Source organism: Eutrema salsugineum, unplaced genomic scaffold, assembly GCF_000478725.1.
Source record: "Eutrema salsugineum unplaced genomic scaffold, Eutsalg1_0 scaffold_9, whole genome shotgun sequence".
NCBI lineage: Eukaryota > Viridiplantae > Streptophyta > Magnoliopsida > Brassicales > Brassicaceae > Eutrema > Eutrema salsugineum.
The window spans coordinates 10,394,199-10,466,287 of NW_006256342.1; the positions used below are offsets into that span (position 1 = coordinate 10,394,199).

At 36.1% G+C, this 72,089-nt stretch overlaps 3 protein-coding genes and 2 non-coding genes across 6 annotated transcripts; 1 reads left to right on the top strand and 4 right to left on the bottom strand.

The window, feature by feature from the left end:
- Positions 1–16,747: 16,747 nt before the first annotated feature.
- LOC18007940 (receptor-like serine/threonine-protein kinase SD1-7) lies at positions 16,748–20,340 on the bottom strand. Of its 2 annotated transcripts, none has more exons than XM_024156664.1 (7): positions 19,041–20,340; positions 18,383–18,517; positions 18,093–18,283; positions 17,806–18,016; positions 17,488–17,725; positions 17,240–17,390; positions 16,748–17,146 (listed from the first exon to the last, which is right to left on the bottom strand). In XM_024156664.1, the coding sequence occupies exons 1-7, from the start codon at positions 20,338–20,340 to the stop codon at positions 16,817–16,819; spliced, it is 2,556 nt and encodes an 851-aa protein (XP_024012432.1). In that variant the 3' UTR covers positions 16,748–16,816. The 2 variants fall into 2 exon arrangements, with proteins under 2 accessions (XP_024012432.1, XP_006391517.1); XM_006391455.2 differs by having other exon boundaries at positions 18,093–18,286.
- A 5,159-nt stretch (positions 20,341–25,499) lies between these two features.
- Positions 25,500–29,414, top strand: LOC18008385. The gene is made up of 9 exons (XM_006391456.1): positions 25,500–25,595; positions 25,715–26,263; positions 26,339–27,544; positions 27,619–27,943; positions 28,044–28,305; positions 28,385–28,580; positions 28,652–29,010; positions 29,103–29,234; positions 29,321–29,414. The coding sequence occupies exons 1-9, from the start codon at positions 25,500–25,502 to the stop codon at positions 29,412–29,414; spliced, it is 3,219 nt and encodes a 1,072-aa protein (XP_006391518.1).
- A 796-nt stretch (positions 29,415–30,210) lies between these two features.
- Positions 30,211–35,028, bottom strand: LOC18008257 (probable metal-nicotianamine transporter YSL7). Its single transcript, XM_006391457.2, has 6 exons — positions 34,569–35,028; positions 32,168–32,331; positions 31,987–32,084; positions 31,760–31,894; positions 31,487–31,676; positions 30,211–31,396 (listed from the first exon to the last, which is right to left on the bottom strand). Exons 1-6 carry the CDS (start codon positions 34,954–34,956, stop codon positions 30,296–30,298), a joined length of 2,076 nt encoding a protein of 691 aa, XP_006391519.1. The 5' UTR covers positions 34,957–35,028; the 3' UTR covers positions 30,211–30,295.
- Positions 35,029–41,208: 6,180 nt separating this feature from the next.
- Positions 41,209–41,315, bottom strand: LOC112087228. Its single transcript, XR_002899984.1, has one exon. It is a non-coding gene; the product is annotated as a small nucleolar RNA R71 (small nucleolar RNA).
- A 19,256-nt stretch (positions 41,316–60,571) lies between these two features.
- LOC112087290 lies at positions 60,572–60,677 on the bottom strand. Its single transcript, XR_002900008.1, has one exon. It is a non-coding gene; the product is annotated as a small nucleolar RNA R71 (small nucleolar RNA).
- Positions 60,678–72,089: the final 11,412 nt, after the last annotated feature.

A 72,089-nucleotide genomic window follows, 5' to 3' on the forward strand; every position in this document is an offset into this window, starting at 1 on the left:
TTAATAAAATATAAAATGCAAATATATATAGAACATGGGTCAAATACTAAAACACATAGATCAAAATAAAATTATATCAAATAAAGAAACACTAGTACATATTTTAAAACACTAATAGTCTATAATAGCTGCTTAATTATCACAAACTGAACTTAAATCCATCTCCGAGTTAAACCTACAACAATAGATATAAGAAGACTTGTTACTAAAAAATAACTATAAAGTGGTTTTTACTATAATGTGAAAAAGATGAATTAGTTTTATTAATTTGGGTAAAACACTAATGTAGACATCAATAGACAGTTTATAAATATATGTATCATAACATATACATATGAATAACCTCTTACTTATTTCTGAAGTCGACAGCCTCTTGTATTGATGGATCAATCAAAAACCGAAAACAACCTATAAGAGATTGAACACACATTCTCCCATTGTTTTGATCTGCATAATATAACATACTTTTATAACATAATATAACATACTTTTATAAGTCATGTGTGAATGTTTATTTTTTCTATATAAACATAATCTAAATTGTTTTAAAGTTTTCACTTATACGACCACTTACCTTCCTTAATAACCCAAAATCGAAGAACACATATTGACCGATAAGATCTTTTATGCCTCCACTGATCATAAAACTCGTGAGCAATCTCACCAAAAGCAAAACATATAATAATACATGCTCTATATCATGAACATTATGAATAAGTTAGAAAAATATACCATATAATAAGAAATTAATTATATATCTATAATTAAAAAGAACTAAATTTTTACTCTTCGTCCACGAGGTCAAAACTTAATGTATCATTTCCATCGTGAGCTTAGAAATTTCTGACGGCAGATATAGTTCCAACTAATTCTATATTAAGACAAATAAACATGAAAATTTGGAAATGGAAGATCATAAGGGAATGTTCATAAATAATGTTTTGACCCGTCAAAATATTCGGGTCAGTCTTCATCCACAGAATATCAAAAATTCTGGTTGCATCCAAAAAGTAGCGATCTGTCTTTGGATGGATATCAAATATAATGGACCCATTTCTGAGTCTAATATAGTACTTATTGCGAGTTAGCCTCGGATTTCCTACATTTAGACACACTTTGAAGCCATAAACAATTTCCACTCTCTCGCGGCCAAATAAGAGCAGAAATTCTAAAAATACAGACGGTTATATATGATCAAATAAGCAAATTGAAATTTAAACTAAACCTAAAACAATTAAAAATAACACAACCGATTGTGATACGAATTAACATGTAAGAAGTATCTATATGATATAAATTAAATTATAAATATGATACATTCATATTCTGCAAGAGTACGTTATGATCCATGAGTGTCATATGAATACTCTTTCTGCCATCTGAAGGTCGCCTCTAAAGACTCAAAATTTTCGCATCAATAGCCCAACATTGACCAACTTCACATAAATCTTCCAACTCATCTCTAGGAATTCTTGGGTAATCCATAATTTTAGTCAAGTAGAAGTTAAAAACACTGGATGATTTTGTATTTCTGATCAATATTCTTAGAAAGAGAAAGAGACTATGTACTTTAACCTACAGTGTTGTTGGGAAGAGTGTAGAAGATAAATGCAAATCAAATTTATATTTTTGAAACTCATTTTTTTTATTAAAAAAAACTATTTTAACTGAATCAAATTGTTTTGTACAAGATAATATTTTTTAATATAACGTAAATTATTAATGATAAGATTTATCTACATCATAACTTAAGTTAAACATTCTGTTCAAGATGATTATGATTTATTAACAATCATAACTAAATATGTAAACTGATAAAATTAAATATCAAATAAAATAAGTCTACAAAAATACATAACCCACCATTGTTAAACGAAAAACAGAAATAAAATGTTCGTTATTTTAAATTCAATACAGAAATAGTAATAAAAGGACATATATCCTTTGATAACAATTGCTTAAATTTAATCGCCTTTACTCGAGCATCATCTTAGTTTCCTGGTTTGATATTGGATTTTTTGTCGGCTAGAACGAACCTGTTTTACAAGTTTTATAAATCATATCAGTAAACCCAAAAAAATATAATTTAATTAATCATATAGTAAAAGGAAAACACTTACATGGCAAACTCTTAAGCTTCAAGTAATCTCTAGGTCGAAAAAATTGAGACTGACCTCCTCCGTTTCTAACAATATGTTCACCTACGAAGTAAAATATAATTAAAATATTGGACACAGTAATATAATTTGGTAGAATTTCAGAATCAATTACACGATCAGACACCAAGTCTCCACTTAGTTAAGAGAACGAAAATACAGTCACACTTTCTCGATTTCCACGTATTATCGAAACAACTTGCAAAGTTGTCAAATGCAAAACACTTGGTAACGAAGTCCCTAAGTATAAAGGTAACAACAACAACTATGAATAATTTTGTTTTAAAAAAAAATTCATAACAAATAGAAAGATACTTACACGAGATCTCTTATGAAATTCTAAACATGTTTTTGGCTGGATTCTTGAAGTGGACTCAATTTCATTTTCCAAAGAGATTTCACCAACAAAATCGATTAAGTCTATTAAAAACAAAAAGTAATATACGATTATGAAATATAACGAATAATGGACTAAATATTAGAAAAACAGTCATAGTAAATATTTTAAACAGAAAAGTAGATATTACTAATAGGAAACACATGATCGACTTTCCTCTTCACAATATCTTCAAATTTGATTAAGTTCAAGAAAGCCGAAGTAGATATCGCTTCTGTAGTCTGTAGAGCTTGGTATCCGCCGTAAGAATAATATTGTAAGTATGTGTAGTTGGGCGTTCGTTCCAATTGTTCCAGTCAGTAGATTTGACAATAAAATTACTAAACTCCAACCAATCTCCTTCGTGACATTCTCTACGAAAATATTCATGGATCCAATTATGAGAGAAGCAAGAATTTTGCATCCCTAAAAAAACATATATTTTACTTAAATAAGAATTAGCCTAACTGTTATGGATAAAAATAAAAAATAAAATAAAATAAAACCATATAGCAGAAATCTAATCTTATTTACCTCTTTGTCGGAAAAGATGAATTCCACACAATCCCGACCACTGCTGTCTTTCTCAATCCATTTCTTGTAAATTACAACAAGTATGACCGAGTTATCTTCCCATGGTGTGAGTTGATTAATCAAGTCATAGTAAGACTTTTTTAGAGAACTTCGAAACGTTGAGATTTTGATTTTTTTTCTTCTGAGAATGCAGGATTGATTATCAGTTATGAAGACGGTTTATAAATAGGAGATAAACAAAATGGAATCGTCGTCAAAATTAAAAGGTGCACTTCTTCATAATAAGTTTCGAACCGGTTCAATTTTCTTACTAAATAAAAATTGTAATTATTAAAACTATCGGTGCAATTAAGGACATTTATATACAATGAATGCACTACTTTATTTTTTTGTCTTAATTCATGTCTTTATATATTCTACATATTAGTAAAGTAAAGTGTCAGAATACTTCAATATTCTTTTACATATATTATCTACCAAAAATATGAACAAACGAATATACTATATATTGTCATAAGCGATTAGTACTGAGATTACTTATCAATTAATGTGGATGCAACTAAAATATGTATTGATGTGATAATTCACTTACGTGAAATGAAATCTGCTTACTGTAGGATATAGGTCTGACACATAAAGATGTTAGGCTCGAGTGCATGCACTAAAGTAGATTAGACAGTCTGTTTCTTTTCGATGCAATCGATGTTGTTATATAGCTATATTTTTACGCATAGATTGAGTATTAATTGGTGAACTTTATAAAGTTATAACTTGTTACGCATAGATTGACTGTTTTATCTCTTACAATTGTTTTCCAATCAAGAATATCGATTTAAAAATAAATTAGATAAATATAGTTTTACAAAAGACAAGTAATAATTCTGATGTGAGTTGCTTGATCACATTAATTATATAAGAGAATTGAGTCAACAGACTCAACTCATGCTTGTTCTAATAACTGAGAAAATATTATACGACTACCAAATAATAAAATGTGGATTCAGTAGAAAATATTATATTTGTAAAGATCTATAACAATTAATAAAATAGTTTATACTAAATATAGTATATGATAACTAAACATATGTGTCAGACAACAGTACCATAAATGTACCTTAAAAGGATCCACTGTTTCCATTATTAATCTGCACTATTTACAATTCAATCTGTTCGAGACTGGTTTATGTTAGACACGTCATTGTATACTACCAGTTCGAGATCTTAAATATCGAGAAACAGTGTTTCGTATATATTCGATAGAAGTAAATACAACATATAAAATTGCAAATACAATCGGGCCATATATAAAAATATAAACTTCTATATAGTTTCTATAATAAATGGGTTATACGAAACATAACACTTCTACATAAAATCCCAAAACAATTAATCAAACAACACATTATTTCATACAACAAATAATACTTCAATTGGTCATCAGCTTTGTATTGCAAAAATATGTCTATTCATCATGCAATTAGAAAAACATGTCATACAAAAAAATATAACAATGTAAAATGATAACCACCACCGAGCTGAATCATATAATAACCATAAGAATACAAGGACTCATTCACACCTACATAAAAAAAAACAAAATTAAAAAGTTTAAAATAATGACCGCGTTATATTATTAACGGAACGGAAACAAAAATGAAAAACATACCTTTTTAATCATCACGATCATTTTCTAAATTTCGGAAGACTTCTTTGAAGACAACATTCATTGTTTGCCTTTGTGGATTACCATCTCTATCTACTATCAATATTTTCAAGCCTTTCTTTGATGTTACCCGAGAGATTGCAATATATAGCTGCCCATGAAAAAACACATGACGGGGTAAATACAAATCTACTTCTGATAGCGACTATCCCTGACTTTTGTTGATGGTTATAGTGAATGCAACTTCCAACGGTAACTGTCTACGTCTCAATTTAAAACACAATCTTGCATCCAATGGAGTGATCAACAATCGTGGAATAATAACTGTCTCCAGATTTATCTCCGGTAATAATTCTTGCTTCTATCATGAAATCTTCCATTTGTATAATCTGAAGTCTCGTTTCATTCATCATATCGGCTTTAGGATCAATATTCCTGAGCAGCATCACAGGACACTCTATTTTCAGTGTAATACAATGATTGAGAAGTTTAGCAACTTTTATACTGTTTAAAAAATCAGGAATAAAAGCGGGATTTTGCAATGCTCTGGAGTCAGCAGGATCTATAGCATCAGAACTCAGATATACTTTTGATCCCCTGTTTTTAATTAGTTAAAGAAATTACCACAAGTAAGAATTAAATTCCAAACACAAACTATAAAACACAATCATATAAGGTGAACACATTGTACTTACCAGTCATCTTTGACAACATATGTTCATTCATATTGTTCACATCTTCATTGGTTGGACATAGTATTGTTCTTTCTTTCCAAAATTTGGCATTGTTTTCCTCCTGAAATGATGTTTGGTCTCCGTAAATTTGTGTACATATTGCTTCGATTGGATCATTTACGTCCGTTATAAGGAACTCCTCAGGAATATCAATCATTACCATCATTTGGCTCTGCGATTTTACCTTTGCCAACATCTAAAATCCATTCAGAAAATTCCTTTAATCTTTTGCTTGCTCAATACGCAAGTCACTTGACAGTAACCTCATGTTTTTTGTTAGCTTCATAACTTTGCAATAATCTCAAATATAGGATGCATTCAATTCAGCATTAGCAATATCTCCCCTTGAAGCACCATGCATAACCGGTAGAATTTGCCTGAAATCTCCACCAAATACAACAAATTTCCCACCGAAAAACACCTCTTTCTTCATTCTGCATAATATCAGATAAAATTTTATTTAACGATTCAAAACAGTATTTACTCATCATAGGTGCTTCATCCCAAATAATAAGAGATGCTTCTTCTACCAAATTTGCAACTTCTTAGCCACGTTTCATCAAACATATAATATATTTATCTGGGTTAATATGTATTCCAAACCGCGAATGAGATGTCTGACCTCCTTGTAACACTTGATGCAATGTTTAGCACAATATCACTCTTACATCTTATTGCAGCAGACAAAAGAGATCAAAGGAAAGTTTTGCTAGTACCTCCAAATCCATATACAAAAAAGCCTATTTTTTTGTTCTCAACTGCTTCAATAATCACATCATAAATCTTCCTTTACTCAGTGGTAAGCTTCACAATGTCTCTATCATGCGTTTCTTTTAGTGCCTGTCTGTCATAATTTTTTTCATCAATTACTAAGATATTATCGTTGTTAATTCCATCTTTTGGAGGCTTAGACATCGATGTATAGAATTGCAGCGAACTATTGTGAAATTTCAAAATCTTCTCAATCTCCAAAAGGGCAAAAAATTTATTGTCAGCATCGTCCAATATAAGACCTGCAACAATGTTTAAACAATGTATAATGAGTTTACTAATCAGTAGACAAACCAAACAATGCATTAAGGTTTAAAACAATACTGTTAAATATGCAATAAAATAAATAAGACAATGGTGGGGAATTTATCAAACCTAGCCGATTACAAAACTTTCGCCGCATGTATTCAATATCTTCTGACAAAACTTCCCACGTTTTTTCCCAAACATATTCAGGCCGAGACAAACTACCAGATACAAGCATTATAACAAATAGTCTGTCTTAAAAATGATCTGGTAGCTGTAAAACTCATTATAATAATATCATCAATATACTCCTGGTCATCTTCTAACAACCCTCTAGCATGCTTCCTTGAAAGTAGGGTCACATCATTTTAGGATTTGATGTCATCAAATGATTCTAGACCTCTAACAACATTTAGAAGAATCCTCAAAAAATATGCTTTTTCTAGTTTACGTGGAACATAAGTAATCCTTCCAATAGCAAAACCTTTTTTTCCTTTTTTAAAAAATCCGAAGTGATTTATCTCACATATAGTAAGCAGGGATTGCTCCATATGTAAGTGTTTTACATTTACCGCCATTTTTGTTCAACTCAAACCAAGCTGTTAACTTTGTGTTTTTTACAACTTCCCTATGGATAACCGTTTCTACCATCTCATCACTGTTGATACTGAGTATCACACAAAGAATTTTTATTGATGTTATAGCTGAATTCATGATGAGCTGCCTACGTACCCTGAGAAGGGATCAAGCCATTCGTAGTTCTGTTATTAAAGTTGTGAATCCTCCCTGAAAGAATAGGAGTCTCTTCTATTTATAGGGTTTAGAATCGGTCTTTTTGGACGATTTCCTTTTTTCTATTTGGATTTGGGTTCGGGAATATTTTCTTTTCTTGGATAAGATTAAGGAAATATTCCGCAAAGTTCAGATGTTAATGCCGATATTGTAAATCGGGCTTTAGAAGACCATAGGCTATTAATGGGCCGAATATCCTTTGGATATGAACCATCGTAAATCGGGATCAATTGAGCCGATCTCGGATCATACTGGGCTAAACCGGGGGTGCGGAGTACACCACCAACAGTAAGCCCCCCCCCCTCAGTCCGGCGAAAGAGTATATGTAGGAGTTCGGCGGATTTCACGAGTATTTTTAGTCCGGTATGAACTGAGATTGGTGAATTCTTGCGAGGCTGTTAGCTCGGCTTATATTTGTGATGAGTTCGACTCAATCTGTTGCGAATTGCGATAATTCGGCTTACATTTGCGAGTGTTGAGAACTCGGCTTACGGTGCGAATCTGAGGTGTTCGGCTTAATTTATGCGAGTTAAATGAACTTGGCCTGGGGGACCCAAGTGAGTTTTATCATACTGGAAGAGTGAAGAATTGAACCCTTGTAAACGCATGATACAAACTCAAGGTCTCCTAAGTCGAACCTAAGTGTGCGAGATGGGCTCAGCTTATTGTTCTTGGTGACTTAGAAATTTTATTGCGGGACTGGCCCCGGTTTTATGATGTGGAGTTTATTACGGCACCATGTGGGTGTTAGCGAGACGGATCTCGGCTTTTTGAGTTACATTGTTGAGAAATGCTATCGAACAACTGGCCAGGAAGTCGATGTAATACTGATGAGTTCGGTCGGGACTGCGAACATGTCAATTCGGCTTGGAGGGACGGACCCTGAATTTTGAGGAGTTTGGTTGTCGAGGTTGAAAACATAGATGAGCATAAGGTAGCTCGGTAGAAGAGTGTGTTCTGCTGATGAACGGTTTGAAAATTCAGGCTGACGGGTTAAGGGTAACAGACTGATTCTGACGAGCTGAACAACTTAACCACACTGACGAACTGAAATTTTGAACAAAAACTGATCTGATCAGAACTGAACTGAATATAATGTGCTGAAATTCTGAGCCGAACTAAAACTCTGAACCAAAACTGAGATTCTGAAAATCTAAATAAAAACCGACGAACCAAAGCTGTCAAATCTGAACTGAACTGAAAGTGACGAATTGAAACTGCTGACGAGCTGAAACTCAACACACATACTGAAGCTGGGGAGCTGAAACTAAGGATTTGAAGCTGTCTGAACTGATACCGACGAACTCAAACTGACGATCATGTCAATAATAGTTTTGTTCGGAAATGTGTTGAATTGTGAGTTTAAGTGGGAGCTTGGAGCTCGTTTTAGAAACGACTTTAGAGAAGCATTTACTTGGGAGCTCGGAGCTCGTTTGGAGAGCTTCAGAGAAAATTTCTCTTTTCCTTTCTTTTTTTGCGAACAGGAGTTCGGCTTGAAGGGACCGACCCTGAGCTTATGTGAAACGAGTTTATGAAAAAAACAAAGTTTGCGGTAGATGATACCTGAATTTTTGGGAAGCTCGGTTTGACAAGCTGAGTATAGCTTTTGGTAGATCAGTAAATAACTTTGGATGCATTTTAGGGAACTAGATGGAATGAGTTCGGTGAACGTTCTCTACTATTATAATCCCGAGCTTTGGCTACTGTCTCAGTGTTGCATTGTTGCGGAGAAATACTTATCCGAGATGGATTGTTGAGGTGAAATTCTTGATGACATATCGTTATAGTGGTGTCTAGCCTTGCTGAAACGATCTGGCTGGAGCAACAATTTTGGCAAATCCTGCGACATTTTGAGGAAAGCTTGTGAAGAGATCTATTTTCTTTAAGATTTTAGATCATAGTATGTAAAGAAAAATGATACTTAGCTTTTTGATTGCTGGCGTGAAATTGTTGGGCTCGGTCCTTTAAAAAGAGACAGGCGTCAATTGTGAAGCTTGTGATTTTTCAAAGTTCGGAATTGCTCTGTCAAAGAGATTGGCGTTGAGATCGAGCCAAAAATTCAGTCGCCAAGTCGCCTCCGAACTGGTTTTGTTGAAGGAGAGATATTCTCGGTCACGTAGAAGTTTTCAGAGGAAGATACTTCTGATCCTCCACAGCAGAATTTAATACCTTTGCTGCTTTTGACTTTGGCAGAGAACTAGTGAAATTGCAAGACGAGCATGATGCCATGAAGGAAGGATGATTGAACTCGAAACTTGGAGCAGACTATCGGCTGGGGTTTTGACAGAGAATTGAAGCCGAGCAAACGAATTTGATCTCGTTAAGTGTTTCTCCAAATAGCGTCGGGAAATGAAGCTTGGGATAGTCGTGAATCTCTAACATTTTTCGAGCTCAGGGTGAAGATGAAACTCTTCAGGTCGGTGATGGAGATTTTGTGTGGAATGCTCTGCGAAATGGAGAATCGGAAGCAGCCTGTGTTCTTCGCCATGGTTGCAGAAGAGAGAGATGAGAAGATCTCGGGGGGGGGGGGTTTCGTGGACATCGAAATATACAGGTGATTCACCGGAAAATATAGGTCTGATCGGAAGTTAACCGGTTTTGTCTTGACAGAACTGCACTTGTTTCGGAAAAAGGATCGTGATGTCATCGCCTCCGGTGGAGATCGTGAGGAAGATGGGCTCAGGTCTTTGTACTGGGCCAAATTCTGGGCTTGATATCAAACAATTGTAAATGGGCCAAAAACCTATTAAAGCCCAACAACAGAAAAGAAAATCTGATTTCTTTCCAACAACGACTCAGTTTGTGGCAGAGCTGTGATAAACAGCGGCGGTGATGTCGAAGCTCCAGAAAGCTTGAGCGGTGGCGGATTGACGGGTGAACAGAAAGATTCGTAGTGAGCTGTCTCCTAGCCCCTACTCCCCCTTTTTTTTTTTTAACAAACGAACCGTGACTGATGTTTACTACAAATCGCCATTAAGTATAGAACGAGCTGCTTTTCCTTTTACTTACGTTGAGCTTGATGAGATGGAGTTTAAAAACTCGCCTGTGCCGTGGATTGTGGAGCTCGGTTTTAGACAAAATCAAAGAGTCGGAGAAGCATAAGAGCTCAGAGCTTGCGTTTGATGAGCTTCGGTGAAGTTCTAGAGAATAGGAGCTCGGAGCCGGGATTCTTCACTGGCGTTTAGCATTGACGGTGGGGTTTTGTCCTCGGGTTTTTGAATTCTTGAATTAGTTTTGTCTTTGGTTTTTTAGTCAGAAAGGCAGGTCGCAATTTGGTGAATCATGGAAGATCTTTTGGGTTATTTGGAGAAGATGTTGAAGATTGACGAACTGAGATGGATATGTGGGAGCTCGTATTTGCAAATGCCGAGCTGATGAGCTCAAGCAGAGTCGATGAACTCCAGAAGAGTTCACAAGGGGATTACTGACTTGGTGACCCTTCCTCTCGGAAGGTACGATTTTGTCGGTGAAGTGATGATAGCATAATCTGGGTGATAGCTTTGGTAGAGATTTGACATCTGGGGTCGAAGCCTTTGTGAACGTCTTTTTTCCTTTTGTTGGAGAGTTTGATCTGGTGAAGAAATTGTGTACGACCTCCTCTTTTTCTCTGTCTGCGGTCTTCCTTGACACAGGCCTGAGGGTGCACATGATATTTGCTTGATTTTGTTGGAGATTTTTGTTTTGATTGTTCCCCAAGTTACTTCTCCATTGTAACATACCCAAGATGATTTTGATTTTGGACTTTGTGCTATCAACTGCGAAGGAGATTCTGACTTCGTTGAATTTTGGTGTTCCTCTCTTTGGTGCTGACTTCGTTGAATTTCCTTGTATAATAAGAGAGATGAAGTTTTGCTTCGTGTACAAGTCATCGAAAGAAGATTCTGTCATCCAAGAAAGAAACGTGTGTAAAGAAGAAAACCATATATAGTTTAATAATTTAATATATTTGCCATCAAAGATGAATTATTCCCTTCCACGCTGAGGTTTGTCAATTGGTTATTACAAACCAATAATTTTCTAAAACCCACCGATGAAGTAAATAAAATCATTTAAACATGATGTAAAACTTAGCTTTGGTTTTTGACGAAGACTTTCTCTTTCTCTGAGATGCCGTCACACGTTGATTATCGGAGGTTTTAATCGGTAGAGGAAGAGAATAGATCGGAGATACTGCTATCGTGGTTTTTTTTTTTTCTTTAGAATCTTCCGCCCTCTACTTGGCGTGCCAATTGTTGATATTGAGTATCACACAAAGAATTTTTATTGATGTTATAGCTGAACTCATGATGAGCTGCCTACGTACCTTGAGAAGGGATCAAGCCATTTGTAGTTCTGTTATTAAAGTTGTGAATCCTCCCTGAAAGAATAGGAGTCTCTTCTATTTATAGTGTTTAGAATCGGTCTTTCTGGACGATTTCTTTATTCTGTTTGGATTTGGATTCAGGAATATTTCTTTTTCTTGGATAAGATTAAGGAAATATTCCGCAAAGTTCAGATGTTAATGCCGATATTGTAAACTACTTCTTCTGATGTGAATCTTCACAGATGCACAAAAACTATTTAGTAGGAAAACATATATTTTTCTTGGATGTAAACATATTTTTTGTACATCTGTGAGAAGATCACAACAGAAGAATAGTTGTAGTATGTGTTGTATTTGAGTGAAGAAATTTTAGCTTGATTACTTGATGAAACTTCTCTTCTGTTGTTTATTTATAGAATTAGTAGAGAGTGACTACTCATGTTTCCCCATGTGTTTCACATTTCCCAAAAGTCTTTTCTAATTAAAACATATTAACTAACATTTGAATCATTTATCACAAATTCTCATAGAAAATGCATTTCCAAATAAATGAATACATCTTCATCTATATTTGATAAAATATTCTCTGTTCAATATACATTTTGGAAAATAGCTTAAAAATAGAAAATTAAGGTATGTACTCCGAATTAAATGTATTCTTCATCTACACTTTCTTCATTATACATGTAATTATATATAAATTCCATGAATGAGTGATAAATTATATAGGCTATAGTAGCATATAGGTGTGTTATATCTTTATAATGCTTACATGCATATTAATAAACTGATAATAATCCGTCATGGTTAAATCATACCATAAGGGTTAATTGCATGCAATAACAATTTTAATGCAAATAAATAAATAAATGTATGCTACAATAATAGACTTATAAAATAATCAACTGCAAAACTCAATAAGCTTTTATTAATAATCTTAGCGACATAAGCAAATGTTTAACGTATAAAATAACATAAACCTAAGAATGATTAAAATAAAAGAACAAATGCATGATAAACATCGGAAAATATTCAACAAAACGTTGAATAATGATAACGAAATAAACATGAGAATATAAGAATTCAAATCATCCTATTTTTGGTTATATCACGCCCATCCACTTTTCCAGATCCATGTGCGCGAGCGAGTCCCTTGTCATCCACTTCGAACATTTTACTTGTATGACGTTTGTTGATTAAAACACCATCAACATACAAGCTTTTCGTATTCATATCAAACGCCTTTTCATTTGCATCTAGATTTTCTTCATTACTGGAAATATTGCAAGACTTCTTTGAAGAGAGAGATGAATCGAATGACTCTTTACATCATCTCGCTCACGCTTAGATAAAGGAGTATCGATATATCCGATATATCCATTAACCTCATCAGAAGGCTCTTGACTCAGCGTGTTTATCATCGACACCTACCAGGTTTAAAGATAAAGATTAACATAAAAGAACAAAAACCGTGTATAAATATATACAAAATATTATACACAACCCAAGTTTACTTTTTTGAAAATATACCTGATTACTAGACATGAGCAAACTCTGATCACCAATATCTTCGAATTCATTCACCTCATCAGCGGTCAAAACATCATTTCATTTCCAAACCTTTTCGACCTTGTATGTATTACTATCACCGTAGAGATTTTCTTTCTCAACACAAATTAGAAACTGAAAAATATTCCCAACCAAATTTTGCAGTGCATCAGAAACGACATCTGGATCTTGTATCTAGGTTTAAAACATAAAGAATATTTTAAACAAACGAAGTCTTAACGCAATACCTAAAGTTGTATTATAGATCAAAATTAACAATTAATATCTCATCGAACTTCCCTTTGAGGATTTCATCAGCAGTCAGATTTAAATTATCCTTTGCATTTGAATCAAAAAGAAAACATGTGATCTTGCTGGTGTTGTCCATTACGCAAAGATGAATTTTGTACCTAGCAATATATAACTATTGTATTAAAATACTTGAATGGAACGTTAGTTAAATAATTAATACAAATACTATAAAACATAGCAAAATATTTTACCTCGCACTGACAAATGACACTTTTGCATCACATGTTTCACAAGAATAAAGCGTCGTAGTCTTCTCATAGACTTTTTGATCCTCCTTCTTTGGGATTTTGTAAACCTTTTTACCACACCTAGTGCAAACCAAGTAAAACCACGACCAGTCTATGTCAACCGCGTAGACGGTGCACGTGATCTTACATTTACCAACCTGATGAAACAAAAATATAAATGTCAGAATCATATAATCTATGACGAATAACATAGCAAAGTTTAAAAATTACATATACCTCAAGATAGTCTTGCAATTCTGAAAAGTGACCATTGGAAGCTGATCAAAATTACTCTCATCATCATAAGAAACCCTTTGTTGAGGCTTGCTATTCAAGAATGTAATACGTCCACAATTCTCAAGGAAACTAAAAATTTAAATGAATTATTTGTATTCGTAATCATAATGATACGACATATATATATATATATATATAATATACATAGCCAAATTACCTATTCTTGAAGACAATGACATCAAGATCATTCAGATCTATCAGAACCTTAGTTGTTTGAAAACTACTTGTAATTCGACGATCACCTAAAATATATAACAAACAAAAACAAAAAAAAACAAAAAACGGCGTTGTATGAAACTTACAAATAGCAAGGTAAATGAAATTAATATATACATCTGGACACATTTATTTTCCCAAAACGGATTACAAGGATGACACTACTTTCACCAGCACTCTGACAAGCCGAATAGACTTGCTCACCAAGCTTTCCCTACAGTGTGCATGGTAAACGTTGATCACTGTTAACACATATTACATTAACCAGATGAAAGTTAATTGGATACAAATATAAATATATAGATATATATATACTCACTTAGTATTTCGTAGATCGAACTCGAGCTTGCTGGTGTCATATTCATAAAAGGGATTGTTTCCAACTCACAGACACTTACAACTTGTCCAATAACATCTATTTGACAAAAATAACATCAGATAATTATAGAAAATAGGAGAGATGAACCAATTACATCAATTATGTCAATGAACTTACCAACCAAAAAACATGTATTGGTAACATCGTCCAATATTGTAACAAACTGTGAGAAATAAAAAAAAAACCGACTGTCTGACCGATTAGAACTTTTGCTGATAACTGTAGAGGCTATGAAGGACATCCTAAAATGATGTTTGGTGCCCGTTATTGTCCTGATGCCTGATTCAATGAAAAGTTCTCTATGAACTTTCATTCACCGACAACCATCATCCGTTCAAAACGATGCAACAGGTTTTTCTTGACAGTTGCATGAATTTTGGTATCCTGCAAGATTAATAAGTTAATAATTTTAACACAATAATCAAAATATTAAAACAGTAGTGTCGATTAATAATATATTGTACCATTTCATCGGTCATGATGATTTCCAAAGACTCTCCACTCTTTGTTTGGTATTGCTTCCAAGTATGAAACACATTCACCTGAACCTTCCACTCAGTCTTAAAAGGCTTAATGTCAGCTAAAGAGGTTAGCTTCATTGTGGAAGCCATACGAAAAATGCAATACTAAAACAAAACAGAGATGAAAACGAAATTTGATGTGGAGTGTTTTGGAAGAAGGGGTAGAATTATTTATAAGAAAAATTATGGGGGGTATTGTTAAGCCGTTAAATTGTACATAAATTGGCGGCCAAGAATATTCGTAACGTTTAAATTTTTGAAATAGATATGCCAAATATCAAATAACGTCCTTTTTTGTAAAGTATGTGTAATTGTCTATATATATGGAGATGCGAGATAAACGGGATAATACTTAATCGGTTAATGGTATAATTTCAAAAATGAGCGCTTATCCATCATTTCAAAATTTACGGAATACCATGTCTACTGCAACCTATGAGAATATATTGTGTTCAATGAATATGGAATAATAATTCAATGAGATATTTGATTGTTACAATTTTATATCTTAATAGTGTGTGTTGTTGTATTTGGTAACAATATTTATTGATATAATTAGTAGTAAAGATCATGATAGGATTTGAAGTATATTTAATTCACATACGTAATTTTACAAATCTATTCAAATGAATTCGACATTTATTGCAAATTTTAGGTTATCCCTATAATATGATATTTTGTTTCATTTACATTTTACATATAAAAATTAAAAATTGCCGAAAATTCATAACGGGTTAAGATTTAGGATCCGCGTCATTCTAAATGAGTCATTTTAAAAAGACATGGATCCTCTTTGATTTTGCTTTTTTTTTTGTTCGTGGAATACATTTTTATACAATGGCATTCATTGTAATATACCACGTAACACTGAGGTTAAATTCTAAATGTACTTCTCCTTTAAATTATAAGATGTAAAGAAATTATTTGTTCTTAATTTGTTATATAGTTTTCTTACTTTAATATTATTATAGTTTTTATTATTAATATAAATTTTATACGTAATTTCTTTATCTTTAATAATTTTTAAATACAATAATAAAATTTGAAAATTTTCTTAATTTTTAATATTGTGGTGGACCAATGAAAATTTAATACATAATTTTTTTATTTTAATATTTATTTTTTTAGCAATAATATTAGAATTTATAAACTTTTTTAATTTCTAATGTTGATATGAACCAATAAAATTGTCTTTTAAAATCTTATGTGGATTTTTATTAGTAAATAGAATAGACTAGTTTATATCTCACAATCTTAGTAAGAAAAAACACATTTTTTCGCATCTGACATAATAAGAGTAACAGCTGAAATTATGAGGAAATTTGTCAAGTCGGATAGGAATGTCCCTTCATTGGAAGAGATGAGACAGGAATACTGATAGAGAGAAGGACTAGCGGGGTAGAGACAAAAATAGATAAAAAAACTTCTTCAATGTATATGAAAAGCGTCACTTTATTCCTAAACCGTATCTATTGAACCATCCTCTTTAGAAACCCTTTGTCCCAACAATATTCTGCTTAGCCATTATTGATGAGATCCAAGCAAAGGGAGAAGAAAACATAATTATAATCATAACCAAAAAGAGGGTTCATTAAAGACTTCTCAAGTCACAAAGTCATCGTCTAAAGTATATTATATAAACATAGATCAAGTTATCGAATCTTGTGTTAAAAAACCTTGCTATTGAAACTTACATAAAAAATAACATGTATATAATCAGACTGGGTCAGTAACGTTCAAATTACCGAGCGTCAATGACCGAGAGAGTGATTTGGTTCTCAGTAAATTCGTTGTTGCGCTGTGTACTTGATGATGAATCAGTCTCAAGAGTACTTCTCCCAACGCAAAAACCAGGTCGTTTAGGCTGAGGAATAGCTGTAGTTTCACTTCCAAGCATCACCATTACGGACGACATAAGTGGTCTGTCTTCAGCATGTTCTTGAACACACAAGAGACCAATTTGTATGCATCTTAATACTTCATCTGTTCGGAATGGTGCTGATGATAAATCATTAATGATGATCGGATCAACGATCTCTAGCCCTTTTCCTTCCTTCCAATACCTCCACACCTGTGAATGAATAGGAATCATTCTTTGTGTGTTAATTGTTATCATCAGAAATGCGCGCAGAACAAGATCGAATTTAAGAGGTTTTTAGCTTACACAACCGAGGAGACTAAGGTCACCAGTTGAGTTGTAGAATCCTGTACTCCTCTTGCCACTTATAATCTCAAGAAGCAAGACCCCAAAGCTGAAAACATCCGACTTCACCGAGAATATCCCATTCATTGCATATTCTGGAGACATGTAGCCGCTGCATAACAAAGATCAAACTCATACATTATGCGGTTTTCCTTTTACTTTTGATTAAAGATAAAAGTTCTCTGTTGTTTTGGAGAATAAGTGCTTACTAAGTTCCCACCACCCTCCTCGTATTAGCTTCTGTTTCATCCCGTCCAAATATCCTGGCCATCCCAAAATCCGAGATCTTCGGAGTCATATTTTTATCCAGCAGGATGTTACTTACTTTCAGGTCTCTATGGATAATCCTAAAACGGGAATCTTGGTGAAGATATAGAAGTCCTCTAGCAATACCATTGGTAATCTCAAATCTCATTTTCCAATTTAGGTTAGAGCGTCGGGTTTTGTCTACAAACCACAACCGGAAACGTGTTAACTTAGACCTAAAGATTTTCAATGTTAGAGCATAGCTGTTTTGAGTCACTAACCAAAGAGATGAGAATCAAGGCTTAGATTCTCCAAGTATTCATAGATCAACATCTTCTCGCCCTTATCGACGCAACAACCAAGTAGTCGGACAAGGTTTATGTGCTGAAGCCTTGCAATTAGTATAACCTCGTTCTTGAACTCATCAGTACCTTGCAAAGACATTTTCGATAGTCTCTTTACCGCGATTTCTTTTCCGTCAAGTAACCTTCCCTGTTACCACACATTTGATTGTACAACAAAACCTTTTGGAGGGATAGATTTTCAATAGGTTTTGAATCACTGTTACCTTATAAACGATACCGAAGCCACCTTGTCCAAGCTTTTTGGAGTTAGAAAAATTGTTTGTGGCCACGGCAACAGCTTCAAACTCAATCAATGGAAGCTCTACATCATCTGTTTTTTTTTCTCTGGATATGTGTCTCCTGCTTGGTATTACCTCTTCGTTAGTTAGCCAATCTAGGCTTCTCACTTGATTAACTGCTTTATTCAGACAAAAAAAAATTCTAGATTTATATGACTACCAAAATTTACAGACGAAAAATAAAGGAAATAAATTAAAAGTTATTATTAATTTACCAAAAGGTTTTTGAACTGCTATTGATCGCTTCTGTTTCCTTTTCCAACAACAAAAGATGATGAAACTTAAGAGAAGCAAAATGCTCACTCCAATACTCGAACCTATGATTTTTACATTTCTGGTTCTCTTGTCTGCTGCAATAGTGAAGGCGAGACCAATGTTAGAGCATCTCTATTGGTAGTCTCTCAATGGATACATCAACACTATACAAAAAAAAAATAAACAAATTGGGTTCACTGTGCTACTAGCTGGACTTGTTGTGTCGACTATGCGATTAGTTGGTCAACTTTGAAGCTAGATAGCTGATGGTTAGGCAGTTATGGTTATGGCACATCCACTATTCTACTATTCATCAAACATATCAATCAAATACAATGTAATTTTAACTCGTAATACTCAACACCAATACAGCCATTTCAAAAACAAAAACAAAATGCATTTTTCACTAGCCAAGTCAATAACTATTCTAAAAAACTATATAGAAGCGTTTGGAACATTTTTAAAAATTTCAATTTTAGTAAATTCCTTTTTCAAAATACCATTCAAAAAATGTTTTAAAATACATCATTTTTATAACGCCTTGGAAATGTTATAAATTTCTGCATCTTCATAACTACCTTTAAACCTTAAAAAAAATGCAATGGAGAAAGAACTAACCGAGATCAACAGCGGCCAGTCTAATGTAAAGATCCTGACCTCCCTTAGCATGATTTCGGACATCCAAAATCTCTCCGGTCCAAATGGCACAACCCGAACCGCCATTACGAATATCCGTATTAGCAAACGCCGTGCAATTACAATCTTTTAGACACCTCTCTTCACATTCTTTCAGCCCAATATCTCTGTCTACAATAGCCACCGTAGTATCCGGCAACTTCATCTTCTTCAACAACACAAACCCATCTCCCCTGTCACAGCTCAGCCTCGTCTTCCTCGTGCATCCTTCGGAATCATCTCTCATCTCCTGCACCTGCTCATTCCTCGGCTTAAACCCTTTGATACAATTACAAACCGGTGAAGTGTTCGAATCGCAATAACCGAAATTCCCACACTGTTTATAGTTATCGCATAGGTCCTTTGGTGAGTACCATAATTGGTCCCATGTTTGTGCTCTCTCAAGCCAAGTGAATCGTTGAAATAATCCCGTGGAGCTTAAGCTTACTCTTGAGTAAATGTTGGTTTTGGTGATTAGATATGAGTAAGTCACTTCTTCATTACTTGCTGTGAAGTTGTAAGCCAAGTAATCAACTGGTTTCATCTCCGGTACGTCGCTGCCAAACCGGAATCCATTCCACGGACCGCTCCGGTACGATATCGAATCTTTGTTGTATACGTAAAACTCAGGGAACCTTCTGGTTTCGAGTTTAGTTGAGAAATCGCCGCTTGATGGATCATCTGGACTTTTCCAAGATCTCAAGAATCTGTTGATTCCGGTTTTAAGATCCCAACCCAGTTTCATCTCCGGAAGTAAAGTATCTGTCGGAAAGTCAAAACTCTGCCACAAATATCTATCACGATCGTTATTTGTGGAGTCTCTGAGCACGAAATTACCGTTATCAAGAAGCTCTGCAACCATTGGAGACCTCACATCTACTCCGGTTAGATTCGTCGACCAAACCGGCGTGTCGGATTGATCGAAAATGACGAGGTTATTGTCGGAGATTTTGAGAGTTCCGTTGGAACTAGAGAGAGGATTGTCTCTGTTTGCAACCCATACGTAGGTTCTTGTAGGGATTTTCTTGTACCAAATCCCGAGATACCAACGAGAACTTGATGCAAGATTGAAGAAACCGAGCTCAAAGATTTCACTAGGAGATCTAATGGTTTTGTTGCTTGAGATAGTGAGAGATTCTGTAGCTGACAAAGTATTTGCAGAGATAGAGAAAGCAAGAAACAGAATTAAGACTAAGAAGGTGTAAGAATGGTGGTAGCACTGGTAGGTTGGAACACTTCTCATCTCTCTTTCTTGTGTAATTTTTTTTTTGTTCTTGAGAAAATTCTACGTATATTTGAGAATTTAAGATCTTTTCGGACATCCCTTGGTTAAATGAGTTGTTATTCTCTTTCAATTTTTGGCTTTATTTTGGTTTGTATATCTATTAATTAAGGACTATAGACTTAACTTAGAACATGAAAGGTGGCTGAGAAGTCCTTTTTTTACTAAAAAAACGGAAAATTGTTTTCTCTTTTATAAATTCACAATTATTTATCATTGTTTTTGGAACTTTCGTGCTTGACCTTACTTTGTACACCTACCCAAAAAAATAATCTCATCAACCCTTTTTTTATTTGTGTAACTGTGTGTGTCATATAAAATGTTTTCTATTTTGTAATTTAAAAAAAAAATACCAATTGGTATCAATAGAAAATAGGAAAATTAGGTAGATAGTAACATGTTTTAAAATTAGTTTGATTACAGAGAATTATTTTTTTGGCGGCGATGGTTTTTCTATTGCTCTCAGGAGTCAGGTGGTCCCACTCTCGACCATTCTCTACCAATCAGCTAATCGCAAATCCCTCTGTCTCCTCAACAACTCTCCCATCATCAACGAATCTGCCTCGACAATTGTTCAGAAGACCACAACTCGTTACTTCACCAATCAGCCAGTTCATTATCGTAGGAGTCAGTGCGAAACATCTTCTGGATAACTGATATTGCCTTCTCTTTATCTTCAGATTTTAAAGCAATCACATTGCACTTAAACACAAAACGCAGATACCAGGTTGTAGGCAAAAGAATTTGAAGTTTTTATTCACTGACACATTTATTTCCAATTTTCTTAAGAAGATTACTACACATAAAAAGAATTAAAGTAAACTGTTACCAGTTTATCATCTATGGACCCGTTGCAGACTTGCAGGTATAGTATAAGACATCTTTTGCATATAGTTGTCAACATCAAAATCCTAGAACACAACATTTTAAAAAAGAAAAATATGAGCTTCATTAAGATGGTGCCTCTATAATTAACCTTTTTTGTGAGAATTAAAATGAATGTGACACGTAAGAAGCGGATTTTTCAAATGATATTAAGATGATAAAGAATAAATTATTTATTACTCATCTCTTAATTAACCTAGGGTGTTCCATTTGGCACGAGCAAATTGGCACAAGTAAGAATAATTAAAAATATAATCCTAAGTATCATATAGAGAGTGAGTGACTCTCAAAAAAGGATGACATGACACATCAACACTCCCTGACACAGCAGCTCACTTATTTGTTATTTAACTACTATTGTAAAACTCTAATTAATTTAAGCTCATTATTTTTATCTTCATTTTTCTATGCACTGATTTATTTACTGTCATTGTTCTCATGGCTTTTTGACTTCCACTTTTGATGTTTCTTATTGTTAATGATGCTTCAAACGTTGTCTTAAATATTGGTCACTCATGTTTCATTTCAACGCATAAAAAAAGAATCAGCAGATATAGAGAAGAAGAAATGAAAAAGGTAAAAATTACCTAAGATTTTCTAATAAATCTCCAATCTACAGCTTTCACTTATGCAAGTTTCTATATACATTACGAAAGTGAATGTTATTCACAAATCCACGGTCTAAGATTTATTTCTCGACCATGGGCAGAGACATCTACATGTAATACCATCTTTTGTGTTCGTTAGAAAAGAAGATTTTGAAAGAAGGTTTTAATTTCGAGAATTCTATGAAGAGTAAATAGAAAGATCACGACTTCAAAGCTTGGTAAGATCAGTTAGTCTATTCTTTTTTCTTTACTGTTTGAGTGTTAATTTGTTGCATCTCTTAGTCCTACTAACTTGTGGTATCGATTAATTTCGGAAGTGACAACATTAGTTCAATTCTAACACAATAAAGGTTTTCCTGGTTGAAGAGTGAAAGTTCCTTATGTATTTCACATAATATGGTGACTATGAAGGATGATTATTCACTCTTTGAGAATTATTTACTGAAGAGGTTTTTTTACCTTGCTTATTTGGGTTCTCCAAAAAAAAAAAAGAGTTCACAACGAATTTACCTGTTATTAAAGATTTTTTGGCTTTACGATCGTTGAATTTGTTTTCTTATAACAATCAAGTTCTTACTATGATATTAGAAATTACTTTTTTCCCCTCTTTTTTTCATCCTTGATCTTTGGCTTTTCATATATTGGTTATTAGAGAATCTATAGGGGTTCGTTTAATGTAAGGAGGATCATCGATTTTATTGGCAAATGGTTAGCGTTAACCACTATAGTAAATATATACATGCATGCAAGCACAGAAAAAATTGGAACATGTGTTGTTAGGTATTTTAAAGATAACTAGCGTGCATTGATTTAGTATACTTCAGTAAGCTTTACAAAGAAAATGAGTTTTGCACTTTCGCTAATGGTTTGTTCTTAGGTTGAAAAAAATTCACAAAACATAAAGAGAAGCAGCCTCCACAATAAGATGGATATGATATAGTGATCATGTAAGCTATTCTTTGAAGAACTACTTGATGCCGGCTTTTAACAATTTCTTTGTGTTTGAATAATCATGAGAATCAGGCTATTATTTTCCAATCCATGCAACGAAGCTATAATAATTTCTAAAAGACTTTGTTTCAAGTTAAGCTGGTGTAAGGAATTTACTCTATTTTTATTTTTATTTTAGAGAAAAATTTAAGCAACAAAAACGATACTCTGAAAAACCTATTACATCCGTCAGTAAAATTTTTAATATCTATGGTTTTACAAGAAATGAAAAAAATCTCGTTTCAATGAGTCCTAATTAAAGAAATCTTTGTGAAGATAATATATAGAATTTATATCATTTTATGTGCATGAAATGGAGCTTGCTTTATCTCCATTAGATCTTGGAGTTGGGAGTATTGGTTCTCCCAGGTACTGCAATAGAAAGCCACGAGAGCGGCAAAAGCCAAATCCGATGGTAAAAATGGAGAAAGACGTATTGGTAAGCTTTTACGACAGCTGGTCATGATTATCCAAAGTTCCAAACTCTACCGTGATGCAACTTCTCTTTACTTAACAAACTAACCACTCAGGGACTCAAAGTGGGTGCGGATTCGAACCGCTTACAGAGGGATTTACAGTCCTTTGCTCTACCAGAGCTACTACCTGTCATCACTTGCTTTTCAAATTTCGAATGTTTTATAATTTGGAATCGTTTTTTCTTCAAGGCGGAGGAGGAACCCGTTCACTCAATTCCGGGGAAACAACTCCCTTAGCCTTTAGAAAGAAAGCAGGTCCAGGTTTCAAAGCGTAAAACGATGAAACCAAAGGCTCCTTCAACTCGAAGAAGATAATATGTAGTATGAAATACCAAAGGTTTTCATGCTATATTTATTTCTTTTTCTAATTTAAGTGAAGATTGTGACGGTCTGGAGAATATGAAAATTTTGTGGAATAAGCTTATCCATTTATTTGAGAATATATCCTTAGGAAATCATAATATTTAGTATTTTCTGGATTCTCATATCTTTGTTTTATGATGTTCAAGGTAATTTTCCACGTTTAATTGAAGACAAACGGTTCTTCATAGAGAAAGCATTTGATAAGATTTCTTGAAACCAAAAAAAAAGTCCATAAAAAAGCTAATCAAAATAAGATCACCTTAAGAAACCAAGTAAACAACTAATCTCTCTAAATGTATATGGCCATCCAAAAAAACCAAAAATCTAAACTTTTTTTTTTTAATATCACCAAAAATCTAAACAAGATTTCAGTTTTAAACATTAGACAAATATTATAAAGAAAACCCACGTATATGCATGGGTACTCATCTAGTTTTATATATAAAATCTTATATATAAAAGAAAGCTAACTCTCTCCATATGAGTGACACAGGATGACATGTGTCACACTTTTTTAAAGAAAAATAATTAATAAATTTTAATATTAAATTTTAAACCACTTAAAGATGAATTTTTTTTCAATTAATTAATTCTTAAATAATATTTATTTAAATATTAAACAATAATTTATGTTTTAATTAATTGAAAATATGATGAATATTTTTTTGTAGAAAATTTTGATTGGTTAGTAATATTACATTTTAAATTGATTGATTTATAATAATATAATAACACATAATAAATGATGATTATATTTTTATTAATTAATTCTTAAATAATATTTATGTAAATATTAAATAATAATTTATGTTTTAGTTCATTAAAAATATTGATAGATATTTTTTGTTTAAAATTTTGATTTTTAATAATATTATATTTTAAAATGATTAATTTATAATAATATACTAATACATAGCAAATAATGATTATAAATTTTTTTAAGAAAATACAAAAATGTATAAAGTTAAAATAGTTGAAGAATTAAAAATATTACACGTTATGTGCAGATATTTACCTAGTTCTTCATGCTGAAATTTGGATAATAAAACATGCTGGGAAAATTTGTGTGGCTTAAATTACTATCCCAACTTTCATTGATTTAGGTTATGATTAACTTTAGGAAGAAAATAATTCAAAGCAAATTTGAGAATGTGTTTAGAAAATTTTCATTAATTTTCAAACCATTGGTTAATTTTGATACCTAATTCCTAATCGGGCCTAATCCGATCTATTCTTCAGAAAATCGTGTCAAACGGGCTAAAGACTGCAAAGTAAGTAATTTACAAACTAGACCCTCAATTAAATCAAAATTTTAGAAAGCCCAAGAAGTTATAGCACATTGGAAGGAGCATAGACATTTACTTTCTTTCGCTTTCCCTCCATTTCCTTACTTCATCAAACGCAGAGACCCAGAAACCTCTGTTTGTGTCTCAGAAAAGCAAACCCTTCTTGTCGGGGAAATCAACTCCAAAGCCCTAAAAAAACAAAGTAAGCGGCTACATTTCCTCGAATCATTATCCAATTTTGATGGTTCTAGTCGATATAGGGTTTTAAGGTTTTCTGTCTATTTGAAATCGCAAAAAGCTAAGACGTTGTTGTAAAGACACTTTCGATGATCGATGGGTCTCGTTTAAAAGCCGTTCTTTTGCTTCGCTTTGTGTAAAGTTGGAGCCTTTAAAGTTTTCACTCGTTGAATGGGTTTTGATGTAACGAGTTGTGGCTAAGAGATTAGGGTTTTAAAAATCGATTCTTTTTAATCTTTCAGAGTGAGAAATTGAGTTGGGAAACTTTTAACAAAATGAAGAAAATGCGTATTGAAGGAAGAGATTTGGTCGATCTCGTCCTCTCGTGGTCTCTTGAAGAAGTACTCAATGTTGATCTTTACAAACGACAGGTTCTGTTTTATGCCTTTTTTGCCTCTCACTCGCTTCACTTTTGTTCTTGTCTAAGTAAAGAGAATCATCAGCCTCAGGCCTTTGTTGTTAAATTTGTGTATTTGGTTGCTTTCAACAGGTGGGGAAGATTCCTCTTGAGTTCGAATCAACCGTAGACTACTTCAAGTCGTTTCTTCCACCACTTATCGAAGAAACTCATGCCGCTTTACTCTCGAGTATTAGGACATTGGGGCGAGCACCAGTGGTTGAAATAAGCTACATCATGCCAATGGCCGAATTCGAGCTTCCTAATGACTTGTTCTATAAAGTGCGTTTGAGTGGATTGAGTACTGATGAGCCTAGTACGCAATTGATACCAAAAGATCTCATCGTGTTGACAGATAAAAGGCCGAATCGTGTTGATGGCTTCAACATTTCCAGTGAGCCTTATATAGTTGCTATGGTGTGCAAGGCTGATCCGGACAGGCCTAATGATGTCATTATTTTGGCTTCGAAACCGCTTTTTCTTGAGGATGTCCAAAGGAGCAAGAACGAGAAGAAAGCGAGCCTTTTTGGTATTTACATGACCAATATAACCACTAACGTTCGTATCTGGAACTCATTGCATCTTGGTTTAAAAGGTGGGAACTTGGATCTTATCTCAAGAGTCCTTCAAAGAAACAGTGAGGTAAACACTAAACAGTTATTCTTAAGTTCCGTTTAACAGCCCTCAATGTGGGAAATAATATCGATTCTTGTATAGGATGAAGGAGTTTGCATTCCCTGTCGACTTGAAGAAAGTGACGGTCTTGTTCCTCATCGTTTCTTGAAGCTGAATCCTTCACAGGAAAATGCAATACTGAGTTGTTTGGATGTTAGAAGATGCCACCACGAGAATACCATCAAAATGATTTGGGGTCCACCAGGGACAGGGAAGACGAAGACAACGAGTGTAATGTTGTTCACACTTCTTAATGCAAAATGTAGAACCTTAACTTGTACTCCAACGAATGTTTCTGTTCTTGAAGTGGCGTCAAGAGTTGTGCAGCTAGTCTCTAGATCTTTGACTATTGGTAAATATGGTTTTGGAGATGTACTTTTGTTTGGGAATGGTGAGAGGATGAAGATCAAAGATAGGAGAGATCTTGTTGACTTCTTTATTGATGAGCGCGTTGATAAGCTGTACCCATGTTTTATGCCTTTTTACGGGTGGAAAGCTACTATTGACTCCATGATACGTTTACTCGAGGACCCGCAAGGTCATTATCATCAATACTTGGAGAATCTGGAGCGGGTTAACAATGTGAAAAGCAAAGACACTGATTCAGTCTTCAAACGCAAAGGAAATGACCACAAGAAGAATCGAAACGAAAACATAGCGGAACAAGTTGTTTCTGACTCTCGTGATGAAGAAAAACGTCCTACATCATTTCAAGAATATCTACCAAATAGATTCAGCGACCTTAGGAGAGATCTAGAGCTTGTTTTCTCATGTTTATGCACACATTTGCCTACAACTTTGCTCTTATCTCAAGCCGCAACATGTATGTATGAAACTATTGACCTTGTCAAAGATGCTACAATTTTAGCTGTACCAGATGGTGTGAGTGGTGAAGTACTAAAATCGGTCCTAGTTACTACAGGAAGTGACAGATTCACCAGCGAACAAGTCACAGTAGAGGATGATTATCTAAAGCTGTTAAGATTGATCCCTGAGATTTTTACACTTCCAAGTATGTCTAATAGGCATCTTATTAAAGAACTCTGCTTTGGACACGCTTGCCTGCTTTTCTCTACAGCATCATGCTCTGCAAGGTTATACACCGAATTACCGATACAGCTTCTTGTGATAGATGAAGCTGCTCAGTTAAAAGAATGTGAAACAGCCATTCCTCTGCTGCTTCCAGGAATCCAACATTCAATTTTGATTGGTGATGAAAAGCAACTTCCTGCAATGGTTGAAAGCCAGGTATGTGTCTCTGTGTCCTTGTATGTGTAATAAAATCGCCTCTCCTTAGCTAACCTTTACCTAAAACTATACAGATTGCTTTAGAGTCAGGATTTGGGAGAAGTCTATTCGAAAGAGTGTCCATTCTTGGACATAAGAAATACTTGCTAAACATCCAATACCGGATGCATCGCTCGATAAGTATCTTCCCAAACAAAGAGTTCTATGGAACGCAGATTCAAGATGCTCCTACGGTTAAACAAAGAAGCTACACCAAGCAATATCTTCCTGGAAAAATGTATGGACCCTACTCTTTCATCAACATACCATATGGAGAAGAACAATATGGGGAAGGACGTAGTCTGAAAAACAACGTTGAGGTTGCTGTGGTTTTGGATATAATAGCCAACCTTCTCCAAGGTGAACTATCTTTGATTTAATAAAGAAGTGACGGTCTATGAAATTGTTGTTCTCTCTCTGGTTTTGGTACAATGAAGCAGACTTTTATGTTAAAATGCAGTTTCTGAGAGAACAAAGACACGCATAAACGTTGGTGTGATTTCCCCTTACAAGGCTCAAGTATTTGCGATTCAACAAAAGATTCAGGAAACATGCAGTGGTGATGCAGGAGGACTCTTTTCCCTGAAAGTTCGTTCTGTTGATGGGTTTCAAGGTGGTGAAGAGGATATTATAATAGTATCAACTGTTAGGTCCAATGGTATTGGAAGGGTTGGGTTTCTTGCAGACCGCAGAAGAACAAATGTATTACTCACTCGAGCAAGGTACTTTTTAGGCATATCTCAGTTCTTTGGTTACTGGTAAAGACTGTCTTCTAATTATTGTTTTTTTTTGTTCCTATAGGTTCTGCTTGTGGATACTTGGCGATGAGGCGACTTTGGTGAATAGTAAGTCTTTGTGGAGAAATCTCATACATGACGCAAAGGAACGTGACTGTTTCCATAATTCCGAAGAAGACAAGTCATTAGCTCAGGCTATTGCTAGTGCGAAAATCGAATTTCTGCAGCTTAATAGGCCATTGAACAATTCAAAATGGAAGGTAATGACTTTGCTTTGTGTTCTTTTTGTTTATTCTCTTTCTTCTGAGACTTCTCTTTGTGTGTGAAACAGGTTTGCTTCAGCGACGAGTTCAAAAAACATTTGGAAGAAATTAAGAGCCCGGAGATTTACAGGAAGATAAAGAGTTTCTTAGAAAGGATATTACAGGGTTGGTTTCCTGAAGAAGAGTCAGAGACAGACAATCTAGTTTCTTCCTCGCAGCTGTTAAAACAAAGCAAGATCGATGATGTTATAAGACTCATTTGGGCTGTAGACATTCTTAAGCAGGAGTTTCACTTTGTCCAAGTTCTAAAGATTTGGGATGTTGTGACATCATCTGATGCTCCTGAAGCTTTAAAACGTCTGGACTTGAACCAAATGAAATATACAGAAGACGAGATCGAAAAGTGCAGAGCCAGATGTTTCAGAGGGTGAGTGATATTTATGTGACATAACATCTTATTCTTATTAATTTCACAAGCAAAGTGTTATTCATATGAGTTTTCATTTCACATTGATGCAGGGATATAATTGTACCCTTGAGATGGTCTGTTGAGCCTACAAATGGTAACTCGGTGCTTTGTTCAAGCGACGTTATGGAGACGTTTGGATCACTCAACCTTGCGGGAGAAACATTGTCTGCTGAACTATCCAGGTAAGTTATATTTTCACACTTGCTAAAGATATTTGAAGTGCATTGAGCCAGATTAAAGTCTCATTGGTTCTTTTTGTGGCGTGTAGTGACTCTCGGCAACTTCTGAAAGATGAGAAAGAAGAGCAGGAAATCGAAATAGACAGTTTAAGCGATCTTCTTACCTCCAAACTGTTTCTATGACATGGTTTCCTTCTATGAGGACCAAATAGGCGTTAGTGTTTGTTTTTTGTCGAATACGTTTTAGAGATCTCATCTGTACAAATCCCTTTTGCTGTTAATTCGAAATCTGGTCTCCACTATGTTTTACTGCTTCAAGGTCTTAACAGAGATTTACTAAGAAAGTGGCATATAGAATGCAAAGTTTTGTATCAGTTTGACTCAAATAAGAATGTGTTGGTACGATTACATTAGTTTTTTTAAAATTTTGTTCTTCAAGTTTGTTTGTATCTTTCACTCATGGTTTGGACATTGAAGAAGCACTACTAATTAGTATTAGTATAACTATGTGTTGATGTGTATACTACTCTCAAATTCTGTTTCCGTTTTTGTTTTGGCTCGGTTTCTTTGGTTTTCCGGATTCTGAAACCATAGAAATCATTTGTAACTTGGTTTGGTTTAAACTGATTATTTCTATTTTAATGGTTGGCAACAAAAATAAAGGAGTTGATAAAAGAAATTTTTTATTTCTAAATTAATGTATTCTGGTTTATTTGATTTTGTTGATATATAATAAACAGTTTTGGTCTACTTTCGGCTTTCTGAGTTAACAATAATCAAAACCAATAAATAAAATTTGGTTCGGTTTCGGTTTGGTTGTTGATTTTTTGCTAATAGCAAAAACAGAAGAAAAAAGCAACCAGACAACCAATAATTTCATTCTTCTTTTTATACATAGTTGAGTAGAAATAAAATATAACCACAAACAGAAAAAAAAAGAAGAAAAACCTAAAAAAACCTTTAAAAAAAAACAACTGAAACTAAGAGAGGTAGAAAAGAAACGTAGAAATTAAGAAAAGCATACTCTAAAAAAAGACCAAATTAAAAAGAAAAAAAAAACACACTTAAGAAGGGTTTAAGAAAGAATCAACCTTTAAGTTGGTAGAGCCAGACAAGAACTTCATGCAAATAGGAGGCTTAACACCAGCTAACGCAAGTATAGAGCTTGGTAATGTCCAAATCCCTTCACCACAAATCAAACCAGAAGCAACAGCTGAAGAGTAAGCATCAGCTTTCGGTTTATTCAGCTTCCTCCATATGAACAAAATCAGACTTCCCACACACATATCGATCGTAAAGTAACCTCCGATGTAAAAAGGTATAGCCATAGCCATCGGTAACGGGATAAACCGAGCCCATCTAGGCCCAACTAGATCCCTTACACCGTTCACAATCACCGCCGCGGCAAAGAATATGTAACAGAGCATGAGGCAATGTTTAGGCAAAGCAGAGAATCCTTCTACTCCGAGTATCGACATGTTCCGGTACACCAAAGCGTACGGTGCGGGATAAGCGGTCCCGGTTTGGCCAAAGTCCGGAAACGCTTTGTAGAATAGCCAGAAGACGCAAGGAGAGATCACGCAGCCCATAGCGGTTCCAATAGCTTGGCTCAAGAACATTGATCTCGGTGAGGCTAATGTCATGTAACCGGTTTTGAAATCTTGCATAAGGTCAGAAGCGGTCGAGACGATGTTCATCATTACACCACAAGCCGCGAGTCCGGCTAATACCCCTCCGTTGGCTGCACCGGCCCAAGCACCGATGGTGAAGATGGCGAGTTTGCCGTAAGTTGAAGCCAAGGACCAGTCGGTGAGACCGCAACCGTAGGCGTTACAGAACGCTAAAACAGGGGCGATTATGTACATTGTCAAGATGTGGTACCATTTGAGCTGAGGGAAGATGTGTGGGACTGTGATGATTGAGACTATGGCCATGATTACGTAACCGGTTACAGCAATCCATGATGGGATTCTGTCTTTAAGGAAAAGCTCTGTTCTTCGTTTGTCGTCGTAGGAAACTGCTACGGTGGTTGGTGATGAACGGTCGTTGACAGGAAGTACATCTCTATTCTTGAATTGCTTGTATAGACCGACGACGGTTCTGCCTAGGACTTTGACGAAGTTGTAGAGACCATCACCGAGGATCATAGCTATGGCTATAAACACCTGAGAGGATCAATCAAAACTCAAGATTGTAATTAGTGAATTCATAAAAATCAATGAACTTAAGAGATAGATAGTGAGAGAGAGTGATACCTTGTAGCCTTGAAGGCCATGGAGACTACTTGATTCAAGATCAGCAGCATACCATTTGCCTTTTTGGGCATCTATGAGAGGCCACATAACACCCCAAGAGAGTATTGATCCAACGAGGAGAGATACATTGATTAGATAAGGACATATCATTCCAACACCAACATATGTAGCCGAGAAATCAAAGTAGAACCTATTCACAAACAAAACACAATTTAGATGAAATAGTAATTTTGACATAAGTAGACAATATGTGGATTGTGAAATGTTACATACTTTTGTTTATAGGCTTTGAGACCAAATGTAGGGAAGTTAGCAAAACCACAATCATCACCAGAAGTAAAGAACCATTGAAAGAAACCCCACAAGAAACTGAATGAGAAGAACTTCCCCAATGCTCTGACTTGCTTCCTGTGTTGTTTGAGAAGAAAAAGTGATCAATATTCAGACATGAGAACATCTAATAAGATTGATGTGAATAAATCATGATAAAAGATTCTTACTTTGCGAGTTTGGCACCTTGAGGTGTGTGGAAGCTGTTGATGAGATGAGCAGTGGCAGTACCACTAGGATATGTCAATTTGAAGTCTACTATCATGATCTGAAGAATAAATTCATTAGATTGTTACACAATGTGATAATATTTTGTGACCAGAGATGTAATTAAAGGAGTTAAGTTGGTACCTTTCGAAGGGGAACAACAGAGAAAAGACCAAGGAAGCTAACGATAAAGAGGAAACCAATCATCCACCCCAAATGAGGATTCTTTATGTTGAGAGGACTATTAGCTTCGGATGATTGTTTAGCAACTACATCACTCATCCCAAAGAGATAACTACCAAACCCTCCTGTAAACACACACACACAAACATTAAGTCAACCAAACAAGAAACGTTGACTTGATGATTTCAATATCTGGATCATGATCACAATTACACAAATCTCAAACATCAAGATAGAACCAAATCGGTCAATTAGAGTTATTCAACCGAAAACATTATTTAGGATCTAGTATTATAATTGAAGTCACTGTGAAAATTTTTAGATGTGGATTGACTCTTTAAATTAAAAAGCAAACGAAAATCTAATCACAAATCAAATTTCTCTACTTAATAAGTTGTCTAAGCCTATTAATTAGGTCTAATTAAGGTCATGTGTATATACATCTAGCCAACTTTACGGTACTCCATGTTCCAAACATTAAGTCAACCAAACAAGAATGTTGACTTGATGATCTTAATATCTAGATCATGATAACAATTACACAAATATCACATTAAGAAAGAACAAAGTCAAAATTATTGAGCTTCGCGGATTCTTTAAAACAAAAAGCACATTCCTACACTAAAAACTAGTTTTGTTTCTTTATTTCGTTTCTTTGTGAACACTATTAGATGTTGATTGATTCCTTTAATAAAAAAGCCAAACGAAAATCTTATCATAACTCAAAGTCGTCTACTTAATCAGTTGTCTAAGCCTATTAAATAGCTCATATTAAGGTCCTGTGTTAATAAAATATTAAAATTAAGGTCATGTGTGTACCATGCGTCTAGCAAACTCTACGTTACTCCATGTTCCCATTATATAACACATGGTGGGCATAGCAAGTCAACTCTTATTAAATAATTTGACGTCAAGATCACAAAGAGAAACGAATCACGTGAGTCAAAATAGTTGTTTACTTAAAAGTCCAATCTTTTATGCATTGTGTGTTTACACATGAAGTGGTGATGTCTGTTTCAGTCTCGAAAACGGTTCCAATATTAAATTTATCCAAGCAAAACAAGATATCGACTATTAAAAAAAAAAAGAGAATCACGATTATTCTCTGTAATCATCATTTAACTCAGGTCATTATCAAAGCGCTGTCAATTCACATCCCATGAAGTGAGAAGGCAACGGATTGGTGGAGTTTTCAATTTTTGTTTATAGATACTCCAACGTGAGTATCCAGACAATAACAGCTAAAAGTAAACTATAAATGTGAACTGAAGTCTACTTCTATGCCGAAATCATATGCAAACAAAACAAATCGACTTGACCTAAGAATCTCAACTTGCCGTGTAGAAATGTTCTTATTTTACCACAAAGTCATAGACATCTAAATCTAACGTCACTTGTATTAATTTGGCATTTTTCCAATTCAATACATTTAATCAAAATTCTTGGAGAGATAAGCCTATGATATTTCTTTCTTTAATGTACTCTCTCCGTTTCATAATAAGTGTCGTTTTAAATTTTATTTTTTATTTCAAAAAGAGTGTTATTCTGCATTTTCAATGTAACTTTTTACTTTTATTTCCTGTTTTATCCCTCATTTAAAGATAATAGTCTTTGTAATTAAATGTTATAAAATAATAGTTTTTGTAATTAAATATTATAAAAGTATATTAATTAGAGATATATTTGTATATTTTCTTAATTTCTTAATCTGTGTGAAATGTGTCAGAATGACACTTATTATGAAAGGGATGGAGTATTAATCTTTCTTGGGTTCAGTGTAAAACTTATACGAGTATTTTCGTTTTAAAGTTTAATAAATTAGCAAAATATGATGTTAAAATAAGAACACAAAATATTGAGATAATTATATGTATCTCAAGTTAGCAGCAGCAGAGCTAAAATTGTTTTTTTAATCACAAACCATATATATTATGAACAAAAGAAAAATTATATTATAAGATATCCTCCTAATAAAACGATAATCTTTTTTTTATAACAACCATTCTATCGATAATCATAACACGTGATTATATTATTTTATTTCAAAGAAAAAAAAAGAAATAATGACGGAAAAAGTATAATCTGTCTTTTTCACAGAAATCTCACAGCGAAAAGGTTTTTAGCCGTAAAAGGTAAACTATGGACGGTGATAATGATAGCACGAACGAGTTGGAATCAGTTACGATTCCATTGACTCGTTCACATCACCAAATTCGAAAAAAATTCCATCAGATTCAAAACTTTATCTACTCGAAATTTTCAAAATCAATTATTACTCGAATAATTCCAAAAAATCAAATTAACGAATATTTTTTTAAAATTAAGAAAACAGAGAGTCACTGTTTGATCGGAGAAAACGTACCGCTAAAGGCGATGCCGGAGGAAGCGACGACGCAGGTTTGAATAACGGTGTTCTCTTGCCTCGTAAACGGCTGTTTAAGAAAACCGCCTTTGTGTAGAAGCTTCGTCCACGTCTTGACGAAGAAGAAACCGAGCAATCCGGCGGAGATATTTAGCGACGGGATGATTCCGGTGGTGAGATTCAGCTTCATCACGACGAAAGTGAAGAGGATCGAGAGGACGAAACTCACGATCATCGCTCTAAACGTGAGCTGATTCTGCCACGGCGGAGGAACCTCGGAGCTCGCCTCGAAGATTCTCTCGACGGAGACTTCTTCGGCGGATTCCCCATCTATCGCCGTCGTCGCGGCGGTGAGATCGTCGTCTTTCTTTGCTCGCTCTACCTCCATAACTTTGAATCTGACAACAGAGAGCGAGAGAATTTGGGTTTGTTTTGTGTATATAGAAGGGAGAGAATCTCGAGAGAGAAAGTCGGCGATTTAGAAGGGAATCAAAAAAACTGATTCTATTGTGTGAGTGAGAGAGAGCGAATCAGTTGCACATTCTATATTTATATAGTCAATATTCTCTTCTCTCAACGGGATTTTAACTCAATCTTAATTATTATTTAACAAATTAATTATTTAAGAAAATAAACTATATTTCGTAAATTATTATGTATTATGCCACTATAAATAAGAAAAAATATAATTACCTTTAAATTTATTGAAGAAATTTGTTTTTCAAGTAGATATTTACTATTTAGGTTCTTAATTATTACAATATATAAAAATTATATATTTTTAATATAATAATCAATTCATATATACTAAAAAAAATATTGCAATATTTTTTACACTAATTTGTATTATTTATTTGAATATATATCAAAAAAATATTTTAAAAATATTTTACTATGTAAAGAGAAAACTGATATTTAAGAGTTTTTGGATTGAACACAAAACTCAGAATCATTAACAGGTGCCTATTATAGTTGGTGTTTTTAATAATATAATTCTGGTTATTTTGAATAATATTTTTGTGTATAGCAAGAATGAAGTAAAGGGAATTGACTGAATATCCAAAACACTTGATGCAGGTGAGCAACAAATTGGATCCAAATGAACTGGTCAAGCTAGTTGAAATCCTGAATCCTCACAACAAGGCTGGAAGAATCACACTTCTGAATCCTCAATCCTGGTACATACTTTACATGCTTAAACCTTCCATCAGCAAACTTGTCTCTTTATAGATGGTAATTTCATCAAGTCTCCCTTGTTATTACATCAATTCTCCCTTGTTATTACATCAATTCTCCCTTGTTATTACATCAAGTCTCCCTACTTATGTATCAAGTTTGTTCTTATTAGGAGGACTTACGTGTTGCATTATTTGTTTGTTCTCAGATTAGCTGATGAGGTGAGCATTGATTGAAGTCATCGCATATTTGGGTTTGCCTCAATTTCAGATTCATGATATGTCTCAGTGTTGTTTGTGTTTGTGACTTTGGTTTGTATTTTTTTGGCTAAACTCATCATGTTTGTGTTTGTGTTTTCGATTGATACTTGTGGTTTTGTTTCAGATTCATGATATGCTAAACTCATCATGTTGTGTTGTTTATTTGCTAAACACAAAAATTGTTTGTATTTTTTTGGCTAAACTCATCATTTGTTTTTAAGAACCCCGTAATGAAGTTTTACCATTGAACCATTCAAAATTAAATGTTTCTTAACAAATTTTTTTTATCCCAGTTTAATATTAAAAAAATACATAAGAAACCCATAAGAATCTGCATTAATGATGCTCTTAATCCACTATGGGAAGAGTTATGATTCTAATTTTCAAATACCCACAAAATTGCTCATGCATGCGATAATATTAGACTAATAGATAAACAACCATCCGCTCCGTGCCTCCGTCTAGGGTTTTCTGCAAATTTCCTGTGTCTATTTTTGTTTATTTTCTCTCATCATCGATCTGTGTTTCTCATGGAAATCGAATCACATCTCGATGGCATCCAAGGTGGATCGATCGGACGGGGATGACGATGAAAAGTCCCGTGAATTTCTCCTCTTCTTCACGGACTTGATCAAAACGGCGAGCAACAGATTCGCTGGAAATACGAATATGGAGGATTTGCAGCAGCCAGCGGCGAAGAAGCTCAAATCACAGGAGGAGGATAACGTCGATCTGAGTTTCCCAGCGAAATCGAATCCCATCTCGATGACATCCAAGGTGGTAAAGAAGGTGAGCAACAGAAACGTCAAATCGGAGCAGTTGGCAGCGGCCGGCCAAAAGGAGGCCTGAGAACACTTATAGTTCACTCAAAACAGGCCTGAGAGCACTTGTCTTCCTTTATATATGCTTTGTTTCTTTGTTTCTTTTGTGTTTTGTGTTTGCGGCCAATGGGTTGTTTACTATTTTGTCAGCGGATTGGGTCAGTTTTATCAGCTTTTCATCTATTCATGATGTTATGCCAGGTTCTGATGTGGTAATGAAGCCAATTGTATTTCGCAAGTTTTTATGTTGTTATGGAACTTATAGCAGCGTTTTTTCCGATATCTTTCCGCAACAAAAACCAACGGACTGTCTCTTTTGGATCAATGCACAAACTAACTTCCAAAAGAGCAGTAAGCTCGGGCCAAAAAAGGGCTGGTCCATAGGATCTCAGCCTTGATTGAATGCCAAAGGCTCGAAAGCAGAAGCCATTTCTGGGTCATCCTTTGCAACGGCTGATACTAGCAACGTTTGTGAATTGTAGCAGCTTCATTCGGAACAATTTTTTCAACAAATCATCTGCTGACTGTGTTTTTTTTTTCGTAAGAGGGAGATCACCTGAGCTACTACTGGTGATGAATGAAAAGGGTAAATTGCTTCTTGCATCCACCAGTGTTCTTAAGGTAAGTCATTACTTCTTTTAGTCTTTCTTTTTTGTGGGTAAAGATTGACTCTTGTTTTTGGTTTGTGACTTGTGAGAAAGAAAAATCACTACTAATGCTTGATATACAAACTCACAAGGGCCAAAAATCTCATACTGGATGAGATACTAATCTTCTAGTGTATATTGACTTATCTGCATCGACTACAGAAAATGAAACTCCGTAGACGCTACTGAAACTGTGTGACCTTGTTACAAAAGCAGCGGTTCTCCTGTGTTTTCCATCTTCTGCTGTCAGAGCTCATGCTAAACCAAACACCTACGTGTCCAGCCGAGTCGGTTGGAACGAGTCATGCTCAGACGGTCCAATAACCTTTCTTTTTGCACAAAGTTGTAGTTTTCTAGCTAATCACTACAAATATCAAAACTTGGGCAAAAAATAAAATAAATTGGACAATTCATTTAGAGATTAATATCTAATTTAATGAACATTATAAAATCACTATCATGGCTCTTTGAGAGCTAACGTGCAAAAACCAAGGCTAATAAGGACAAACAATCTCTTCACTTTAACAAACAAATAAAAAAACAATCTCTTCACATTCTTTCCTTTCTATTTTTATGGGTTTTCTCTAGGGGAATACAACACAAAAAAAGTTCGAAAAGCTTATGATTTTGGGTGATACAAATCACAAGACTATACAATTTTATTCTGGGGTTCGTAACACTATGCAACCGTCACACTACATCACACTACAACTCGTTTTCAAAATTAAGGAAAGAGGTTTGGCCTCTACAAATCTGTCCTTATTAAATTTTCTGTTTTTATATCACTAGAGTTTGCACAATGCTACGTGTAGGTATGTTTAAATGCTAGTATTTTGATAAAATCATATTTTAGCAATTATATTTATTTAGATCTAAGTTTACGTGTATTGGCGATTGATTATTCATATTTTTACATACTTAGCATACATTTTTAGTCTAAGAACAGAGTCTCATGCATTCATATAGGTAGTTTTCTTAGAGTTTAGTCTTTATTTTAGCTTTTGTAGGAATTGCATTAGGTCCCAAAGAATCTTGCATATTTGAAGTGTTTTCAGATACTTTGGAGTCAATTGGGAACCTGATGGAGAGACCATGAAGAAACCCTCACCTCAATGTATGAATTTGGACAAGTGTTTTGAAGCTGGTGATACCTTTGAAAGATCACCTGGGACGGAGGATCTTTACTTCGATTCACCTCCGGTGTATTCAACAAGAATCAAAAGGATCGAGCCATGTTTCCAGAACACTTGAAACCAACTTATTTAGAGCAGTGAACTGAAAGATATGGCCGGCGGAAGATGAATCTGTCTTGCAGCCAATCCGGACCAATTTGATGCGCCTCAAAGAACCGCTGTACTGGAATCCTTGACGAACTCGGATGGAGTTGGACCTTTCATCAAAGGTGAATAGTATTGAGTCACCTGTCTCTTGGAGTTGGAATATTGATCACTGTGCAGATAGTTATGCAAGTTAGAGTGAAAATGGGTCCATTTCCACACCAAGTTGAGTACCAGAAGTATTCTGGTCAGTGTGAGCATAATTTCAAGGCTGTCTCACTTCAGTCCACACACCGAAGAATGCACTAAGTAATTTCTGGTTGGTGTGAGCTAAACTTTGGACGGTTCACTTCAAACCTCACAACGAGCAAGATTCACTCGGTGTGTTTTTCCATGCAGATCCTTGCGGGGATTCTCCAAGCAATACACCGAGTGAATTCAGCTTGGTGTGATCTCCTCCTCTTCATGGAATCACTCTTCATGGAATCACTCTACACCAATCAGGCATCTGGGGATGTGCTTGTCCATGCAAAACACTTTACAGATTACACCTAGATGCACATGGAATGAATTCAGCTTGGAGTGGGCTTCATTTTCAGGGCATTTTTACACCGAGTTCTACACCTGGAGAAATCAGCTCGGTGTAAACACTCCCAAACCCATCAAAGCCGGGTTAGTACCCAGTTTGTCCTGGACTGACCCGGTCCAGACCCTTTAGTATAAATACTTTTTTTGGGAGAAAACCCTAAACTATCTTTTGATCACCTTTGTTTCTCTTTGTTTTCTTTGCTTTTTTTGTGAAAGTTTGTTCTTTGTGTTAAGAGATACCTCTTATTTCATCATTCAAAGTTGTTTCTTGTCATCTTATCTTCTTTTCTATCTTTTTAATCATATTTAACATCACCTCTTGCAAAAGAAATGGTGTGTTAAGCATGATTAGTGAGTAGTCTTCTTTTAAGCTTCTAGGTGTGTAGATTAGGGTGCTTAGATGTTAGTTTATGATGTTTAGGTTCTATTCTCATTTCTTTTCCTTAGTTAGCTGCTCTTAATGCTAGATCTCTGATAATCAATATGATCTAGACTTAAGACATTTCTTCACCCACAAGGTTTTTGATGTAATGCCTGAATGAGTTAACTTAAGGGTTTATGTTTTGAATGCCATGAGAATGTTTATTTGAGCATAAATGACATGTTAAAACTGATAATTAAAGCATCTTAATCATCATTACACTAGTGAAAATTAGGTTTGAATGTTGATTAGGATTGTTATTAATGCCTTGAGAGAGGATTAGTCTTGTTTAGAGTTCTAAGTTGGTTGGAATTAGAGATCATGTGATGCTTGATATGTCTTTCTGTATAGGATTCAGTCTATTTAGCTCATTGTTCTGATGCATAAAGAGGCTGTTTGGTCATATTAGGCATTGAACCTTATGTTTGTTAATTGTCTTTTCACTAGTGAGAATTAGTCTTGATTAGATAATTAACAAAGAGATTTTTGTCATGAGAGTGAATTAATCTGATTTATAAGTCTAGAGTAAAGAATAGCAAGTGTCTAATTGTTTGCTTAGCATTATGAATTAGCATTGAAAGCACCCTGATCAATGATCACATCTAGAGGTTTCACCTTATCTTTATTTGAATTTGAGTCTTGTTTAGTTGCTTGCTTAGTTAATAGTTATTGCTTGTTGTTTGCTTTTTTATGTTTTTAGATCACATGGTTACCAATTTATTCAATTCTTAGACTTGGATTAATAATTGATTCATATAGTTCTAGTGCCTAGATAATCTTCATTTGGATTGACCCTCAAGTGCTACAACACAAGAGGTTAATTGACCTCAGTAGGCTAAAAACCTAATATCAATTTGGCGCTGCTGGCAATTGGAGATTTTATTTTAGCAATAGGACTTTGGATCTTCTTGAGATCAAGTCATTTTCTTTTGTTTTACTGATTACCTTTTAAGTGATGCCTTTGTTTTCAGGTGTATGAACACTAGAAGTCAATCACGAAAACAAAGAGAAAGAGCTGTGCATATTGAGAGATTGGGTATGGATCAAGAGCAAGAGGCTCATGGTGGTAATGGCCACTACCACGTCCAAGACAAGTTGTAGGAGCTGGTGATGAGGCCAGTGATCAGGGTTAGAGACATGGGATTCAAGCTCCAACAACTGAAAACGACTTTGAGATGAAATCTGGCTTGATCAACATGGTGCAATCAAACAGATTCCATGACTTATCATTAGAAGACCTGTGGACCATCTTGACAACTTTGATAGAGTTTGTGGTCTAACTAAGATGAATGGAGTGAGTGAGGATAACTTCAAGTTAAGGCTATTCCTTTTCTCTCTAGGAGACAAAGCTCACCAGCGGGAAAAGTCTCTAACTCAAGGATCAGTCACAACATGGGAGCAATGCAAAAGAACATTTCTTACCAAGTTTTTCTTTTCATCAAGAGCAGAAAGGTTGAGAAATGAAATCTCAAGTTTCATACAGAAGAATCATGAATCATTTTGTGAGGCTTGTGAAAGATTTAGCGGGTACACCATGCAATGCCCTCAGCATGGATTCTCAGATTCACAGCTGCTAAATACCTTCTACAGAGGTCTTTTACCAAAGGTCAGACTCTTATTAGACAAAACTTCAAATGGTAATTTCATGGTTGGAGACGTAACTGAAGCAATAACCCTTGTGGAGAATCTAGCTCAGAGTGATGAGCTTTATGGGTCAGACTTTGACAGAAAGTCAAGAAGAGATGTGAGTGCTGAAGAGGAAAGGACAAATAACGACATCAAATCCCTCAATGAGATGCTAGATATACTTCTCCTAGCTTTTCCTCAGTTAGTCAACTTTGTTGGAGATGTGAATCATGTGTTTCAGGAAAAAGTTCAAGGGGAAGACATCACAGCTGAGGTGAACTTTGTAAGTGGCCAACAAGGTTACCAAAAAGGTTTTAAATACTACAAGAATCATCCCACCCTGAAGTTTTACCCTCAAAACACTAACCAACAAGGCTTTGTCTCTCCCCAACAACAAAGTCTCCAACATAACTCAGGGAATAAGGATCAAGAAATGAGGAACCTGCTCTAGAATCATCCAAGGTCAAGCAAGTGGTGGCAATGCCATGGATTTCAACAAGAAAATGGCAGAGATCCACAACAAGATAGACTGTTCTCATTCTGACCTTATTACTCAGCTTGCAACCTTCGCTTCAAAGTCCAGACTCTAGAGAATAACAAGGGCCACTCCACTTCTCAAGCTCAAGGATCTTTACCAGGGACATCAGTTGCAAATCCAAGAGAAAACTGCAATGCAATCCTCTCAAATGATGAGAATCATGCTGCTGTCCAAGAAATTGAGAATCTTCTTCATGGCAAGTTCTCAACTGAGAAAACCCTCACTGATGAGGATGAGGACGCCATCATAAAAGAATTTGAAAGCCTGTTCTATGATTTAAATGAGGACATTGAGAAAGAAGGTAGGGACGCAGCTAGTTTTGCTATGAAAAAGAATGATCCTGAGATGTCTGAAGGAAAGGAACAGAGAATTTGAGTTTCAAGGGGATTTCTTTAGTGATGATGAAGCTTGTTTGGAATCTGTATCTCCTACACCAAGTGAGAAAGAGATTAGCAATAGCAAAGCCAAAGGTTCAAGCTCCCAAGAAAAGAGCCCAACAAGCACCAAACCATTCACTCTTAGGTGTTCTTATCAAGTCTTAACTCTCACTCCATGGAAGTTTGATGGTGGATCTGTGGATGACAAGGTTCAAAGCTATAGAGGATCAAGACCATTTGCTAAGGCCAGGGCAATCCTCACCCCAGAATGCAAGGACAAAGGATCAGATGGTGTTCAAGATCTGATGAACAAGGTCCTTACACTTGAGTTCATGGACAAGACAAGGAGCATTCTCTGCTCCACCTCTCTCTCCTTAAAAGAGTAAGAAGTCAAACTTAGTGACTTAAACAAAGTGCATTTGGGAGACATTCCCATGTTTATCATTGTAAATACATTTTCATTGTTTTCTTTTCATGTTTTAGGAACCTTTTGATGTGTTTGTGAAGTGTGATCAGGTGTCTAAGTGTTTTAGGAGCTTGTTATAAGGAGATGGAGGCCAAAAAGGAGTTGAAACAGGTCCAAAACGTGCAAGCCACTTCACACTGAGATGCACATTAGGAAATCTAGCTCGGTGTGGAGTAATTCATATGGGGAAATGCCACACCAAGATGAACACCTGGTGAATCTTGCTCCATTTAAATGCTGTCGCAGCTTACACCAAGATGTGCATGGAGAAGAATCAGCTCGGAGTGAAGTTATCTTGAACTCCAAACCACACCGAGCTTCACATGGAGTGAATCTTTCTCCATGTGAAACCCTGCGCAAAATACACCAAGATGTGCACCTAGAAGAATCAGCTCGGTGTAAAAAACCCCAAAACCTGATGCACAACACCGAGCAGCACATGGAGAGGATCCTGCTCGGTGCAAACAATGGCCTAAAAACATGTTGCACTACACCGAGATTCACATGGAGAAGATCTTGATCGGTGTAGCTTGGAGGCCTCCTCTTAATCAGCAATCCAACCAAAAGTCAAGCTCAAAGTGCACCAGATGATGAGGTGAGAGCAATGAGAGATAGCTTGGAGACATGCTTCTACCCAGCATTCCATCATACTCGAAAACATATCCAACCCCACCTCCAAGTCCCTAAAGGTACCACTCTAACTCTTGTATATAGCATTTAGCATTAATCTCTTCTCTTTTTCATTTTGTGTTTGTTTATCCTCTTTCCCATGCTTTTATTACACAAGAGACTGTGTAATTTAAGTGTGGGGGAGGGGTCTAGTGTTATCTAACCATGTTTCTTTATGTTCTTGTTTTGATTTTCGCATGTTGAGTCTCATGCATTCATATATGTGCATATAAAATCACATAAAAATTGAAAAAAATTGAAAATTTTCCTCAAAAAGATTCATATAGTTGTATTTACATTTTAAGATTGCGTCTAGATTACATTTTCTATAGGTTTCATAAGCATTTTCATAGAGAGTAATGATAGGTTTTTCCATTAGAAAGCATCATTTTAAGAGTTTGATTCATTGCCCAAGTTGTTAGTTTTCTAAGAAACGAAATGTGCATCATTGTTTGAATCTTAGTTGAAGTATTATGTGAATTGAACTTAGCCCTAGAAAGTGGAACCTCAATTTGAATTGCAATTATCATGTGGTGCATACTTGAATGAACTTGTGGATAACATATACATATTTGAGCTAAAAATCCTTTTTACCACTTTCTTCTTAGCTCAAATAGCTGATTCCCATCTTTGGAACAGTTACCATACCTTAAACCTATCATTCTTTCAAGCCAAATGTTTGTAAGTGTCTGAGAGGCCACCTTGGATCAAACTTAGCAAAAAATGTTAGGTTTAGAGCGACAAGGGTTAGGGCTCATAATGTTTAGTTCTATCATCAAGGAACTAATAGATCTTGGCTAAAAACAAGTGTGGGGGAAGGGTTTGTTGGTGAGAGCTTAAAAAGAAAGAAATCAATTGGGAGTGAGATTAGAAAGAAAGTGGAAAATGGAGAGTGTTGAGAACTAGGGGATAGAAAAGAAGAAAATGGTTGGTGTCCAGTTTTGAAAAAGAAAAACTCTAAGTGTCTAAAAGAATAGCCTCTAAATGTAAAAAGAAAAGGAAAAGAAGCCAAGGGCTCAAGCATGAAAAGAAATGAAGAAAAAGGCTAGAAATGAAATATGAAATAAAGAGAGCTTAGTGGAAAATAGATAGATCACCAAACCAATGTTTTCATGGAGAAGAAGATCCTCTAGTGAGAAAAGATAAATGAGATGAGAGAAAGTGGTTCATAAGAGGGTAAATTAGGAGTGTAACTTTGGGTTTAGAAGCTTCTTAGGTACTTGGGGTAGATGAGTTCTTATCCTTGTATGCATATGTTGCTTTTTGCCTTTAGCATTTTGCGAAAGTTTTGATAATTCAATGAGAGATCACTTGTGCTGAACTGAACCCATATGTGAATGAATGATATCATTTTTATCTCATAACCTCACCTTTAGCCAAGCGTGTTTGTTTAAGTATGCATCATCTTGATTCACTTGAAAGCTATTAATGAATGTTGAAGGGGTGAGGGATAGGAAGGTTTGTGTAGATTAAGGTTTAGACTTGTTGCATTCAGAGTATATTTCTTGCATTGCATTTTAGAACTAGTAATTTGGACAATGAGTTTTGAATTCTTTTAGTGAACATTTTTCTTTTTGGAATATGAACTCCCATCTTCAAACCTCTCTCTCTCATTTGTTCTTGTTTGTTTGCTTGAGGGCAAACAAATGACAAGTGTGGGGGAGTTGATATTTTCATATCTTTACATACTTAGCATGTATATTTAGTCCAAGAATAGAGTCTCATGCATTCATATTGGTAGTTTTCTTAGATTTTAGTCTTTGTTTTCACTTTTTTAGGAATTGCATTAGATCCCAAAGAATCTTGCATATTTAGAGTGTTTTTCAGGTACTTTGGAGTCAGTCGGGAACCTGGTGGAGCTGAGACCATGAATTTTGGCAAGTGTCTTGAAGCTGGCGATACCTTTTAAAGATCACCTGAGACGGAGGACCTCCACTTCGATTCAGCCTCCGGTGTCTTCAACAATAATCAAGAGGATCAAGTCATGTTTCTAGAACACTTTGCATAAACTGATTTGGAGCAGTGAGCTGAAAGATATGGCTGGCGGAAGATGAACCTGTCTTGCAGCCAATCCGGACCAATCCGATGCGCTTCAAAGAACCACTGTACCAGAAGCTTTGATGAACTCGGATGGACCTTTAATTTAAGTTTAAGCGTATTGAGTCACTTGTCTCTTGGAGTTGGAATATTGATTACCGGATCACTGAGCAGGGAGTTATGAAAGTTAAGAGTGCAGATGGGTCTATTTCCACACCGAGTTGAGTACCGGAAGGATTCTGGTTGGTGTGAGCATAATTTCAAAGCTGTCTCACTTCAGTCCACACACCAAGGAGTACATTGAGTGATTTCTGGTTGGTGTGAGCTAAACTTTGGACGTTTCACTTCAAACCTCACACCAAGCAAAGATTCACTCGGTGTGCTTGTCCATGCAATTCCTTGGGCGGATTCTCCAAGCAATACACCTAGTGAATTCAGCTCGGTGTGATCTCTTCCTCTTCATGGAATCACTCCACACCGAGCAGGCATCTGGGATGTGCTTGTCCATGCAAAACACTTCGCAGATTACACCTAGATGCACATGGAGTGAATTCAGCTTGGAGTGAGCTTCATTTTCAGGGCATTTTTACACCTGGATAAATCAGCTCGTCGGTGTAAACACTCCTAGACCCATTAAAGTTGGATCAGTACCCAGTTTGTCCTGGGCTGACCCGGTTCAGACCACTTAGTATAAATATTTTTTTTTGGGAGAAAATCGTAAACTATCTTTTGATCACCTTAGTTTCTCTTTGTTTTCTTTACTTCTTTTAGATCACTTGTTACCAATTTATTCACTTCTTAGACTTGGATTAAGAATTGAATCATATAGTTCTAGTGCCTAGATAATCTCCATTTAGATTGATCCTCAAGTGCTACAACATAAGAGGTTAATTGACTTGAGTAGGCTAAAAACCTACTATCAGTGATTATAATAACATTTATTAAAAATATATCAGTTTTAATCTTAGAATTTATATCAAATTATGGTCTTGTTTAAAACTATATATGTCCTGTTTTAAAAGCATAATATTTTGTTGAAAGCTTAAAAGTTTGTATTCCAAAACCAACTCAAAATATAAGAAACTATTTAAATGGTACTTAATTAGTATTGATATGGAGATAAAATATTATATATCACTTATTCAATCAAGAAAATAAGTTTTTTCTTTTTATCAGTTTCATCCTCGTTATATATGCTTTTAATGAAAAAAAATAATAAAGTTAAAAAATATTTCATTTTCCTAACTAGTTTAATAAATACAATTTCTGATTTAATCTAAATTAAAAAATAATCTAATAAACACAATTTTTGCTTTCATATATTTTGAAACCAAGAGAATAAATCAATATTAAATAAAATTTGAAACTAATATCTTCAAATCACAAAGATTGATGAATTGAATATATATATTTTTGTGTAAATTTTATTTTATATAGTTAAATACCATGCTTTTGTCGGGTAGCATATTGGTTATGCTAACTTCTAAATGATTTTTCATTTACATAAATAAACAAGAAAGGCATCTCATTCCTTCTGCTTATGCTGCCCATTTTCTGCCATGAGTCGCAACATGAGATGAAGATTTCTGTATCTTTGAATATAGTAGGCCACCAAAAATATGCTTGTAGTTTTGAATGTTGCAAAATAACTTGCGTAAACCGAGCCATGACATCCAAATAATATTCCGTCCATTTCTTCTTCAGCCATGAATTGTCGAAACAAACCATCTGCACATCTCTTGTGGAATTATTGTCCATCTCAAAAGTAATGCCTTATGTCTCGCAAGAATTTCTCTTTCCTATAGCCGAAGAACTGTGGTGGTTCAACATCTGCTGCTAGGTAATTAGCTATGTGTCTAAACCATGGGGTGTTAAAAGTATCTGACTGTCGCATAGAGGTCGTGGTGCTATATCGGCGTTCACGGGTAACTTATCCATTGCGTAGATATTTTCTTCTGGCAAACTATTATTCAAAGGCAACTTATCCTCTACTCGAATTCATGAAGATGATCTGCTACTCTGTTGTCTGCTCCTTTTTGATCTCGAATTTTGATATCAAACTCTTGCAGTAGGGGTATCCTTCTTATCATTCTCAGTTTTGCATATTTCTTATACATTAAGTACTTATTTGCCACATGATCAGTATGAACTATAACCTAGATCCCATGAGGTAAGATCAAAATTTATCAAAGGCAAATATGATGGCTAGGAGTTCCTTCTCCATTGTTGCATAGTTGCACTGAGCTTCGTCCAAAGTCCTATTAATAGATTATGTGCGACCTCTTATCTTTTTGTTGCTCAACTACAGCTCCGACTGCGAAGTTGCTTGCATCGCACATGATTTCGAATGGGTGTTCCCAATCAGGTGGTTGCACTACTAGAGCGGAGACAAAGGCTTCTTTGATTTTATGAAACATGGCTAAACATTCGTCATCGAACTCGAATTTCGTTTATTTGCATAGCAAGCACGTGAGAGGTCTAGAAATTTGAGAAAAATCTTTTATGAATCGTCTATAAAATCCAGCGTGTCCTAAGAAACTTCAAATATCTTTCACATTTGTCGGAGGTTGTAGGCTTGTCATGACTTTTATTTTTGTTTTGTCCACTTTGATACCATTTCCCGAGATTCTGTGCCCAAGCACTATTCCATCGCGTATGAAGTGGCATTTTTCCCAATTCAATACTAAATGCTTATCTTCACATCTTTGCAAAAAAATTTCCAAGATTCGCCAAACACTTTTCGAAAGAAGATCCATTGATGGAGAAATCTACCATTAAAACTTCCATGAAATCTTCATTGAAATTGGTGAATATCGACTTCATGCATCGCTGAAACGTTGCAGGTGCATTACACAAGCCAAAAGACATCGTCGGCAAGTGATGACAAGTGAATGTAGTTTTTTCTTGATCATCTGGTTGAATAAGAATTCAAAACAAATAGTGTTGGTGATTGGCTTACCATTCTAGAATTTGATCGATAAAGGGTAGAAGAAAGACATATTTTCTAGTAGCTGCGTTTAGCTTTCAGTAATCGATGCACATGCGATGCCTAGTAATTTTTTTTGTAGAAATCATCTAATCTTTATCGTTTTAACAACAGTAACTCCATCTTTCTTAGGGACAACATGAACTGGGCTAACCCAAGTGTTATCCTAGATTGGAAAATTTATTCTTGCTTCCAAAAGCTTTATAATCTCCCTCTTGACGACGTTCATGAGGTTAGAATTCAATCTCCCTTGACTTTCAATTGAGTTCTTAGCATTATCTTCGAGACTAATCTTTTGCATACAAAGATCTGGTGAGATTCCAGATATGTGATCAAGTGAATATCCTAAGGCTTTCAATGTTTTTTCAACTTGCACAACAGCATTGTGGTTTCAGATTCTGTCAGACCAGAATTTATAAGGATTGGATAAGTATACTTTGGTCCAAAAAGTATACTTAAGTCCAACAAGAAGAGGTTTGAGCTCAACCTTGGGGCTTTGAGCTTGCTCCACGGGTCGTTTATTTTTGCGGCTGTGTCCTTAGGAGGTGTAGGAATGTTTTTTTGATTCTTCAGATTGGGGTAGTTCAAGGGTTTTGTATAAGTTTTGGCTTTGTCAAGCATCCATGCGCACTCACTCGAAAATTCTTCAAGGAGCTTGCGCTTGTCTTTTGTTGTCGTGAGCGCGACTTTTAAAGGGTCGTCAAGAAGTAACTCTTCATCGACTTCTTCAGCAACTTTATCTAGCTCATTGATCAAACAAATTTTGCCGTCCTAAGTCGGTTTATCAAGATTCTTGTTCATGTCGAATTGCATAACCAGATTACCTAAATGAAGATCGATTTTTCCTTCCAAGACTTTGATTATCGCCCCTGCTGTTGATAAGAATGGTTTGTAGACACAAGCTGGTGGAGGTGGTATTGGGTCTTCTCCAAGGATTTCTTGAGGTGTTTGCTCTTTTTCTTCTTCTCCACCTTTCTCGCCTACAACTTCTTCTACGTTTTCAACCGTGATTCTTTTTTTTCTTTTTTTCTTCAGTATCTTTCAGGATTTATGGTTCTTTATAGGCTAAACTGCTCCTAAGTATGATAGCTTGCGAGGGGTCAGTTTTGCTTGAGCTTTCAAAAGAAGATTCACTCGGCTCTTTCTCAAATGAATCCATTTTGTTTGACTTATCCATGATCATTAAATCAAAAATGGTGGAAAATTTTTCATTGCAGTCTTCATAAATCCTATCGATTTTGGAATTAAGCTCATTGGTCTCCCTAATCCTAGTTTCTTCAAGATCCAGAATTCTTTGGTTGAGTATTTCAGTTTCAAAAGTGGAGAAGCTTGAAGGGGGTAATTTGGATTGAATGGACAACATTGGCTTGAAGACCGGCTGGCCACGGTCAGAAGTAGCGTGACCATGGTGAAACTCGGCTTGGCTGCAGTCCAGAAGGTCAAACCCACAGTGATTCTAGAGGTGGGGGAAATCTTGAATTTTTTAAACTTCTTCAGCGTTTAATGTCAAACATACGCATAATGCGTGACTTATTTGGTTGTTGCATTCCAAGTTGATCCATTATTTGACAGAGACATTCCAAGTTTGATTACAAATACTTTATGCTAGGTTTTTGATGAATACACGCACATCTTTTGTGGATCTAGTGGAGAAGTTATTATTGCTTGTCGTGTCGAAAGAATGTTATAGCTCTTGATTGATGCCTTGGTAGAAGATACTCGTTAAGTATTCATTACAAAATCAATGGTGTGGAAAATCCCTCCCATATTCTCTAAATCGCTCCCAAGCATCATGGAGAGTTTCAGTCTCTCTTTGTTGAAAATTTGTATGGATCCTTAAGAGGTTCAAACGAGATATAGTGTAGGAAAGCCACTTTACCTTATTCTCACATTTTTATTGATGCAGGTGGCATAGTTTTAGCCATTTTCTCTCAAATAACAGAAAAGGCAACACATGGTAATCTCCGTTTGATGTTATGGTTGCACATAATTCTTCAAACGACACGATATGATCTGTAGGGTATTTGTTTGAATAACTATAATATTGATTTTTTTGAACTAAAGTGATGTAGGGTACCTTTATTTCGGAATTGCCATTCTTTGGTAAGAGTGGTTGAATTGCTATTCAGTCTCTCATGAATTTGTGGAGTGAATCAAATTCACCAATTAGTTTGTCATCTTCCTTGGTGTGATTTATTGCTCCGATCATATCATCATCATCATCGATCAGGTAATTAAGCTCATCGTCGCTCGTATCGCCATCTAGGAAGGGTGACAGATTACCAATATTCCCAAGAAATTGTTTGCAGACTCCCATTGAAAAGTAACCTGAAAAATACAAAAGAAAAAACAAAATAAAAAAGCGTTTCATGGATTTAAGATGAGATTCGCAACAAAACAATCCACAGAGACTTGATGTGTGCTAGAAGGTTGTGTTTAAATTAAGCTTCAGCTTTTACATTTATAACCTCTAAATGTTTGCAAGTGCACAAATGTGCACTATAATAGTTAGGGTATCAATTCACAAAGACTTAATTATTTCAGTACGAATCAATCTAACGCTTAAATCAAACTAGAACAAATCGGTTTTTGGGTTTTGATTTTTTGGGGTGTCATGAAATCTAAACTAAAAAGCAAGTAAAAAGCAAAATAAAATGAGTTTTTAAACAATGAAACTAAACGCTGGGCTTAAGGGTATTCACAGAGATTCATTGACTAAACTGATGATAAATATACGATACAGGTAATCAACTACGGAAATTCTAGAACCCAAGTCACAGTTGTATCATTAGGCCACTCTCGTGAAACTAACCAACTGTTACTCACTACCTTGACCAGTAGCTTTCGTCTCTAGACAAAGCAACAAGTATATGCATTAGATCGATTAGAACTTGTTTACGCTCACAATTTCTCTATAGGTAGCTTTTATCTCCTATAGCTAAATCGCTTGTTTCATTCTAGGTCAAGCAGTTAGAGAAAACTATTGCAACCCTATTCAAACTTTGATCTGATTCTAAGTGGCCAATAGAGGATCATGCATTAACGAATAAGAATAAACAAAGAACACCTAGAAGATTATAAACCCTAAATCTAACAAGTCATCAATTTAGACACATGAAATTCCCTTTGAAAAATTCATTTCAACCCAACTAAGAAACTACCCAAATGTAGCGTAAGTAAACATCATGAAGTATTGAAAGATTGGTGGAAATTAAAAAGAACAAGGAAGAGAACAAAGGCGAAGACGGTGTTCTCCTTGGTGGCTCCTCTTGAAAGAGGCTTCTCTCTAAAACCTGTGATAAAAATCGAGCACACCTCTTCTCTCTAAAAGAGGTATGTATAGCTTTTGGATGCGTAGGGTTTCAAACATAAGTGATGGGATTAACTCGGGCTAGAAAAGGGTCACTTGGGGTGAAAATTACTGCCACATTGAATGATGGTTTGGCAGTGGCCAGGTCATCTGCTCTGCTTCAAGACTGCATCATTTTTCTTTAGTGCATCGTGAATATCTGAAGATCCAACCATTGGATTCTCACCAAAGCAACTGAATTTTAAAGCTGGTTGTTTTTTCTATGTTTTGTCAAATTTTGGGGATGATTAGACGGTGAGAATATCTGCATCATTTGCCATACTTCTGACAGTCTGAATATATCCAAAATCGCTATTTTGCTGCAAATTGCACTTTTTTAGTCTAAATTTCCTGAAAAGTCTTTTAAAACCCTGAAACATGGAAATCACTTAAAAATAATTGAAAACGGAGTTAAAACGCCTACATAAGATATAGAAACGATCGATAAAAGTAGTCAAAATCCGGTGTTATCAGCAAGGTGCATAGGTTATTGGTTCTTCTTGGTTAGTTGAAGCTTGTGTGCTGATAGAGAAGATGACTTGGTCGAATAGACAAGATCGGGTCACAAGGGGTTGAACTTGGGACGAGCAGCCTTCTGTGCGGAGTGCATAAGATAGAGGAGTGGTAAAACAGGGGTTTACCGTGGGTAGAGAGCTCGTAACTGCGTTAAATGGGTGGTTTACCACAGCTGCAAAAGTTGGAGTCATGGTGGAGGCTGTTCAAGGGACGATGTTCGGATCGTCTTTCTCATCGTCTTCTATGCATTTCCCTTATTATAGAGGTCATTTGGCATTATGGGCATTAAGTGTTGTATCATGCTGCTCATGAAATTTAATGGATGTTTACACATATTTGACTTGGACCAGAAATTTTATTTTATTAGGATTATTAATTTATCGAATATTAGTTTATAGAAATTTAACTTTAGATATAAGATTATATTACTTGATTTGTGCTCACATTTTATATTGTAATACAGTACTTAGTCTTGTTTTTGCTCTATCCAATTGAATAATAAGCTTTGGCTTGTATGGGTGGAACTCATTGCTATATAAATTAAGATTTTATCTAAAGCATTTAGAATTTAGTGTAACTTGCAAATGTAAACTGTTAACTATATGCTAACTGTAAGCTAACATGGTCATTAATTGGTTGTTTTCTAGGACTAAGAAACTAAATGAATTTAAATATCGAAACAATTAGTCTAGAGGCTTTTATACATCAGTAATATCGATTCTATGATGTTATGATTGCATAAATCTATCAACTAATGCATTGTTTATGTGTTTTATGTATTCCCTTCTTGTTTTGGCACTCATTCTACAATTAATTTGATATGTTAGTAAATATACTCATAGAAAAACTGTGTACTTGCTATCTTCTTAAAAGAATTCTGAACCCTGTAATACAAATCTGTATATAACATGGGATTTTATATTAAAGCCTAAATCATAAATTTCAGAAGCTTCTTACTGAACAGTGTTAGTAATTAACTATGAGAGCTTATGATACTAATTGATGTTGACAAACCAGTTCAAATTGAAGCATACTTAGCATAATAATGAAAAGAGGATTAGTAATTTTCAGTGTTAAACATGGAAGCGAAGAGCATTCGTCTATTATTGGATTCTTAGAGAGAGAAAAAAAAACATGGTAGTCTCACATACACATTTTTCCATTTCCCCCAATCTCCAATATGAAATCATTACAGTAAAGCCTCAGAGGCAATACAAATGATTACAAGTGATTCAGAAGGTCGACGTTATCCCATGAGTTATTCTTTTTTTTTAAGACAACATTTAAATTCATTTCCGAAAAGCTTTTACAGCAGTACATGAGAGAAATCTCTCAAGGATTTCTAAACCCACCAATAAAACTACTCAGACATAATGAACGAAAGCAAAAACATTGTATTAAAAAGCTGAGTAGAAATCGATATGATAGAAGAACAAAGAGGGTTCAAGAGATAGATCTCTATCTCCCTAAACCTAAAAACTAAAAAAATGAAAGACAAAAACTTAAAAACTGCAAAAAGAATAAATTATATGTGTTTCTCTCGTCTAGAGCTCCTAAAAACATGTATTTATAGTGTCCAAGTCGTCACTTAGAATTTCTCCAAATGAGAGAATCATTCTTGGCTTGAAAATGGGCTTCGGGGTCGGACAGACCAATCTCCGTGGTTGGGAAAGTCGGAACCGTGGTGAAGTGGCTGTTGACCGCGGGTAGGAATGCTTACCTACTGGTTTATGGGACATTTTGCTCTTTGCATAACTTTTGATTGAACCGTTGGATTGCCATTCTGTAAAGTGTGCTGGAAAGCTGGTAGTTCCATCTTCAAGGTCTCCAAAATTGATCTGGATCGGACGGTGAGAAAGTCTTCATTTGGGGGAGAACTTCTGACGGTTTGACTCTGAGCTGAAATCTGGTCTTCTATCCATTTTGTTAAGCTTTTACCTAAGTTTGCTGAAAAGAGTGTTGAAACTATAAATACTAGAAAAACATAATAAAAACACTTGAAAAAAAATAAAAAACATAGAAAAAGTATTTCAAAATGATCTGGTCAAAATATGGTGTTATCAAGTCTCCCAGACTTAAACCTTTGTTTGTCCCCAAACAAAGCAAAAGTCTAACCTGGTTAAGTGAAAACAAAAATAGGAAATGCACAAATCTCAGAGACATGAACTCCTAAACTATAACCATAGATCATACATTAATCCACAACTTAATCTAGAAATTCTCACCAAGGCACAAAAGATACTAGTCCACTTTTTCCGTCATGCAAAACTTAAACAATCTAAATCTTAATTTCATTCAACTAGCTCTCTACATTCATTAAGTGCAATAGTGAATTCTCATCAAAGACATCATCCAGGGTAGACAGCGTTTGGCATTTAAGGGCTGTTTAAGTGGTGAAGTTAAAGTGTTTCGGGTTACCTGATAAATCTGGAGGATGCAAGATATTATGCAAAACCGCAAGAGAGATAAACCTGTTGGTGACCGCAATTTTCAGTCACTTCTTCTTGTCAAATGTTGTTGCATAATCCTTCCTCCTTTGTTGTGAACAGCTGTTCCCCCAGACTTAGATCTTTTCCGGAAATCAGAAAAATGATCTCCAAAACTCCATACAATCGAACAGCTGTTCCCTCAAGGATAAAATTGATCCTCTTAGACTCTCTAATGTTTTATTTCCTTTCCTTTCTCATTTTTTCTTTTTTTTCAGATTTTTTTTTTTAAAAGGGAAAATAACCTTTTAGAGAAGGAGAGTCTAAGGGACGAAAATATACCAATGTTAGGCGATTTTTCTGAGGACAAACTGAGTTTTCTCCTTTGTTGAATCCTTCTGGTAAAGTTTCCGGCAAAATTGCAGTTTTTCGTCTTAGTGACTGAAAACTATGTCGTTCCTCTTTCTCTCCGACGTTTTTGCACATATCTGCATATAAGACAATGGAAACAAGAGTGCATGTGGTTTGAAAGAGGCTTGATTAAGGTGGGGAACTAGCTAAAGATGAACTAGCCATTCAGGATCAACAGAGAGTGGTAAAAGGGTAAAGGAGACTTGAATGTATGATTTGTTTCCCTGGTCTAATGCTTTAATGAGAAAAATTAAATCCATGTTAAGTCTAGAGCTACTCTACATGAGCACGATATGCAATTGAAGTACGTAGGGTTCAAACCACAGAGACTCGAGATTCGCACAATAAAAAATATAGGCTAAACTTACGCTAAGTAAAAACAATGAAATTAACTGCAACAATGTAATCAGAAATGGTTGTAAAATCAATGAGAAATGATAGGCTTAGGGTGTTTCTCAGAGAATCAGAGAATGCAGATAAGTCAATCAGTCAAGATTCAGATTTAGCGTGGTTCTTGAACTCAAATCACCAATATTTATAATTAACCAACTTTCGTTGCGAGAATCATCTAAGTCTAACTCCCAGAATTCCAAATTTCTTTGCAAATCCTAAAGACTAAACAAGCTTTAAGTGCAGATTTGATTTGTTCACAAAATAACTAAACCAAATTTCTTTGCATATAGTTATTTTGCTCACCCTAGGTTGTATCAGATTATCAATCACACTTTCGTGTCAAATCGATTAACCTAAGATCTAAGTTTCCGGTGATCAATCCAGAATTAGCTTTAAGAACAACCTATGGTGAAGAACTAATCAGATTATGAATCCTAACAAACCAGTTAATCTAGCATTCAAAGTGATCACTTATGAGAACCTAAACCTAACAAACAAAGTATTCAGAAATTGAGAATGAAACAATGAACATGATTGAATAGATTGCAGAAAAGAATAATAAGATTAAGTAATGGGGTTCTTCATCTTCTCTCAAACAAAAGAGTCTCAGACTTGTCTCCCCAAAAGCTATCTTAAAGTATCATAGATAAAAATCAAAGTTAATCCAAAACAGGTGGCTAGAAAACCTAATTAAAAGTTAAAAACATGAGTGGGGTCTTCTTGCAAATATTGGAAACTTCTGGGTCAAAATACAGAAATCTTCAAAAACTTGTAAAAAGTCGAGATTTCCTTTTTCACATACATGGTGTCGAGCGACACCGATGGTAGTGTCGAGCGTCACTGATGGTAGTGTCGAGCAATATCGATGGCAGTGTCAGGAGACACCAATGGTAGTGTCGAGCGACACCAGGGCAATAATTCGTGTTTCACCACAATTGATCCTTGCTTGGCTTCAAAGTACTCCAAAATCTCCAATTATGCTCCATACGCACCTAGACCTGTAAAGACTCCAAAAAAATACTAGAAAAACTCTATAAATAAAACCTATATCATGGTCAAAAACCCTAAAAACCATGATATATCATCTGTCAGTTGTGAACCTTCTAGGGTTTCACTCTAAACGCAAAAAAAAGAAAAAAAACAATACGACAGGCTCTTGAAAATAAAGAAAGAAAGATAATTCGCTTATTCTAAGATAAATGTTTAGAAATAACTAACTAAAAAGGCTAAAAGGAAAATCCTGTAAAACAAACAAAGAAACTCGTTAGAAATTCAAAGTGAAACACTCACCTTTCTTCAAGAAGGGATCTAGGTGGGTCCTTTAAGTTAGAGATATTATGAAGACATAAGTTGCCTTATTTGGTGTGATGTAGGGCCAATGTGGAATGTGGAGTGTCTTGTGATATACTCATATTTTACCATATTTTAGCATTGACATCATATAGATTTTAGGTTAGTTTCATAAGAATTGCATAGTTTTTTTTTTGTTCATTTTGAGTTTAGATAGGGTTTTGCATTAGATCCTATGGGTCTTGTATGTTTTGGAGTGTTTTCTAGGTGCTTTGGAGGCACATGAGAGCAAAGGAGGTGAGATGATAACACTATATTTTGAGCACTTTTATGGATCATTTTAATATCTTATCCAGGTGTTTTAATTCTGTTTTCAATGGTTTTTAAGTGATTTCTATGTTTTAGAGTTTTAAAAGACTTTTTAGGAAACTTGGACTAAAGATGTGCAATTTGGAACAAACAAACAATTTTGGATAAATTCAGGCTGTCATAAATATGGCAAGCAATGAAGATCTTCTCACCGTCTGGTCATCTCTAAAAATTTGAGCTTTCAAATTCAATTGGTTTGGATACAATCCAACAGTTAGATCTTCAGATATTCTTGATACACTAAAGACAGATGACCCAGTCCTGAAGCAGAGCTGAGGCCGTGACCGCGGCCAGACAATGATTCGCCACATCCATCATTTTCTGGCCGCAGCCAGATATATTTGTTGTCCCGAGAGACCTAATTCAAGCCCAAGTGAAGCCTGTCACTTATTCTTCAAACCCTAGACGTTCCCGACAAATTAGATGGCTATATATATACTCGTTTTAGGTCATTCTAATGACCAAGACATGGATAGAGATCAGGGAAAAGAGCTGCACACCTTCAGAGTTACCTTCTTTGGGAGTAGAAGGAGTCACTGAAAGGAGTCATCATCAATCTCCACCTTCATCCGCGTTCTTCGTTCTTTACCTTTCTCTTATTTAATTTCCAACAAACTAGAATACTTTTATGATGTTCTTATACACTATATTTGAGTAGTCTTTTGTTGGGTTTTAAGGAAATTTTCAAATTGAATTTATGGATTGATTACTCGTTTGTTATATTAGGGTTTATCTTTAGAGTTCTTCGTCCAAATTTGTGTTTCGTGTATGTAGCTTGGATCAACCATCTAGCTACTGCGATTAGGTTGGTTTACTCACTGAAAGTATTGTCAAATCAACTAGCCTTATTTAAAATTATCTTAGACGGCGAGAGTCAATCTTAAGCATTTTGTGAAATTATCGAACTAATTTATCTAGACACTTAGAGAACGAATAAGAGTTTAGTAAATCTGAGTGGATGGATTTGTGATTAATATTACGTAAGTAGGTTAGTCTTGTTTTGATTTCAAGAACATATTATAGAAAACTCTATGTTTAATTATTGATAACACCTCATTTTGACCATTTTTATGGATCACTTTCAATATCTTATGCAGCTGTTTTTACTCAGTTTTAAAGGTTTTATATGTTTTTTCCATGTTATGGAGTTTTAAAAGGCTTCTCCGGAAACTTGGGACTTTGGAGTGCATTTTGGAGCAAAAGTACATTTTTGGATAATTTCAGGCTGTCAGAAGTTTGGCAACTAAATAAGACCTTCTCACCGTGTGATCATCCCCAAATTTGGAGACATTATATAGGAGACAACCATCTTTCCAACACACTTGGAATCAAAGCAATCCAACGGTTAGATCTCGAGATATCATCAATGCACCGAAGGTCGATCGACACAAGCCCAATCAAGCACAAGTGCTTTCACCCGCGGCCAGCCTTCTTCCCACTGCGGCTCAGGAGGTTTCACCCCCGGTGGACCTATGTCCGAACCTCATGAGGCGGCCCAAGACACTTCCTGCACCCATTTTACAAGTCCTAGATGCCCAAGACTTGGAAAAACACTATAAATACTCGTTTTTAGGTCTTTTGTAAGGGAGCCTCTTTCTTCTCTTTGAGAGAGAACTCCTTTGTAGTTTTAGGTTTTATTTTTATGCATTTGTTGAAGCTCTCCATTGCCATACTGTCTTCAATAAGAGAAGTTTTTTCTGTAAATTTGTTTCTTTTATTTTTCTTCTTCTTAGTTCTAAACCGATGATGATGTCTGCCTCAGCCATGCCTGATTAGTCACCTAGTTGGGTGAAAGGGTAATCCAAAGGGATCCCATGTTCGAATGACATCTAGGTTTTTAGGAAAAAAAGATTTTGATTTTTAACATGATTCTCCCATTCATCCAATTCTCAAAGCGGTAATTTAAGATTGATCACCCAGAATCCGATCCTAGGTTTAATCCGAGCCACGAAAGTGTTGTATAAGGGTTGCCTGAACCGGATCTTATGGATGTCCCCGTCGTAGGAGACGAAAGCTACCTACGGAGGATACGTGATCTTGTTCTGGTATGAGAGCGAGAGTTAATTGCCATGAACAAGTGATTAGATGATTAGGGTGACGAGAGTTGGCTAATCTTACATGTGTCTATCCTAGTTTCAGAGTCATAGAAAATCATTGCCTAAATTCCTTGTGTTTTAGAACATGAACCCTAAAGATGAACCTTGAACCCAGCGCTTTTTCCTTACTGTTTTTCAACTGATTTTTACATAAAGCTCTTTTTAATTCTCTGCATAATTAGATTTAGCGACAAACCAAAACCCTTTTTTATTAGATTAGGTTTACGATTGTTTTTAGCATCAGTTAGAAGTCCTCAACACACAGATTTATGTGGATTCGACCCCTAAGTACTACTGTGTTTGTTGTGCACTTGCAGCTTGTCTAGGGTAAAACTTGTGTTGTCTACTGCACTCACATCAAGTTTTTGGTGCCGTTGCCGGGGATCTGTCGCTGTTGACTTGACTTCTTAATCTAATTTCAATCATAAACCTCAAGATTTTCGAGTTCTGCTGGAGATTTCCTAACTCCTCTTTTTATCTTTGCTTTCTTTGCTCACATGTGCATGAAAACTAAGAGAGATCCTGACAAAATTGTATTGCCCTTAGACGAGATTGACAAACACAAAAGAGCACTTAGGAAACTCAGACGAAGAAAGCTCAAGATGGCCAATCTTAATGCCCATCAGGAAAATCTTTTCAACCGTGATCAGGAGGATCACATTGGAGATGATGACCGTGATTCAGTTCATGGTGATGATATCGATGCTGCTCATGAAGATGGACAGCCACAAATCGATGAAGAGGGAAACCGAGTTCCTCAAAATCCTGCTCAAGCCGCTGAGACAAGACCAGGCCGATGTTGAAGGAAGAAGGAATGATGAAAACATTGTTCCACCAGTTGTTAGAGAAGCCAATCGACCAATACAGCTTGCCAATCCTGCGAGAAGACAGCCTCGGAACAGACTCATTGCCAATTTTGATGCACCTCACCAACACTTTCAAAATCGATCAGCTATTCAAATCCCTGTTCCAAGAGATAATCATGAGTTAAAACCTCAGATAGTCTCTTTGGTGAAACAGAACCAATTCCATGGAATCTCTACTGAGCATCTAATGGATCACATTGATCTTTTTGAAGAAATTTCTGGAATGGTGAGAACAACTCCAGAAACTGTGGACTATGTGAAGTGTAAGTTGTTTCCTTTCTCTCTAAGTGATAAAGCTTTTAGATGGTTGAAATCTATGCCATCTGGTTCTATTACTTCATGGGAAGAATGCAAGTCAGCTTTCCTGAACCACTTCTACACCAAGTCAAGATCGAACCAGCTGAGAAACAAGATACAAAGTTTCCAACAAGGCCCAATAGAATCATTCTATGAAGCCTGGGAGCGATTCAAGGAGTATGAGAGAGACTGCCCTCATCATGGTTTCTCTGGAGCAAACCTGCTAAGCACCTTCTACAGAGGACTTCAGCAGAAGTATCAACTTTCTCTTGACACTGCCAGCAATGGAGATTTCAGTTCAAAAACCATACCACAAGGGAAGGCACTCATCGAAAATCTGGCTGTAGCTAACTACAGCAACAACCCTGAGTATGACAGATCAAAGAAGACTATCACTAGTCATGAATCAAGGGAGATTGCTGAGCTAAAAGGCATGGTAATTCAACTTCTTAAGTCTCAAAACAATAATATACATGCTTGTGATATTGCTGTAGGAAATGAGGAAGATGGAAGATATGAAGAAGATGGCATGTACCAAGAGGAAGAAATCAATTTTATGGGAGCTCAGGCATATCATAATCGATTTAGTCCAGCTTTCAACAACAACTTTAGGAACTCTGGTGCCAACTTCAAAAATATCTCATACAGAAATCAAGGAGCCGAAAATCAGCCCTATCCACAGAAAAATGAGTTTTCAAAAAACGTTTCAAGGTGGAAACTATGGAGGAGGGAACTTCCAACAAAGACCAGCATTCAACCCTCAACAAGCACAGACCAGCTCATTAGAAGCAACCCTTTCCCAGCTAAGTAATCAGGTAAAATCGCTTGAACAAACTATGATGCAAACTACTCAAGGCAATGAGAAGTCATTCAGGGAAATGGGGGTGAAGATCGACTGTATCTACACTGATTTGAATGGGAAGTTCGAATCTCTTGCGACCCATGTCAAGAAGTTGGAACATCAGATAGGTCAAACTACAGATTCAATGAAGAGACAACCAGGAGTTTTACCAGGAAGAGTAGAAGATAACCCAAAGAAGTTCTGCAATGCTATGACAGCAGTTTTGGAGGGAGAACCTGTCGCAGACTCTAAGGGGAGATTGACACCTGAACCTCTCATAAAGGACTCTGAAACCGAGGATAAGAGAAGCCGAGTCATTTCAGTTAAGGTACCCAAGCGCTTGCCTGACCAAAGACTCAAAAAGTCTAAGGATCCAGGGCGTTTCTCATTCACCTGTTCAATCTTTGGAATTGAATTTTCAGATTGTTTATGTGATTCTGGTGCTAATGTGAATGTCATGTCAAAATCAGTTGCAGAGAAACTTGGTATAGGTACATTTGTCCCATCTCTAGTAAGGATAATCTTTGGTGATTCATCTCAAAAGAGAACAGAAGGAATGATCCAGGATTTGCCACTAATCATTGGAAACAAAACGATTCCAGCCGATTTTCAAGTTTTAGAGATGGACAAAGACAAAGACAGACCTTTGATATTTGGTCGCCCATTCTTAGCCACTGTAGGTGCTGTTATTGACAATGCAAATCGCTGTTTAGTTTTCTTAAATGTGGACAGGAGAAAGTTCTATAAGACCACACCAGACCCAGCTCCAAATCAAAAAGACAAGGACAAGGAGAAGGTGTTGGAGGACAAGAAGGAACTAAAAGCAATTGCATCTAGGCAATTTGAGAATATCAAGATAGTGGTGCCACCAGACATCAGCAAGGAGAAAGAGAAAAATCTTGAAGGAATTGTTGAGAAGACAAAATATGTCCTCAAGGATGCAAAAATATTTAAGAGATGAAAAGAGATTGTGATTCAAGATGAAGGAAATCCAAAGTTCAGGCTAAGAAGGACCACAAGGACTCTTAATTCAAGGGATTCTGTCTCTTCTTCTCAATCTTAATCCTGCCAAGAGTCTAGCTAAAAGACTTTAAACAAAAGCGCTTAATGGGAGGCAACCCATTTGAAAATACAAAAAGAAAGAGTGAAAAAGCAGGAAACGGGAGAAACCGGGAACTCCCGGAGGCATTTACCGCGGCCGCGATCAATCCACCCGCGGCTGACCCATCATTTACTGCGGCTGACCCATCATTTACTGCGGCCCGACTCGAATTTACCGCGGGCGCGCGCACCTGGCCCGCGGCCGGCCTTGGTTTGGTCACCACGAGAGTTTTCCCTGTTTCCTGTAAACCGGAACTTCAATTTCCCGTTTTATTTTGGGATTTAACCGGGAAGTTTCCGAAGCATAATTTCAGTGTTAAACACGCCAGGTAAGTCTTCTAAACATTTAAAAATAAAATTTTTCTTAGGAAAAACACCTTTTTAAAAGAAAAAGAGAATTTAAAAAATTAAAAAGATCTTTTCTCTTCATCTTCTCCAACAAGCTTGGAGATCTAGAGAAAAATACAGATTTCAAACTTGACAAATCTTTTCCAAATTTTCGAACATATCTCACATTTTTTCAAAGGAGATTTCAAATATATCATCACATAACACTTTCATCAAGGTATGAGCTCAAATTTCTCACTTTTTCTTAAGAACTCAGATTTAGGTTTTTTTTATAATGAGTAGAAATTCACCTTTGGACTTAAGGCTAGACTACTGGGTAGTTTAATTACATGATTAAAAACTTAGACCATAGAGATTTGAAATTTTCGAAAATCTGAGATTTGAACTTTGAGCAAATCAAATTTGGAGATCTGTTTGGTTCAGCTTTGCAAATCTGGATTGTTTGGTTCTTGTTGCTAGAAAACTAGATTAGATTACATGTGAGTGAGCATAAACAGCATCCTGATTCAGAAATCTCATGTGTTGAACATCAGTATATCGAACTTGACCAGAAATTCTCAGTTTTTGTAATGTTTGATGCAATTACAGCTTGTTTGTCATGATAATGTGTTTGTGATATCTCTATAAACACCTTGTTCATATAAATCGATACCAAAGCAGCTTGATTTATCCCTTGTCTCGAGAATCTCATTTTTGCAGGTCATGGATCTCTCTCAAGTTCGACTGATTCGAACCAAGAAGAGCCCTCATGCGAAAAAGCCCCATTCGCAGGAGACATATGATGCATTGAAAGAGACACAACTGAGTGAAGATGAGCCTGTATCCACCTTCATTACCGCGAAAAAAAAAATCTTTTCAGGAAAGATTGAGCAGACCTCCACTCAGCTATCTTTCCCAAGAAGAGTCAAATCTTCCTATAAGCCGAAAGTGAAGTTTGTTGGTAAAGCCATAGACCCAGACATCGATTACTTGGCACAGCTTGAGAAGCTGAAGATCAAGCCAACTCCAGCAATTGACTAGTCAACTCTTGAGATGCTTGGAATCAGAGAAGATGTGATATGGTACCTTGATAGGAAGGGAATGAGATCATTCATGGAGCAGAACTTTCAGACCTATGAGAACCACACCAAGGAGTTCCTTGCATCAGCAACTTTGAGCTACAAGAAGAGAGCTACTCCTAGAGCTCTAGATGGCACACTCTCCTTCTCTATTGGAGGTCATCCTTACTCTCTTACCATCTTAGAGATATGTGATGCTTTGAAGTTGCCTTATTGTGATGAGATTGCATTGGAGAAGGATCCAGATGAAGATCTTTGGAAGCTGATGGGTTATGGAGTTTATGACAAAGGAAGGTCTAAGGCATCATTACTCTCTCATCCTGCTGTCCGCTATGTTCATAAGTTACTAGCACACACTGTGTTTTCGCGAGTCAATCAAGCGAATGTCCTTAAGCCAGAGTTGGTGACACTACAGCTACCATTCGCAGATCACCCCAGGTTTTCTTGCTTTGCTTGTATCATTGCAAGGAACCTAGTGAAGGTTAAGCATGAGATGCTTACATCTGATTGTCAGGACTACTCACCAGCTTTTGGGAGTATCATCACTTCGCTTATGATAGCAGCAGGAGTTTATTTTTCAGCTGAGACACCTCTTAGAGAGGATTGGTTTGATCTTTCTCAGTTCTCTAGAGACAGGACTATCACCAGGGCCAAGATGGACCCAATTGGATTTTCTTACAAGTTCTCCACCAGTTCCAGCGAGTACAGGGTACTACTACCATCGGATTTAATGCCCCGTCTTTGAGATGGTTCAGACCCATGATGGAAACCAGAGACTAGCGACTTCCTACCATCTTTGCCACTCTTACCTCTGACCATGAAGCAATTTCTGGCTGCAAAAGCCAAGAGAGAGGTAGCTGCAAACAGCAGGAGACTACAGTCTGCACCATCCTCATTCAGAGCCAGTTCTTCTCATTTCAGAGCATCCACTAGGAGTGATGCAGACTTTGCAGATTTGAAGAAGAAGCTTTACCACCAAGAGAAGATTAACAGGTGCATGAAGAGACTACTTAAGATCCGCCGGTCTGATGACTCCTCATCTACAGAGACAGATGACAGCCATGAGACATAGGCACCTATCCATCACCACATCATGCCCACGGTTCTATCACCATTTTTTTTTTCTTTTATTTTAGACTCTTTTGCTTTTATTTCACCATCTTCTCACCAACTTTTTCACACTGGTGACAGTGTGATTTAAGTCTGGGGGAGGATGTCTATCCGTACTAATCTATTTTTCTTTGTTTCTTATCTTTTTCTGATATTTTTAAATTTTTCTATGCTTATTAAAAGACCTTGAGTATTTTTCAGAAATGTTTGACACAAAACTATGATGAGTAAGACCCATGTGCTTCTAGACTTTTCATGCTAGTTTCTTTTTAATTAGTACTAGACTAGAAGGTAGCTAGAGTACTTGCACTACGAACTCCCACCAGAGGATTTCTATTCATGGAGACTTGTCCTGACAGGATAGACTAGCTCATTTTACTTGAACATAATCTTGACATCTAATTTTCTCATCATTAGTTTTAGCAGGCATCGTGATACACATCTAGGACATCTTTACATCATTATTACCACTTTTTGTTGTCCTAGATGGTCAGTTCATCTTTAGCTGGTACCACACCCTTTACCCAGAACCATTATTTCAAACTTCATGCATTCTCTCTTTAGCACTTTTGGCAGATATGTGCAAAAACGCCGGAGAGGGAGGAACAACATGGTTTTCAGTCACTCAAGAGAATGACTGAAGAAATTTGGGAAAGAGGGGTATCAACAATCCTATCAAAGCTCGATGGTGCCTCAAAAAGCTTGAATTTAAAGGTAAATTTCGTGCTTCTTAAGACTCTCAATCCAAAGGGCGGTTTTTCCCTTTTCTAAAAAAATGAAAAAATAGAAAACTAATGAAAGGGAAGGAAACTAAAAGCCTAAAGAATCTAAAGTAGCCGAAATTATTTGAAGCAAAGGCTGCAAGTATTCAATTGTGAGCATTGGTTTTAAAACCTGGACAAAAATATAAGTCTGGGGGAGTTATGAGGAGAACCTGAAGAAAGGAGATCAAGAATCTTAAAGCAAGAAGAATGTGACTGGAAACTGTGGATATCAACAGCTCCACCCTCTCTTGCTGTTTTGCATAATGTATTGTCTCTCCAGAAAAGGTAACCCTAAACACTAAAAGCCTCACCTTCTACAGCTATTTTGAATACCTAGCCTTGATTGCTTTGCTAAAATCCTTTTGATGAGAACCACTGGAACATATAAATGAATGTTAAGAGCTAGTTGACTTGAAGATAGGTTTAAGTGTGTAGATTTTCGCATGACGGATCAACGGACTAGTTATACTTGTGCTTTGGTTTCTAGACTATCATTGATTTGAGCATAATGACTAACTCTAGTTTAGAAGCATGTTCTCTGAGATTTTGTTAGTTCCTGCGATTTTCAAACCTCTTTTCCAGGTTAAGTTCTTTGGTTTTGTTTGAGGACAAACAAAAGTTTAAGTCAAGGGGGAGTTGATATCACCTGATTTTGACCATTTTTATAGATCATTTTCAATATCTTATGCAGATGTTTTTACTCAGTTTTACAGGTTTTATAAGTGTTTTTCATGTTTTGGAGTTTTAAAAGGCTTTTCAGGAAACTTGGGACTTTTGAGAGCATTTTAGAGCAAAAGTACATTTTTGGATAAATTCAGACCGCCAGAATTTTGGCAACCAAATAAGACCTTCTCACTGTCCGATCATCCCCAAATTTGTAGACATTATAGAAGAGACAACCAGCTTTCCAACACACTTAGAATCAAAGCAATCCAACGGTTAGATCTCAAGATATCATCAATGCACTGAAAGTCGATCAACACAAGTCCAGTCAAGCACAAGTGCTTTCACCCGCGGCCAGCCTTCTTCCCACCGCGGCTCAGGAGATTTCACCCCCGGTGGACCTATGTCCGAACCTCAGGAGCCTAACTAAGGCCCAAGACACTTCTTGCACCCATTTTACAAGCCCTAGACGCCAAACACTTGGAGAAACACTATAAATACTCATTTTTAGGTCTTTTGTAAGGGAGCCTCTTCCTTCTCTTTGAGAGAGAGCTCATTTGTAGTTTTAGGTTTTTATTTTTATGCATTTGTAGAAGCTCTCCTTCTCCACACTGTCTTCAATAAGAGAAGTTTTTCTGCAACTTTCTTTCTTTTACTTTTCTTCTTCTTAGTTCTAAACCGATGATGATGTCTACCTCAGCAATGTCTGAGTAGTCACCTAGTTGGGTGAAAGGGTAATCCAAAGGGATCCCATGTTCGAATGACATCTACGTTTTTAGGAAAAAAGGATTTTGATTTTTAACATGATTCTCCCTCCCATTCATCCAATTCTCAAAGCAGTAATTCTGGATTGATCACCTAGAATCCGATCCTATGTTTAATCCGAGCCACGAGAGTGTTGTATCTGGGTTGCCTGAACCGGATCTTATGGACGTCCCCATCGTAGGAGACGAAAGCTACCTACGGAGGATACGTAAGCAGAGATGGATTCCGATCTACAAAGCATGATCTTGTTCTGGCATGAGAGTGAGAGTTAATTGCCATGAACAAGTGATTAGATGATTAGGGTGACGAGAGTTGGCTAATCTTACATGTGTCTATCCTAGTTTCAGAGTCATAGAAAATCCTTGCCTAAATTCCTTGTGTTTTAGAACATGAACCCTAAAGATGAACCTTGAACCTAGCGCTTTTTCCTTACTGTTTTTCAACCGATTTTTACTTAAAGCTCTTTTTAAATCTCTGCATAATTAAATTTAGTGACAAACCAAAACCATTTTTTATTAGATTATGTTTACGATTGTTTTTAGCATCGGTTAGAAGTCCTCAATACACAGATCTCTGTGGATTCGACCCCTAAGTACTACTGCGTTTGTTGTACACTTGCAGCTTGTCTAGGGTAAAACTTGTGTTGCCCACTGCACTCACATCAATTATCTTGCTAGCTAGTCTATGATTCCCGACGAATTCAATAACACCCAACACTTTCTCGCACTGATTTGATCTTATTATTTACTCATTTCAAGTTTATAAGTTGTTATTTTTGTCACTATTCACAACCCTCAAACAAACACTCATATTTTCATCTTATCTCAATTCTCATCTCAAATAAAGTTGTAGTGCACTTACTTGGTCTTCAGTGGATCGATCCCTACGTACTACAATGTACATCTCTGCACTTGCAGAAAACTAGGATTTAAACCTCAGCAAATCATGAGACCATTGAAGAAAGTGCTGAAAAAGATGACGAAAGAAGGAGAAGTGGTTCAAAAGATTTTCTCGGCCAAAATGCGCTGTCTGGTCGGCATTTCTCGGCAAATTTCTTGCCACGGCTCATATTTATCTGCCAAAATCCTTACCGCGGTACATGAGTTCTCGGACAAGTTCTAACCATGCTGATGCACCTCAAAGATTGATCAAGACAGAAGGTTTCCATTCTGAACTGGTCTTTGAAGTATTCACCAAGACTGTAGAGGATCAAGTTAACTTTCCAATGAAAGTGGAATCAGATGATTCGGTGCAGTGGTCAGAAATTTACATCCATTTGAACGTTAACCTGTCTTGCAGCCAAAATATGGATCAAACCCAGTCAGGCGAAGGCCTTTCTCTCTCCGGAAGCCTTGAAGCACTTCAAAAACGTTGTAGGCCATTGTGTTACCTGTCTGGTGGATCTGGAATCATAGAATCCAGATCACAGGCTCGAAAGTTACACCGTTTCAAGTGCATACATGTTAATCCCAGATCAGCTCATTGCCCTGATGTGATCTTGCTCAAGTGTCAAACCATGCTCCGACTTGGGCTGTGACTTCATTCAACCCGCAGCACCATGGAACAAGACTCTTCGGACCATGCTGCGAGTTGGTGCTGCGACTTGGATATCACTCGGAACAAATCCCAACATCATGATGCTCTGAGATGAAAAAGAGACCAGAGCAGCCTCTGAATGTTTTTGGAACTTTTCTGTAAGGACATGCTGCTGGAGAGTGAAATCGCAGCACGAAAAAAGAAGACCCTTTGGAGCTTGCTGCAACTTGATGCTGCGGCCAAAGAAGAAGCCAGAGCAATGACCAACTTCTTGCTGTGACTTTTTGCTGCGAATGAAGAAGTGGCTGGAGCAATCACCGAGCATCTTCCCTGACCTTGATGAGACTTCTTGTTGCAGGAAAGAGAGTGGTCGGAGCAAGCCTCAAGACCCATTTGAACCGGGTCAGTACCCAGTTTGTCCTGGGCTTACCCGGTCCGAGAACACCAACTACATATATGTTTATGACCTAATTTTCTAGACATCTTTCATTTCTCTTTTGTTTCTTTTCCCATTGGTGAAAGACTAGTTCTTGTTAAGAGCTATCTTTGATTTTAATCAATCCAAAGTTATTTCTTATAATCTTTTCTTCTTTATCTTTTGGTGGACCGATTTTCAAATATGACACTTCATTCATTATGCCAAGATCAATGATGCGACACAAATGCCGATCTATTTTTCAAAGTGGTAAGACTTCACGGCCTGCCTCAGACCATTGTCTCCGACATGGATATCAAATTCCTCATTCATTGAAGAAGCTAGGGACCAAGGTACTCTTCTCCACCACCTACCACCCCCAAATAGACGTCCAAACCAAGGTTGTTAACCGTACTCTATCTACTTTGCTTAGAGTTACAATTGGTAATAATTCACGAAATTGGCTTGATTGTTTACCATTTATAGAATTTTCTTATAACCGTGCTACTCCATCTACCTCTAAGCTTTCTCCATTTGAGATAGTATATGGATTCAATCCTCTCACACCCCTAGATCTCATAACACTACTACTGGGAGCTTACACCAATCAAAACAGGGAAAGTTGAGCACAACACATCAAGAAGCTTCACCAAAAGGCCAAAGAGAACATAGAACAGAAGAACGAACTTACCAAGAAGAAGATAGATAAGAATCAATAAGAGGAGATTTTTGAGCCGGGAGAATGAGTTTGGTTGCACCTACACAAGGAGAGGTTCCCAAACCAACACAGTTTGAAGTTAGCACCAAGAGGAGACGGCCTATTCAAAGTGCTAGAGCGCATCAACAACAACGCTTACTGTCGGGAACTACCAGGTGAGCTCAACGTGTCTAGGAGTTTCAATGTTACTAACCTAGCTCCATTTATTACAGATGAACCAGTTCTGAGGTCAAAACCATTTCAAGAGGGAGGGAATGATGAGGACATCAACCCCGAAGATGACGAGGCCAGAGAAGAGTCAGACCGAGACAACACGGTGCCCGTCATGAGAGAGGCTCCACCCACACGGTCAAGAACTAGAGCAGCTCGTGAGACATTTGACAAAGTGATCTGGAGCCTACTACTACAAATGGAGCTACTCCGCCATGCACAAGTAAATGATCAATGCCGACCGAGAGACCAAGAAGAGGACCAAATCAATACTGGTGCAAGAAAATGACTTAAGCTTTGTTTTCCACCGACCAATCATACCTTTTATCAATCATAAACAGAATTATTCAGTTTACTCTCTCTTGAAGTTTAATTTCTTCATTCCATTCGTTTTCTAATAATAGAAAGCAAGATGAATCTCTGTCTCTTGTGTGAATTCATTGAGGCTTAGGTTCCTGGTCTTATCTCAAAGGCTTTCCTCACCTTTGAGTGGTGATCTTCATCCCATCAAGCTTGTAAACTCTCAACAACCTTGTGATTAAAACATTGGTGGATTCTGTGCCTACATCAAATCCAATGAGTGTGATTCAAACACTAGAAAAATGCATTAAACTAATTTAATCCAAGCAAAAAAGGAGATGTCTTTAATTAACTAGAGACTAATGAACAGATTAAACAAGTGGAAAGACTAAACAAGAACAAGCAAACAACTAAACAAATATTGATTCAATTAGATAAAAGATAAGTCTCTAGATATGATAATTGATTAGGGTGGTTTCAAAGCTAATCTAAGATGTTAAAACAATCAAAAAGACAATTCCTTTAACATAGAAATCATAAACTTAACTAACCCATTCTCATGGTGCTAATTACTTTTGTAATCATCATTATAAAGATCTAATTATTATTAGTGAGAAAATGATTAACAAGCATAAGAAATCAGTTCTAGTTACCATTTAATGATTAACAAGCATTCTTAGGTGAATAATGCATTAAACTCTTATTTGGCTCATTCAAGCATTTCATCAACACTTTTGGTGCATGAAACCCCTAAGGTCTAGATCAAACTGATCAAGAGAGATCTAGCATTAAGAACAGCCAAATAAGAAAAGAAAAGAAGAATCTAGGCCCTAAACATCAGAGACTAAACATCTAAGCACCCTAATCTATGCACCCACAAGCTTAAAAAAAACTACTCACTAATCATACTTAACATACTTAATCTTTTGCAAGATGTGATGTTAAGCATGAATAACAAGATAAGAAAAGATGAATAAAGATTACTAAACTCTTAAATTGCATAGAACTATAGAAGATCTCTTACAAATTTGCTCTTGTTCTCAGAAAGAGAAAGGTTTCATAAGAGAAAACAAGATGTCTCTAGAAATTAGGGTACACCCTAAATGTTTTCAGACTGGGTCAACCAGGAATAAACCGGATTTTGACCCGGCCAGCTGTTAAAGAAGGTCGACCCTATTTCCATCGAGCAAGAGTAGGCCGATTTAGAGGAGGTCGGTGTAGATCAGGCTTGGAGAAGCTATTCACACCGTATGAATGTTGGCCGGTGTAGAAGGTTAGAGAAACCACGCAGAAATGGGAAATAGGGATGTCCACCGACCTGTTTATACCAATCTGTTGCTCTCCGGTTTGAACATGGTTCTCTCAGCTTAATAGTGGTCTTCTCTGGCAGCAACCTGGCTTGGCCGAGTGTGGACTGGTCAGAGAAACCTCGGAGAAGTGAAGTAACTACACCAGCCTAATCAAAAGAAGAATATGGCGCGGTGTGGTCAGGTCGGTGTGATCTCCAAGTGCATTCCTCTTCTCTCTAACTGTTTGACTTGTCTTTGCGTACTGGTTCCTTTCTCCAACGTCTCCAAGTCTCTTTTTAATCTCCAAAGGTACCTAATAACACTCCAAACATGCATAGACTCACTTGGATCTGATGCAAACATATCTAAATCAAAACAAAGCCTAAAACTCTAAGAAAACTATGAAAACATATGTGTGAGACTCAAAAACTAAACTAAATGCATGCTAAAATGATGCAAAATATGAGTATATCACCAACCAAACCTTAAATTGTTGCTTAG

What these genes read in the sequence shown, in the direction of transcription:
- LOC18008257 (XM_006391457.2), bottom strand. Translation starts at nt 34,956, where the DNA reads ATGGAGGTAGAGCGAGCAAAGAAAGACGACGATCTCACCGCCGCGACG. An exon ending in CTCCGGCATCGCCTTTAGCG is followed by an intron (nt 32,332 to 34,568) that starts GTACGTTTTCTC and finishes GTGTGTTTACAG; the next exon opens with GAGGGTTTGGTAGTTATCTC. An exon ending in CTCAAAGCCTATAAACAAAA is followed by an intron (nt 31,677 to 31,759) that starts GTATGTAACATT and finishes GTTTGTGAATAG; the next exon opens with GTTCTACTTTGATTTCTCGG.
- LOC18007940 (XM_006391455.2), bottom strand. Translation starts at nt 20,340, where the DNA reads ATGAGAAGTGTTCCAACCTACCAGTGCTACCACCATTCTTACACCTTC. An exon ending in AGCAGTTCAAAAACCTTTTG is followed by an intron (nt 18,287 to 18,382) that starts GTAAATTAATAA and finishes GTCTGAATAAAG; the next exon opens with CAGTTAATCAAGTGAGAAGC. An exon ending in CCTTGATTCTCATCTCTTTG is followed by an intron (nt 17,726 to 17,805) that starts GTTAGTGACTCA and finishes TGTGGTTTGTAG; the next exon opens with ACAAAACCCGACGCTCTAAC.
- LOC18008385 (XM_006391456.1), top strand. Translation starts at nt 25,500, where the DNA reads ATGAAGAAAATGCGTATTGAAGGAAGAGATTTGGTCGATCTCGTCCTC. An exon ending in AGAGCCAGATGTTTCAGAGG is followed by an intron (nt 29,011 to 29,102) that starts GTGAGTGATATT and finishes ACATTGATGCAG; the next exon opens with GGATATAATTGTACCCTTGA. An exon ending in TTGTCTGCTGAACTATCCAG is followed by an intron (nt 29,235 to 29,320) that starts GTAAGTTATATT and finishes TGTGGCGTGTAG; the next exon opens with TGACTCTCGGCAACTTCTGA.